Source organism: Dioscorea cayenensis, chromosome 14, assembly GCF_009730915.1.
Source record: "Dioscorea cayenensis subsp. rotundata cultivar TDr96_F1 chromosome 14, TDr96_F1_v2_PseudoChromosome.rev07_lg8_w22 25.fasta, whole genome shotgun sequence".
Classification (NCBI taxonomy): Eukaryota; Viridiplantae; Streptophyta; class Magnoliopsida; order Dioscoreales; family Dioscoreaceae; genus Dioscorea; species Dioscorea cayenensis.
The window spans coordinates 14601582-14666507 of NC_052484.1; the positions used below are offsets into that span (position 1 = coordinate 14601582).

Here is a 64926-nt window from a genome sequence, read left to right on the forward strand (position 1 = left end):
TAGGTTAAGTGTGTCCTCGCTACGTGATCTCCATTCACTTAATGCAATCATAGGAATATGACTAAGGAGAGATCCTTGTCATCATTTGTATGGGATTAGGGTTTAGCCACGAGAAATTGGGGTTGAACTATTGTTGAGGTCCGTCGGTCTAAATCACCCGCATCCATGTATTTTCATGCATCCTTATATCTTGATGACCCCTCTTGGGAATCCTCATCCCTAGGCCTATTCTTATCATCATTGCTCTTGTGATTTTCTTGCTTGACTTGGAGTTGTTACACTTGTGTTTTATTTACAATCTTGCTTGTATTAGATTAGTATACCATGCTTGAATTGTAAGGTTAGAAAATGAGTGATGGAGGAGTAATAGGAGCTCCTTAACCCCGTGGAATACGATCCTTGGGCTTTTGCTCAAGGTATTACTTGGCGACCCCGTACACTTGCGGGCAATCAATCAACAATACATGCCATACTCTTTGGTATTTGGAACTGAAGCGGTCTTACCTCTCGAAATCCAGATACCCTCCTTGAGAATAGCATTGCAAAATGAAATCTCTAATGAAGATAATGTTCGGCTTTGCTTGGATGAGTTGGACTCTCTTAATGAAAAAAGGTTAGGGGTGCAACAAAATCTTGAAGTCTACAAAGCAAAAATGTCTCAAGCCTACAACAACATGGCTCATTTTTGGACATTTACCAAAGGAAAGATGGTCCTTGTCCTCAGAAGATGCATCATCACCAACAAAAAAGCCTGGGGCAAATTCAAAGCAAATTGGGAAGACCCTTATATTGTGGAGATCATCTATGAAGGAGGCGCATATCAACTTATTGATGCCAACGGAGAAAGACCGATACCGCCCATTAATGGGCGTTTTCTGAAGAAATACTATATTTAATGTAAAAATGTTTGCCTATGACGGAACGTCCAGCTCCATGTAGACAGGTCATGCACAATTAAGTGTGATTCCTAAGGCAAATACAGCGGTTTCTGTGTTTAAAAAAAACAAAACAAAAACAAAAAACAAAAAAAATAGAAAAATAAAAGAAAAAACAAACAAAAAAAAACAACGAAAAAAAAATCATGATTTCAATTCTTCAAACTATTCAAAAAAAAAAATAGGCATAGGAAAAAGACAAAAGAAAGGGTTGGGGATTTCTACTTCTCTCACTCGATCTCACCAAAGAGAATTTCGTGAGAAAAGTAGGAAAATGGCATTTGTTAATATATAAATAATGTAACATATGTCCTAAAAAAACCCAAATCCTCAATTAATTGTAATTTAAATCATGGATATGTTTAGAATCAAAGTTGGAATGTCCTAATCTTAATCGATTTTGGATTCTCTCTTTAAACTAAATTATTTGGTTGTCTTGGACTAGAATGCAAATCCTGAGGCAAATAAAAAAAAATGCAAATTATAAAGTTGCCCCTAAGATCATATCTCGAGGCATAAATGCAAATTACAAAATCACCCCTGAGAATTTATCTCGAGGCATAAATGAAAATTACAAAAATACCCTTGAGAACATATCTCGAGGCAAAATGCAAATTACAAGATTGCCCTTGAGAACACATATCTCAAGGCAATTTGAGAAATGCAAATCCCGAGGCACCTAAACACATATCCTAAGGCAAATTGGGTTAAGTGAATTTAAAAAAATAAATAAAATAATAAATTAATAAATTAATAAAAATTAATAAATTAAATAAATAAAATAAATAAAATTAAATAAATTTTTTTTTCAAATTTCAAATTTCAAATTTGGAATTAATTAAAAAAATAATATAATAAAAAATTTAAAATTTGATCCTATCCTACTCGTTGTGATCTCACTGGGGAAGGTTGGGATAAGGATGAGAATGAGAAAGATTTGGGGTGAAGATAAGAAGGAGAAAGATTTCTTTATATAAGGGGGGCGAGAGAAGAGAAAAAGGGAAAGAAGGAGGAAGCCAGAGGGGGGACCGGAGGCCAAAAATTTAAAGAGAAGATAAGATTTGAAGAAGAAAAAATGAAGAAGAAGAAAAGAAAAAAAAAAGAAGAAGAAAAAAAATCAGATAAGGAGAAGAAAAATCTGGAAATGATATGCAAGCAAATAGATAGCAGGAAAAATGCATGGAGAAAACTTATCCTGAGGCAACCAAAAAAATAAAAAAATAAAAATAAATAAATAAGATAGAAAAAATAATAAAATAATAAATGCTAATCTCAAAGCAGGGACAAGGGTGCTTATCTCGAGGTGGTGGCTAAATTTGTCTCAAGGCAGCAATGAGATATATATATATTTTTTTTTTAAGGCGGCAGAAAACACGCAATGCGGTGATAAGGCACAAGCAGTGGTGACGACAATCAGACATGCAACGCAATGATGACGCACATGCAACGACATATTATGATATACATATATATAATCAAAACCAAAGCAACCAAGTCAAAACTTGAAATATAAAAGAGTCAAGATTTGAAAATTTATATAAATGACAATTGGACTCAACGGCCTCAAGACATCAAAAGTCTAAGACCAAAAGAGCTTCAAGAGTCAATATTTAAAAATTCATATAAATCGACAATTGAACTCAATAGTCAGGACATCGAAAGTCGAAGACCGAAAGAGTTTCATAAGTCAATATTTAAAAATTCATATAAATCGACAACTGAACTCAGCGGTCTTAAGACATCAGAAGTTAAAGACACAAAGAGTTTCATAAGTCAATATTTGAAAATCCATATAAATCAATAATTGAACTCAGCTTCACAAGTCAATCTAAATCGACAATTGGACTCAGCGGTCTCAAGACGTCAGAAGTCAAAGACCCAAAGAGTTTCACAAGTCAAGAAGAGAGCTTCACAAGCTTAAAAGCCGAAGTTTATGAAAAGTCAAAATCAAGTCTATGGTTCATCAACATGGAGAAGTCATAATTTGAAATTCAAATCAAACTCAAGATGCAAATCAAATCCAAAATGCAAAACGTCCATGACACAAGTTCGGATACAAGTCCATAAGTCAAGATGGTTGTCAAGATGATTTCAAATTTCTTATATTTTCAATGAAATCCATGAATTCATATTTATTGAAATGAATGAAAATTGATTGTCACAATTTGTTTCCTTGTTCACACTTATTTCTTAATCGGAGGTTCCTACAACAATGTCCAGGGAAATTAACATTAAGGGCTAGCCCTTAATGGAAATCATGAACCATTAATCTCTTGAAGTCATAAAAATTAAATTTGATTTGTGATCCATGCTTTTTAACCGGTCACCCAAATTAAAGGCCGGATGAAAAGAAAGGAGCCCACATAGTTAATTTCATTTTTAATTTAAAAATGTTATTAAAATATGGTTATAACTGGAAAGCAAAATTTAAAAGAAAAACACATCCAATATATATTATAAAATTACAATAAATATGTTTTAAATAAATTAAAATACTTTTATAGTTCAAAATGTGCATAGATGCTATTTAATAATAATAATAATAAACTAGTTTTAAAAAATTAATAAATTAATAATGATATATTATTTAAAATTAAACTGGTTTTAAAAAATAAAAATTAACAAACAATAATATTTTTCGTAAAAAAAAAAATTAGATTAAAATAACTAAAAATAAGTGACTTTATTAATTTTTAAAACATAAGGGGTTAAGGTGGAAATTACTAAGTAGGCACATTTTCAAAAACGGAGGGACTAGTCGGGAGCATTTTTGAGTAGAGGGACCAAAAAAGAAGAGAGAGAAAAGTAGAGGAACCGACTAGAGTATTATACATTTTTAAAGTGCCTAGTCAACATCAAGCCATTGTGACAAATAAAGTTAAACTAGGGCTATTGTAGCAAATAACCCTTATTTTCATCTTATTTTCATGATTATTGTGACATTGTACTCTGTGTGTGTGCATCAAATATATTTGTATAAAATATAAACCCGATTTTATACGTCATAAGCCATGGGAAATGAAAAAAAAACTTATGACTGATCGCATCCTCTCGTCTAGGTTTTCTTCCCCAAAACCAAAAACTTTTATAATTATAAGTATGAATTTTTTTCGAATTTGAATGAAAGTAACCAACGGAGGTTTAAAATGGTAAACATAAACACACAATAATAAGCAGAAAAGTCCATGTGTAAGTGCCTACACCAATTAATAAAACAAACAAATAAACAAACCGAGTGACAACTTAAATAATAGTTGGGTACAAATGGCAACACACAATAAAAAGTGGAATGTTCAGCTTAATAAATAATCTATTAAACTAATTAATTGTTTTTACTTAAATTATTTTTTATAAAAGAGCATTAAATAATTAGCAATAAACATAGGTCATTTTTACTTTTATATTTTAACTAAATCACATGGATTAAGAAAATGATATTGGGGAAGTAAGTTGCCAAAATGCCAAGTGAGGATATCTGTTATTGCAACTCGAATAATCATCTCAATGGTTGCCCTAGGCAGCCCAATACCCCGACAACTAGTCAAATAGACTAAGATGCACAAGATAGGTACCGGCTCCAGTAAGGAGTTTATTTGTTATCAAAGCTTGGACAAATGGACGTTCTCTACCACTTTTTGTGGGTTAAAAAGTTAAAAGAAATAAGAAGATCTAAATGAGGATGTCATCTAAGCATGCCATTATGGAGTTAAATGGTAATTGAAGAAGAACAAAGATGAAATCCATATAAATATTTCTTAGTTTTGTTTTTTGTTTTTTTTAGACATACCAGTCATATGCTATTCTCAAAGATTAAGCCATTCATGTGCAAATATGAACTAATTCAAACTGTGAAACTATGAATGGTTCAATAACAACTTAATTCAATTGTGAATTCAAAGACCAATTTTATTGTGAATGCCTCCCCCATTTCGATTTCATTAAACCGCATCTTACTTAATGAAATCTAAACAGGGGAGGCATTTACAATAATGTTTCCTAGTTTTCTTTTTTGTTAAGCTTATCAGTTATATGTTTGTCTCAAAGATTAAGTCATGCATGTGCAAGTAGGGGTGGCAAAAATCCAAGTCCAGACAACTACTCCTATCAGTAGTTAAATTAGATGCCCGAACCCAGATCTGGTTTTAAATCCGAACAAGTTACATTTGTTCGCACCAGGTTTCTTCCAAATCTAGGTTGTCTGAAAGCCCGGATTTTATTACCAAGAATCGCATGTCTTAATGATACAAAATCACATGTAAAACTCCAAATACGCAATTTTCAAAGTTAATCAATCTCAATTTCATTTGAAGCTTGATTTGAAGTTTAAATAACAAGGTCCACCTTTAACATACCATCAATGCCATCATCAAAGTCCTTCATTTTTCCATGTCCACCTAGATCATAACACAACAATTGAAATATTTATATTAGTTAAGTAGTTGGATTAAGACAAAGAGAGAGTGAGAGAGGGGGATAGGGAGAAAAAAAAAAGAGAGAAAGAAATTAACAGAGACACAAATATGGAGATAATCATACCAAAAAAAAAGAGAGATAAATAAAGAAAGAGAGAGAAATATCTAGAAATATCAAAGCTGAAGATGGAGATGAAGATGAAGCCTTGAAAATTTTTTTGCAACACCTTTGGTTGAGAAGAAAGCTCCTTTCCAGGAGCATCCTTAAGGTGAACCAAAAAGAAAAAATGGCAAGGCATGTGTGATGGCAATCATGACAAGCACTCAGGCAGGGTATGTGATGCATCAAACCTGATGCACTTATTTATTTATTTTTTTTATATAATTTGGACTTTTGAAATATTATCATTATATTTTATATAATTATATTAATTTTAATTAGTAATAATAAAAAGATTTGGGCTTGGGGTCTTGGGCTTAACATTGTGTATATGAAAAATTTAAAATATAAAGGCCCAGTTGTCTGAATTTTTTGGTCCAGACCAGGCTCGGATTGAAATCCGGATAGCCAGACTATGCTCGGACCTAACATGTACTAGCACAACTTCTGCCCACACTCATTTTATTCCAGGCCAAACAAAACTGGGCCGGCAGGTCCGGACAAAGTATTACTCATTTTATGGGCAAGTATGAACTAATTCAAACTATGAATGGTTCAATAACAAATTCAAAGGCCAGTAATAACTTAATTTAACTGTGAATTCTGAGACCAATTTTATTGTGAATGCCTCCCTCGTTTAGATTTCATTGAACAACATCTTGCTCAATAACAACTTCAAAGGTCAATTCTCCTTTTAAAGTAGAACTTGAATTTTTAACCCATGAATATTAAACAATGCTTGTAACTAAAATCAAATATAGATTTCTCATTGTTGCCTTTAAAATTGATGTCCTTACCACTCATGGTGTCTGACCACGCTTGGAGATTACTGGCCCTGCTAGTGGTGAACTAGCTTGAGACTTGAGTGTTCTTAACTGCTTGTTGTGTTATGAACATGCTCGCTAGGTAACACACACTGCTAGTAGTGTTGTTACCCTGCCCATGTCCTAATATCACAACCAAGGTAAGTCCTAATATCCCAAGTGAGGTTAATATCATGGGGTCACTTGCCTAGCTAGCATATTTCACTCACAGGAAACTGGCTCTAGACTTAAATAGTTCGGTTGTGTTGTGCAATCATTTTCCTAACATGGCTCCTAAGGTAAGTTACAGAGATCGCAAGTGGTGTCCTAACCCTGCTCATGGTGTTCTAAAAATGTTCATGTCCTAACCCTCCTCATGGTGTTCTAAAAATGCTCATGTCCTAACCCCGTTTGCTATGTCAATTACACCACTAGCGTCATAATCACCCTAACCTTACTTGCATGGTAGATAACCCCGCTAGCATTGTCCTTGCATTGAGAGTGTTCTTAACATATTCAATAAACATATTCCAAATCAGTTAATGGTTCAATTAACATTATTCAATTAACATATTCAATTAAAATAATCCAAACTACTTACATCCCACCCCAAATGGAATCCACTTTCTGCCGGTCATCCACGCCATCTCTTAAACTGGTCGGTCTGTAGATAAACCCCTTACTGTAGTAGGTTGAGCCCTAGCTTGCCACCATCACAGCAAAGAGTTATAAGTCAAGACATACATAATAACACACCCCTTAAGTGTGTGCACCACAAGTGCACGGGTTGTCAAAGTAATAAAGTACCCCAGTGAGTGGGCAATAGTATCCATAGGGAATAGTGCTCAGAAACACAAGTATTTCTATTTAACTATAGTGAAAATTATTGGAAGGATGTGTGAATAATATCAATATAAATAAAAATAAAGAAAAGAAAAAAGAGACGCAATAGAGATAAGGAGAGGCAATCGATAGAAAATGGGGCACCCGGATATTGTTCACCTAGGACTATTGTTTCAAGTGCAAGACTCCTCATTATGCGTCCTAGCTGATGTCTAATGAGTCGTGGAAATCCTAAGACACACAGTCCCAAACCTAAGATCAATTGTGACTAACCCTCACACTATGCCCCGGCGGTAAGGAATACTCTTGATGCCTCACACTGTGTGGGGTTGCATGAAGATCTAGGGACTCCATATGATAAACCGTATTCCCTAATATAGATCTAACCCTTTGGACCAGGCGAAAGACCCCTAGTCACAATTAAGCCCTGGCACTAAGGATTACTTCAACGCTTCACTCTGTTGCTTGCGCAACTAAGCCCCAGCGGAGTTTGTCTCTCAGCACTTCACTCTATTATGACCGCAAAGAACTCTTGGAACATGAAAGTAGGATAAATCACATCGTAAGAGAAAGGGGATGTTCTGCTACCTCTCAAATCATCCTCATGATCCTCTCCAACCTTGCTTTGTCTAACCCTCATTGTGTGCCACTCATCCACAAAGATTACCAAGATTGATTCTCAAACCTAGTGTCACTCTTAAGGAAAAATCAATGCAATAAACATTCAAGGTTAGAACTCAATTAAAATATCAATTAAAGAAGAAAAACAAGAGTCAAAGAAATAAAATCATCCTAGGGTTTACAAGTCCAAGCACCCATTAGGGGTTTAGCTCTCCATGGAGCAAGATACAATCAACAATGAAATCAAAAGTAAAAGCATGCTATCCATAGATAAAACCCCCTTGTAGTCCGTATCGATAGTCTTGTGGAGCTGCCTTGTCTTTTTCAAGGGTCCCTCACCAAGCCTAGGGCACACCTCGCCGAATCAATGCCGATGAAAGCTCCCCCAATAAACTCTCTTCCGAAAGAACGCGATGTCGAAGACCGTAGAACCACTTCCAAGACCTAGCCAAAGCCTCTCCAAACCCTAGCCGTGAGTGCCTCAAAAGATGGGGAAAAGATGAGAAAAAGATAGGAAGAGAATCCCCAAAAAGGCCTCAAGTCGCGATAATTATAGGGTCTAGAATCGGGCATCCACACGGCCGTGTTGAATTTCCACACGGCCTTGTGGATTTGCAGACTTGACTTTTTCCGCGTGCTGTGAACAGTAACTATTACATTGACTTGCTGCAGTAACTGCTATAGTACTTCGCCGGAATGCTCCCGAATCCACTCTTTTCATTAAGGCCACATGAATGGGCACATATTCATGCGGTAGATCGTGCCGCGTCTTCAATAAAATCAAATTGATGAAGATCTTGCTAGTATTGCATAAGTTGGAACACATGAGTGTGACTGCCTTTGTGCCCCTCCATTATTTGTATTTGCATGAGCACAATGGAGGTTGGCATACACTCACATATCTTTGAGCACAACTTGTGTCTTCGCGTTTGTTCGATCCAAGAGCTTCATCACAATCACGTCCACGATCAACTTTTGTTTTCTTTCTTCCACAATTGTCTCCACAACCCTAAATGCACAAAAGAACACAAATACACATGCATAAGCGATAAAATCTGAAAAAAGTAATGCTCAATGTAAGAAAAGAATACTTCGTATTACTAATATACAAGCACTTATCACATAACCTTTAAAATAAATACCTTAAATAAATAATTAAATCATATATAGGTATTTGCCACAACTAAAACTATGTGTAGTTATACAAAACAGAATGTATTAATTCGATTGCTATGGTAGCAAACTGCAAATAAAAGTAAGTATACCAGTGTCATAGCATAACAAATTGCAAATTTAAAATATACATAAGTACCCCCTAACAAAATAATTTATTAAACATAATATGATAAAATAATTGAACAATTATTTCAACACAGTAGCCATTAAATAATTATTTCAAAACAGTCGTCATTAAGCAATTATTTCAAAATAGTCATCATTAAGCAATTATTTCAAAACAGTAGTCACTACCAACTCATCTGCCTATCTCGGGTTTCTTGCTAGACCTGGATTTCTCTCCTAAGCCTGAACTCTACCTGACAAGAGAATGGAATAGAAATAAATACAACAGATTTATGATAGAACTGCAGCAAAAAAAATACAACCAAAATAACAAACTCTCTGATTAGGCACATTCACTCCAACCGGCTCAAACCCGACTGACAGACGATAGGGCTTGAGGGTTTAGTCTGTGTATACCACAAGTGTATGGGTTGTCAAGTAATATCTCATGGGTAAGCACAAGGGTCATATTCCTTAGGGAAAGGCGAGAGGCTCCTATTACTTCATTTTTGCTTAATCAATAGCATGAACGTCTACAGTGTCTCTTAGTTCTACTTCTACAAATTAATTAATAAAATACAGTTGAGGATTATTAACTGCAATTGGAAGGAGTTTGGGTAATCGTATAATGATTTCCTTAATAATCACTTGTGAAATACCGTTAGGAGGTGACAATTCAATCTAGTATTGGACCAAGGGAATTCAAGGGCCTACTAGTCCCAATCTCTTGAAAACCAGGTCCAAAACAAGGCAAAACTGGGTGGCTTATGGGCAGCTTACGGCCTACCTTACGGTTGTATGTAGATTCCAAAAAACCTTGTGGGTATGCTTATACCCGTAAGGAGGATTCAAAGCCAAATCAGACAACCTTATGGGTAAGGCTTGCACCCGCCAGGACCATCCATAGGAGTTTATAACCACAACATATGCGCGTAAGGACGGTCACAAGAAGCAACACAATAAAGTTTATGGTCTAGCGCTTACGGTCGTAAGCTAGACCATAACACAAACAGAGACCTTAAGGACGTGACTTATGGCGGTAAGTGTTCCCGTAAGGCTAACGACTATATTCTCCAGCTCCTTTACGGCTACGTCCTTACGGCTATAAGTAGTCGGGTATAAATACATCTAATGAGGATTTTTAGGTCAAACTTTTACTTTTTTTTATTGAAACTCTTAGAGGCGAAGTTGGGGAAGAATAGAGATGAATCTCCAGCACTCAAGGAGCTATTCCAAGGGAGATTCGTATCCACATTCAAGGGGATTGAAGATCGTAGCCATAAAGCTCACCTTGCCCGCGTGCACGATTGAGAAGGGGTTTTCATGTTTTTCATGTCTCCTCTTATTATTTGTATCTTGAATGCTTGCCCTCTTTTAATGGAGAGCTAATTTATAGATGTTTGGGTATAACTGAACTCTAGGGTATATTTTATTGACATTGGTTGTTGGATATTTAATGCTATATTTTTTCTTAATTGCAATCATTTCTATTTTAATCTAATTGTGAGGTTGAATGATTGGTTTCTAACGAGGCAAAAGCCCTAGCTATCATACTCGATGTGCTTTATAACGAGAAGAAATTCTCACCTAGCATAAACACACCACAATTCTTTATGGTGAGTAAGCCTCTGGTTAGGGAACCCTGGCGGCGTAAAGGTTTGATGAGTTTTTCGAAGATATACGTAGATAGCATTTCTTATTCAAAATGCCGTGAGAAAAAGACCCACTTCAAAAAACTCCAAACGGATAAAATTTCCTATAGGAAGAAATGCAACTATATAATATTATATGTGTTGATCTCTTAAATACACTAGTTAGAGATGTTGTAGTGGTTAGGTACTAGCCATGATTGAGTAAATCATGTGACTTTCCCTGTCGCATGTTCAAATCCTTGCCGCCTTTTTTTTAAAATTTAGATTCTATTTAAAAAAATATTGGAATTTCAAAATTTTAATAAAAACTAATTAAAATAAAGAAAGTTATAAAATTTCTAAAAAATCTTAGTAATTTGAAAAAAAAAATAAGTTGATGATCTCACATAACAAATATAATGTATTATGTTGATGTAACATTATATATGAGTGATGCTATATACACATACTAGATTTATCAAATAGGTTTTCTAAATAATGTGGATTTCAACTTGGGATCCCATGTTATCATCCACATCATTCCTATTTCCATAAACTTCAAATTAAAACCGTATAAAATCCTAAAATTTAAAAATTATAAAACATTGTAAAATCCTATCTAAACCACTAAAATTTTAAACCCAAATACTATAGCACCATATGCCCCAAATTCTAAGAACTTGAACCCTAAACCCTAAATCTTAAACCCTAATCCTAAGCCCGTAGGGATTTAAATTTAGGATTTAGATAATATGGATAAATTAAATTTTTAAAAAAATCAAGGGAGAGATAAAATAGCGTGGATGTTGACATTTATGGAAGAGGTGGCATTCACGTCAACTTGAAATGTTGTTTTATATATGAAAAACATGGGACGTAGACTGATGAAAAGATTTAACATTCTACAGAAAATCATATGTAATCCCTATATCCCATTTCAAAATAAAACTACAAAAGGCTTAGAAACACCATCCACCAAAGGTGGAAAAACAAAAGCTACCAACATAAAAGCAAAAAAGCTAGGGCATAAGGGCTCACTGAGATGAAGTGAAAATGGCAATGGAAGCATCTAGGTTGAATTTTTTGAGTTGGGAGGGTCAATGTGGGGGGTTGTGAATAAAAGTGGGGAGGTGGTTGAATTTGCTTAGTCGGGAGGGGGTTTACTATAGCTATTATTAATAAAATAATAATAATGTAGAGTTTTTAAAAAGCTATCCTCCTGTCAATTTCCTATTGGAAAGGACCAATGATTACAGTGGAAGAGAAGAAGGAAGGAAGCATGGGAGTGTTCTCGCTGTAAAAAATGATCCCACTTGCTAGAAAATGCTGGAAGGCCTCCTCCGCAGATATCAATACCATGGTTGCATGCCACTCACTCTCTCTTTCACCCTTTTTCTTTTAATGATGCTTCATGGTGTCAAGTTGCACTGCGAGGATTCACGGATTTGTTTGTGCAATTAGTACTTCTTAGGGATCAAGTTGAAGTCTTTGCCTACAAAGTTGGGGCCTTGTGGGGTTTAGGGACTGGGTATTGATGAGGAGATTGTGCTTGTTGCAGTGACTACAACTAAACATGTGATTATGGCATTGTAGTTGTTGAGAGAGAACAAAGACAATTTTGATCTAGTGATCAATGATGTCCACATGCCAGACATGGATGGATTCAAGATTTTGGAGCTTGTGGGACTAGAAATGGACCTCCTTATTATTAGTAAGCCCTTTTTTTTGTTGCATTTATCATCGATTATCCATGAGTTTGTTATCCTTCCCCATTCGTGATTAGGAAGATTGGTTGTTTGGCACTATGTTTGGTGTGTGATTGATGTTTTCAATTTGATTGTTCTTTTTCTTCTTTTTTTTCTTTATCATTATTTGATTGTTCTTATTCTTTGATACACTAGATATTTGGACCTTTTTGTAGTTCCTAGATGTTTGCTTCACTAGATGTTTGGACCTTTTCATAGTTCCTAAATGTTTTCAATTTGATTGTTCATTTGATTGTTCTTTTTCTTTGCTACACTAGATGTTTGGACTTTTTGGAGTAGGATTCATATCTTCTTTTTATGTTTTATATTTGTGGTTTTTTTAGAATACCAAGTGCCTAGATGTAATATCTTTTATACGAAATCGTCAAGTCGATGAATTGTACTTTGCAGTGTTGTCTGCAAATGGTGAGACCTCGGCAGTGATAAAGGCGATAACTTTAGGTGCTTGCAACTATCTGTTGAAGCCTGTTCAGTTAGAAAGAGCTCAAGGACATATGGAAACATGTTGTTTAGAGGAGGAAAATTGATCCCAAAGATCGCAATAATTTTGATAATGGGGATTACTGTGGGAAGAATAGTGGTGCAAATACTGCTGGTGGACAATGTTCTATTGCTAATGGATCATCTAATCGAAATGGAAAGATTAACAGGAAGAAGAAGAAATAATTGACGACGATGAAGATGATTGTGATGAGAATGGCAATGAGAAGAAAGATCCAGCCTCCAAGAAAAAGCCCATAGTTGTTTGGTCTATGGAGCTTCACCGTTGATTTATAAGCACCACTTTCATTGATATTTAATTTCTTTCAAGACCTAGAAAGAGGAGAATTTGCTTTCCATTTTGGATCATCTTTCAACATGACCCAAACATGCTCATGGATGAAATGTTTTTAACGATTCTGATAATATAGAGTACAATCATGTTTCTTCAATTGATCATCACTCCATCCACTATGATGCTTCCATAATAATCTATTGTATAATTGGTTAAATTCATTAATAAGTGTAAGCATTCAAAACTATTGTTGCTTTCAGCTAGTTATTTTTCTTCTTGGACCAGATCACCGATTTTCATTGAAATACTCAAGCTACTTGTTTCCAAAATATCTTATCGTTTTGGGCAGTGCTAACAATACTATAAATTGAAACTGTAAGCCATGTACTCACGATTTTATCATCTTCTATGGTCTACAGTTGCCATTTTCAAACTTGATCTTTATGTTGGTTTTCATCCAGAACGATCTTCTCAATACTTGATTGTGTGAAATAACGGATAAAATTGAGGGTCAGAAAATGAATGAACCTATTTCCGTCGTATTATATTGATCGCATGAGAACTTTTATCCAAATTTTTGGCGTCGCTTGAAGGACATGATTGGATTGAAAAAAAAATCAGGTCCCAAAAACTTAGGAAAATTTGATTGATTTTGGACATGTGGATAAAAGTGAAGAAAATGTTGTGAATTTTGAAGATATTGAAAATTTTGCATGTATTGGTGAAAAGAAAGAATATGAAAAATTTGAAAATTATTTGAAAAATTTAGAGTTTAAGAAGATGAGGAATGTTTTTATCCATAATAGAGTAGAAAATTCAAAGATGAGTAAATAAAGAAAAATGTAGATTTTGTTTGAGAATATGGGTCAATATATAGAGATAAAAAAATTTAAAATTAAAAAAAAATGTTAACGGTTGGATGATGCAATGGCTATGTTTGAAAAAAAAAATCTTTATTTAAACAGTGAGATCCATTACATTTGAATTTAACAAAAAAATTAAAATGAAAAAAATCCACTAATTAAAAAAATTTATTTAATAAATGGATTCCATTACATTTGAATTTTAAAAAAAAATTTAATGACAAAAAACCCACCAATATAATGGTTAGTGGCCATTAAGGGCCCGTCTGGATTGCGGAATAGGAATGGGAATAGGGGGAATAAAAAAAGAAGAGGAATGTGAATGGGAATAAGGGGAATGAGAATAATGCGTTTGGTTTAAGGGAATAAGGATTGGGAATAAAAAAAGTGAAAAGGTAGGATGTAGTAAAATTACATCAATACCCTTGTATATAAATAATATGATATTATATAAAATAATAGATTATGTTTAATGAAAATATTTAACATTATTTATTATTAATTATTTTTATAATATAAATATATATTTCAATATATTATAATTATATAATTAATCTTAATAATTTATTTAACAATTATATATTTATTAAATTAGTTAATATCATTAAATACGTTTAATTAAATTAATTAAATTTTATTTATTTTAATTTTAATTTCCCAAAATAATTTAATTAAATTATTTTAATAAATAAAGCTAAAATATATAAATATGTAATTATATATGCTAGGGGTATATTAGTAATTTTATAACTAAGGTATACTTCTCCCCCCATTTTTGGGTGGAATAAGATGCCTCTCCTAGGAGTAGTCATTTTCCCATGCATGGAGGCAACTCATGCCTTTCCTGATTACCAAACAAGGGCTTGGGAATGAGATTCCCATTCCCAAGTCCTCAATCCGTGATCCAAACGCCCCCGTAAGTGCTTAATAGTCTCCAACCTTCTTGAATGGGAGAAAGTTGAGGGTGCGTTTGGATGACGGAATAGGAATGAGGGGGTAATGAAGAGAGGAATGGGAATGGGGGTAATGGGGAGGGGATAGGAATGAAAACTGTTTGGTTAGGAAGGTTATGCATTGGGAATGTAAAAAGTAAGTGGAAAATATGTGAGACAATTACTTTTATGCCCTTCTTGTAATATATATATATATATATTTAATGACACAAATGTTTTCGATTATTAATATTCTCATTAATTAAGTTAATTAATTATTTTATTAATACAATTAATATTTCAAATTAAATAAATTTCTCATTTTTAAATATATATATATAATGATAAATTAATGTTTATATTTATTTGAATTGTTTAAAATATAATTATTTATTTTAATATTAGGATTATCAATTAAATTAAATAAAATCTTTTATTTTAAAAAACTAAACATGATAAATATTTAAATATTATTGCTTATTTTAATTATTATAATAGTTATTTAAATTACTTATTTTTATTTATTCAAATATATTATTATAGATAAAAAAATATAATTTACATTAAATATCTAAATTAAGTAATTTATGTTAATTAATGTAATGTTTAAATATATAGAGAGAGGTAAAATAGATATTTGACACCCATTCCCTTCTCTCTCTTCTCCATTCCCGCCAAAATGGGGGGAATGATGATTACCCTCCAAAGAATAATAAAGGAGGGTAATCATTACCCCTATGTGTTATCCAAACACATCAGTGGGAATGTGTAATCAGGGTAATCATTGATGTCATCCAAACACACCCTGAGTGCTCAATGATCCCTCATCTCCTTCCCATAGGAAATATTATTGTATCAAAGAAACAATTAAAATGGTAGGCGACATTTATGCACATACTTAACTATCAGAACATGCATCATTCTTTTAATTAATATACATTTTTACCTTTAAAATAAAACATCATGCCATATACATATGTATATATATATTTTTTTTAAAAAAAAATTAGGCCATACGTTTCCTCATCCGGTTCCCATAGCCTTTTGTTTATCCCGATCTCAATTCCTTTCTATTTTTTTTTCTCCCAAATATCCTCATTTATCCAAATTATGTATTTCAATTTATTATTATTTATTTATTTTTTTGTTTTTTTGTTTATTTATTTATTTATTTCTCTTTTTATACGGTGGTATTTTTTTGAATTTTTTTTATTTTTTCTCTATTTATTTATTTATTGAATTTGTTTTTCAAAATTTTTTATAAATGCAAACAATGGATTTGATTCTTTCCGTATTTTTAAAACAAGATTTGCAAGTAATGATGTGGATACTCATCTAATATAAATCAAATTGTATAGTTGTTGCACTTTCCCAAACCGGGCGTTTGGTCTAGTGGTATGATTCTCGCTTTGGGTGCGAGAGGTCGCGAGTTCGATTCTCGCAACGCCCCTTTTAATATTATTTATCATCTTTTAAACCCCATTTGAATTTATTCATGTCTTCTAAAAATCCAACCTCTCATGTTGGCCTACTTATTTTATTGTTTGTAACTTAATGGTATTTTAATATTAAGTTTCTTTATTATTCAAATTTATTTCATTTAAAAAATTCAATTTAAATAACCTGACTTAACATATTTCAAAAGATATATAAAAAGTTAATTTATATATATATATATATATATGTTGTTAACAAAACGTATAGGTCTTTTCATATCCAGGATTGGGCAATCCACCCAAAAGCATGGTGATTGAGACTCACTCACATGGGTGAGTCTCACTCCCTCCACAATCCCCCTTCACTCCCAATGATGTACATCCAAACAAGGGATTGCATCTAATCCCCCCTCACTCTCATTCCACTCTTGGCATCCAAACACCCCTTAGTTCAGAAGATTAGAATATGTGGCTATAAATCAATGTGTTTGGGATTTAAGATTAGAACATGTGGGTATAAATCATGGTCTCTGGGATTTGAATCCCTCTTCCCCCATAAACTACCACAAGAGAAAAGTCTTTTTTTTATTTTTGATATTGGAAAAATCATTGTTTAAAAAACTTATAATTGAATTGATATTTTTCTAATTTTTCAAAATTAATGTGAAAAATAATAATAATTAGTTTATAAAAGATATAAAACAAGAATCCAGATAAACGTACATGAAAAAAACTCTTGAAATTTTAATAGAATACTGAAAATTTATTTTAAATTTTGGCTTTATATTTCAATACTGTTTGTACATGTAACTGATTTATAAAAATTGTGGGGTTATAACTGAAATACATTGAAAGTTTTTTGTGATCTAAAATCAAACACATTGTTACAAATCTTTAGTCATATATGATCGGCCATCAAAGTCTAGATTCAATAAATATGTGTAACTTCCCATCTTTCTTTTTTTTTTCTTTGCTTTAACATCTAGTTCTATAAGTTTTTTCAAAAATAGATCGAGAAAGGTTATAAATTTTTTTTTATTATAATTAGCAACAAAAAAAAGATTTTGTAATTTCTTTAGAGGTAAAGATAAACCTTAGTTACTCTTGATTATTAATTAGTTTCTTTCCTTGTAATTTTTGCAATTATAAAAAATATTATTTTATATTTTTTTGCCCCCACTATCCGCCATGTAATCAAACTTTTTTTTTATTTATCAATTTTTAAGTCATATAATTAAATATTAGGTATATAATTGTAGATTCTTTTATTAAAATTAAAGTGATATCTTTTGATTTCCATAAAAATCATGGTTACTTTATTACATTTTTTCATACTTATGATTTAGGATATCTAATAATATATCATAAATGATTATATCCAAAGAAAATATTTTACATAAAAGTTGACAAATTTTATTACTAAAAGTATTTTAAAATTTAAAATCAATTGACTTATTTATTATTAATATTCATATTTAAAAAATTAATTGATAGATATACTTATTTCAATAAGTAAATCTTACAGTAGTAGATGAACTCTCAGATGTTTTATTGGAAATCCAATTTTATTTTTTTTATTTTTTTTACAAATACAGACAAGTAATATATTAAAAGCCGGACATATATGCTATCTATTTGTATATGAATTGAGTTTCAAACCCGACTATACAGAAGGAAAAATACCCTATGCAAGGGAGTCTAGACATTTTTTACCATTTTTTTAAATCACTCATTATTTAAAAATAAAATAAAACATAAAAATATTAGGAGTAAAATTATAGAAACACCCTGAAGAGCGGATATACATGTGGTGCCAATTTCTATAACACTTGTGCCCTCTATTTTGTATATGAATTGGAATTCAAACCCCGCCTATTCAATAAAAAAAAACCTATGTAAGAGAGTCGATGCCAATAGACAAAACAATTTTTTGCCAAAATAAATTTTTAAAAAAATCACGTATAATTAGAAAAAAAATATCATAAGTAAAAATATAAAAAACCCCATTAAGAGCGGATACAAACAAGCCATGTACCAAAGAGCGATATAACACATGTGCCTTCCATTTTGTGCATGAATTGGGATTCAAACCTGTCTACTCACCATAAACAAAACACCATATGTATGGGAGTTGATGCCAATAAACAAAATAATTTTTGCCAAAATAAATTTTAAAAAAATAATGTACAATTAAAAAAACAAAATAAAAATAAAATATCAAAAGTAAAATTACAAAAAAACCCCTTAAGAGTGGTTATAAACAAGTCATATTTCAAAGAGTGGATATATCCAGTCTCTACAACACTTACGCCCTCCATCCTTATGTAAAGAAACCAATGCCAATATACTAGACAATTTTTGTCAATATATATACATATATTTAAAATCACTCATAATTTAAAAAAAAAATAAAAATACCATGAGTAAAATTACATAAACACCCCTAAAAAACGGATACAAATAAGCCATAAAACAAATATGCGGAGGAGCCAAGCTCCATAACACTTCCATTTGTGTCCACCATTTCTGCATGAATCAGGGTCCAAACTTGCCTATTCAACAAAAAAAAAATACACCTGGTAAAGAAGCCGATGCCAATAGACTAGTTAATTTATTTTAAAAAATCACTCATGATTAAAAAATAAAAAAATAAAAAAAATAAAAATATCAGAAGTAAAATGACAGAAACACCCCTGAAGACATACCCAAAGCGGCACATGCCACCAAATCCCACCCCTCTCACTCTCTCTCCCTTCGATTCGATCCATCAAACCCTTCCATCTCTCAACTCCTTTTTCCTTTCCATCTCTCCTCTTCTCCTCTCTCTCTCTCTCTCTTTCTCAACTCCCCAATCCCCAATTCCGCAAACCCTAGACCTCCAATCTCCAATCCCTCTCTCCCGATCCGCCATCGCCGCCGCCGCCACCATCGGCTTGATCGCCATGCTCGACGAACTGCCGGATTCCTCCTGATCGCCTTCTCCTCCGAAGGCCTCTTCGGTCTCCCCCTCCTTTGTATGGAAACACGCAGCCGCAAGCGGGCGGAGGCCTCTTCTGCAGCGCCTTCTACTCCCTCATCCTCATCCTCCCGCCCTTCCAAGCGCTCCCGCTCTTTCCCCCCTCCTCTCCCTTCCGTCACCACCCGTTCCCGCTCCGCCGCCATCGTCGCCAACACCACCGCCATGGATTCCTCTGAATCCTCCCCAGCTCCTCGCCGCCGTGGCCCTGCCAGAACTCACCAACCTCCTCCTCCTCCGGCTGATGATTCGTCGTCCAGCAAAGGCAAGGAGCGCGAAACCCCTGAGGGCTCTTCCCGGCCTCGTGCTGATCGCGATCGTGACGCTGAACGCATCCTCGGCCTCAGCTTCGATGGCGGCGGCGGCGGCGGTAATGATGATGACATCGATAGCGAGGGCGGCGCTGGAGGTATCTTCCAACATAACTTCGCTGGTAGCGCCCTTCAGGGCCTTCTTCGCAAACTTGGTGCTGGCCTTGATGACCTCCTCCCCTCCTCGACAGGCGCCCCTTCGTCCTCCTCACACCAGAGCGGGAGGCTCAAGAAGATCTTGACTGGGCTGAGAGCAGATGGCGAGGAAGGACGGCAGGTGGAGGCGCTGACCCAGCTTTGCGAGATGCTTTCCATTGGAACCGAGGAGTCGCTGGGTTCCTTTTCTGTTGACTCCTTTGTTCCTGTTCTTGTGGGACTTCTCAACCATGAGAGCAACCCGGACATTATGTTGCTCGCTGCCCGAGCCCTTACTCACCTCTGTGATGTCTTGCCTTCTTCTTGTGCTGCAGTTGTTCATTATGGTGCTGTTCCATGCTTCTGTGCCCGGCTTCTCACAATTGAATACATGGACTTGGCGGAGCAGGTGATACTCATATAAAAAAATGATAAATTTTTTTTTTCAGATTCAACCGCATTCATTTTTAATTCTATTACCTCAATTGTCATGGTTTGCTTTCTCAGTCTCTACAAGCTTTGAAGAAGATATCACAAGAACATCCCACTGCTTGTCTGCGGGCTGGTGCTCTTATGGCGGTATTGTCCTATCTCGACTTCTTTTCCACTGGTGTTCAGGTACTGAATTTCACTTTAGCTTTTGCATTGCGGTATACTACTTCTGTTTTGTTGAGCTTGGATCATTTCAGCGGGTAGCACTTTCTACTGCTGCAAATATGTGTAAAAAACTCCCATCAGATGCAGCTGATTTTGTGATGGAAGCTGTTCCATTGCTTACAAACCTTCTCAACTATCATGATTCAAAAGTAAGTTCCTCTTTCTGAATACTGTAAATGGCTTCCTTTGTCTTCTAGTTACTTGCAGTTCACTTAGCACACAAATGCCCTTTTTTTTTCCCAGTTTTGAACTTCATGGTAATTCTTCAATGGTTACATTCCATTTCAGGTTCTAGAGCATGCCTCTGTTTGTCTGACTCGTATTGCAGAGGCTTTTGCATCATCACCTGAAAAGTTAGATGAACTCTGTAACCATGGGTTAGTCACACAAGCTGCGGGGCTGATATCTGTTAGTAATACAGGAGGAGGGCAAGCCTCTCTCAGTTCATCTACATACACGGTTTGCACATCCAGACTTTTGAAGTCATTATGCTTTTTTCTAATGCAGGATCTTTCAACTTTAACGTTATTTCTCTTCTTCATGACAGGGTTTAATCCGCCTTCTCTCGACTTGTGCCAGTGGATCCCCATTAGGAGCCAAAACACTTCTACTTCTTGGAATAAGTGGCATCCTTAAGGATATCCTCAGTGGTTCTGGCCTTGTTGCCAGTATTTCTGTTTCACCTACTGTAACAAGGCCGGCAGATCAGGTATTTTGATAAATTTGCTTTAATTTCCATCAATTGGTTCTGGTGATTCGGATGCTCAATTCTTGTATGCCATTAAAGTGGTCCCATATATTCATTATTTTATTTGCTGTCATTATTTCAGTGATATTACTATTAATTGCTTCTGTTTGTTATGATTATTTATCTTGAATATCGTTTTGGAAATGAACTAATCTGCTATGAAGAGGACAATCTCACTTCAATATATTTTGGAAGGCTAGGTCAATAGTAAATTTTAAGATGTGATGGGTAAGATCTACTTTCTTTTTATTTCCTAGAACACTTGACTACAGAATTGAGCTAATCTGCTGTTCCTGTTTCCTGATAAGGATTTGTCTGCCTTTTCATTATTCAGGATTTGTTTGGTGATTACCCAAATCTTGTAGGAATTCTGGTAAAACCATACAGAAACTATCCTATGTTGGTATTTGGTAATCGATGAAACATGGTAGGCTTCCCATTTAATTTGACATAGACATTATTGTGTTGTATTGTAGTCATTTGCCTTTTGATCGCTTTATGATTTCTGTATGGCTTCTCAAGAAAATTTTGGGGATGAACTTATGACACCTAAATCATGGTACTTCTCTATTCTCATAGTTGTAGCTATTCTATCTGATTTTCGGAGAGTTTGCTGGGTGTTGGTTTAAAGTTCGTAATGGAAGTTTAAAAAGATGAAGCAAGTTAAGCTTGAACATGTGCTATTCATTTGCTTAGTTTTCTTTTGGGTTAGATTTTGGAGTTGCTACAACAGATTATGCTAATCATGGCCTTTACACTTTTAAGTGCTCCTTTATCTCTTAAAAATTGATAGATTTCATCAATTACGCATAATGTAGCCCTCCTTTATGCAAGGTGCTGACTTGACAGAGGAAAAATTGTCATCACTGGGTGCATTTGTGTGATTATCTTTGATTGGAAATCTATGTATGCAGTTCAGTACTTTGTGATGTAGTATATGGTCTAGTACCTTCTCCAAGGGTGGTTGTCCCTTCAGTCCAATTCCAAATTGATTTGTGCCAGTGTTATTAAAAGCGCAAAAAGCGCTTGCTTAAGCACCTAGGCGAGACACCATCAAAGAAGCACAACTAAAGGAAAACTAAAAGGAAAATTTCATAAGCGCATTACAAGCAGAAGATTACAACAGAAAGAAAGACAAGGAAATTATGTTTTTATTTTGGATCTTCAATATTTTAGTAGATAATTATCATATTAATTTAAGTTCAATTTTATGTGACTTCAATATTGTTTTCTATATATATACATGTTTTTTTTTTAAAATAGCACTTCATGTCGCTCAGGCGAGTGCCTAGGGTGGTGCTTAGTGCTTTGGGCAATTTACATTCTTATCGCTTCAAGGGCGCCTATTGCTTTTAATTACATTGATTTGTGCTTTCTTGCTCTTAAATTTTGTCAAACTCCTTTGCCTAGTTCTTGTCATGCCCCTAGGCAAACAAGGTTGTGGTGTGGCTCTTTGTAGTTTGCAACATCTATTGTCCTGTGTTATCTATGCTTCCAGTCAATAATGCATCCTTTTGGCTTAACATTATGGCACCAAAATTCCTCTGAACTCTTTCTCTTGAGTGTTGTTGATAATGACATAGAAGATACTTAGAGAGGATGGTAAAATGTACAAATAGAAAATTTATGAGGAGCTGCTTCTTATAGGTCATGGAAATACAAAAAAGCTTTTAGATGTCTTATCACAAGTTGCTCCTCTTGCTTAAGCTATTCATAAACATGGCAAAACAGGTGATTTGAACCTATTGATGAGAGGGAGCCTTGCCATGCAACAGGTTGAGAAAAATCTTTCATTATCTAATGACATGTTAACCATATACCTTAAATAATAGAATATTCAATTTGTTGCGGGCTTATGTACATGTACATATTAATAATTCGAGGTTAATTTTTGTGCCAATTTCATAAATTTCTTTTGCTTTGTATTTGAGTCTTACATTACTCCTGCCATCTATCTGTTTTTTCCCCAATAGGAATTTCTTGAGGATGCTTGGTTTTTGCTTTAATTTGTAACTGCACATTTTAGAATTGTAAGCAGTTTTACCAGGATATATGAATTCAAGTGTCAGATGCTCTTTGATATTTGTATAGTCTATAACCATATCCATGTCTTAGTGATGCTGACTGTAAGTTTTTTATAATTTATTTCATGTCCTTGTCGTTGATATCCAAGCACGGCTTTGATATTTTTGTGTTCATTGTGATTTACTGAGAACTTTGACAAAGTTGGTAAGTATTTGAGGTATATGTGTGTATTAATATGTTGGCTTTGAGTTATTTTAGTGTCCTATGTAATATGTAGTATGTTTCTTATATGCTACATGCTGTTTTTGTGCTTCTGGATTTCTTTCTTTTTTCTTATTTTTAGTTTATTTTTTTGATGTATAATTTTTAAACTATATTTTATTGTCTATTGATATTTAATATTAATATATTAGAATTATGTGACATCTTCCTCCCTAATGACTTAGATTTATGAGATTGTGAATCTTGTGGATGAGCTTCTACCGCCACTGCCTCAAGGAACCATTTCTCTCCCAATCTGCTCAAATATTCTTGTAAAAGGATCAGCAATAAAGAGATCCTGCAGTGGCAGTGGTAATAAGTCGGATGAAGTTAATGGAGCATCGAATGAAGTTTCTGCTCGTGAGAAGTTATTGCATGATCAACCTGAACTTTTGCAGCAGTTTGGGGCAGACCTACTGCCTGTTGTTATACAGGTTTATGCTTTTAATTATAGTTGGTTTGATTTTAGCTGTCCAGCTTTGTGGTTTTATTGCATTTTGACACTTGCTTAATGGTCTAAGCAGGTTTATGGTTCTAGTGTAAGTGGGCCAGTTCGGCATAAATGTCTGTCTGCTATCGGAAAGTTAATGTATTTCAGTACAGCTGATATGATCCAGTCTCTACTTAGTGCTACAAATATATCAAGGTGTTTAAAAGGATTTTTTTTTGCTATAATTGTGGAGGAAGGCTTAATTAAGTGCATTATTTTCATAATATAGTAATATTTTAACATTTTGTTTAATAATGATCTTACAGCTTCTTAGCTGGTGTCTTAGCATGGAAGGATCCTCAAGTATTAATCCCTGCTCTACAAATCGCGGAGATTCTTATGGAGAAGCTTCCTGGAACATTTTCCAAGATGTTTATCAGAGAAGGGGTTGTGCATGCTGTTGATGCACTTATATGCTCGGATTTGTCAAGTTCAGTTCCTTCTCAGGCTTCTGCTGCTGAAAAGGATAATGATACCACACCTGGAACATCTTCACGTTCTCGGCGTTCTCGGCGCCGTGGCAGCACAAACACCGAAAACAGCTTGTTGGATGAATCAAAAGGTGTTGTGTCTGGAAGTGTTAGTACGCCCCCGACTACTATTGAAGTTCCGTCTGCAAATTCTAGTCTCCGTGCCACTGTTAGTGCCTGTGCAAGGGCTTTCAAAGACAAATACTTTCCAGCAGATCCCTTGTCGGCTGATGTTGGAGTAACAGATGATCTACTTCGTCTGAAAAATCTTTGCTCAAAGTTGAATGCTGACGTTGAAGATGTCAAGACAAAAGCTAAGGGTAAATCAAGGGCCTCTAGTGCTTGCTCTTTTGATATCTCCACTGATAATGAGGAGCATTTGAATGATGTTATAAGTGAGATGCTCTTTGAACTCTGTAAAGGAGATGGTGTATCCACATTTGAGTTCATTGGAAGTGGGGTTGTTGTAGCTTTGCTTAATTATTTCTCTTGTGGAACATTTTTGAAGGAGAAAATATCAGAAGCTAACCTCCCCAAGCTTCGTCAGCAGGCACTTCGTAGATATAAATCATTTATTGCAACTGCTTTGCCTGCCAGTGTTAATGGAGGGAAAGAACTGCCAATGACTGTCTTGGTTAAGAAGCTTCAAAATGCTCTATCTTCTTTGGAACGTTTTCCAGTTGTACTCAGCCATTCATCTAGGTCATCTAGTGGAGGTGCACGTCTGTCTTCTGGCCTCAGTGCATTATCCCAACCCTTTAAGCTGCGCCTATGCCGAGCACAAGGTGAAAAATCCCTTCGTGATTATTCTTCAAATATTGTACTCATTGATCCTTTGGCAAGTCTAGCAGCAGTGGAAGAGTTTCTCTGGCCAAGGGTCCAGAGGAGTGAGTCTGGACAAAAGCCTGCTCTGCTGGCTGGGAATTCTGATTCTGGAGCTGCCTCTACTGGTGCTGGTGCTGCAATGCCTGCATCTGCTCCTGCTTCTGGTCGACGTCCTGCTACTAGATCTAGATCATCACTAACCATTGGAGGAGCTCGAAAGGACACTAATGAGGGAAATGCAAGTTCTTCTAAAGGAAAGGGTAAAGCTGTTCTAAAATCTAATGCTGATGAAGCAAAAGGACCTCAGACAAGAAACACTTCTCGTAGAAGAGCATTGTTAGATAAGGACACCAATATGAAACCTGCACATGGCGATTCTACATCGGAGGTATGTTTTGGGCGTTATAATGTAGCTTAGAAGGGTCAACCAAGATAACCTACCTCAGTCATTATCATGTAGCTTAGCAGAATCGTGCAAGATAATCCACTTTCATCACTTAAAATCTTAGGCACCTGCTTGCAAGTTCTCCATCCGGGGCAGTCTCTTGTTGGCAACATATAACATGTTTCTCATGCATTATAAGCTTTGATTGTGTTGGCATCATAGTTATTAAAAGCGCTAGGCGCATTAAGGCACTAAGGGTCCAAATCGCCTAGGCGCGAGTCACAAGCTCAGGAGTGCGACTTTCCGAAGCAAGGTTAAATTTTTTATTTTTTATTTTTAAATTTATAATAAAATCAAAGTGTAAAGTTCAAATTTTGATAAAACATGCATAGAACAAAATAGCATATTATTAGCATAGCAGAAAATCAACAACTACTAGTCTGCCACTACTAAAACGTACTATTACCTTAAGAGATCCTAATTGCTATCAAGTTCAATAGCTTCATCATTGTCATCACTATTCTCCCATTCATTCTCATATTCATCCTCTCATCTTAATATTCCTCTCATACTTATCATCGCTAATGGCTCATATTTATCTAGCTCTTAAAAACTAAAAAAAACTCTTTTTGTTTTTAACGGTTGATATTTAATTTGATAGTCATCTAATGGCTTATTTCTCTAGCTCTCAAATCGCCTTGAGCCTTTGCAAGGCGTGCGCCTTAGGGTGGCTCTTTAATGTTATGCGCCTTCAAGGCGACAAAGGCATTTAGGTTGGAGCCTAGGGGGCCTTGTGCCTCTGTTGCACTTTTAATAACTATGGTTGGCATTATATGTATGTATTATAGTGAAAGTAACTTGTTAGCTGTCTTATTTATTTATTTATTTTATTGCATCATCTTTGGTGGATGGATAATTGGATTGCTGCTGTGGAATTTACTGTGGGTTTCATGTGTTGGAGCTTGCAAATGCTACTCATCTAAAAATTCTGGATTATTGCACCAGGAACCTTGATTTCTTAAACAAATTCGTATATTATCGGTTGTCTGTTTGATATCTGCTAATTTGGTTGTTGGAAAGTCATTTGTTTCTTTATAAATGGCATTGTTTTTTCAATACAGGATGAGGAATTGGATGTATCTCCAGCGGAAATTGATGAGGCTTTGGTGATTGAAGAGGATGATGTTTCAGAGGATGAAGATGATGATCATGATGAGGTGGTTGGCTATCTATATTCTTTTATCACTAATAAGTTGATTGATTTTGTTTATCAGTTTTCATTATGTATTAAAAATAAATGTTATAATTATACTTCAGTTCTGCGTTGCATGTTTGAATTTTTTTTTTTATTCCATTGCAATATAGTTCAAATTTATTGGATTTTAGAAATTTTGTATTTATTTTAATATTAGACAGTCTCGTCTTTTTTCTTTTAATATGATTGCTGCAACTGCTATTATTTCAGGTTTTAAGGGATGAATCTCTTCCTGTTTGTGTACCTGAGAAGGTTCATGATGTAAAATTGGGAGATTCAGCGGATGATGCTGCTGTTGCTTCTTCTGCAAATGATAGTCAAGTGCAACCTTCATCTGGTTCCATTAATAGGACTGCTGCTACCAGAGGCCAAGACACTGAGTTTAGAAGTGGAAATGCTTTTGGTTCAAGGGGTGCCATGTCATTTGCAGCGGCTGCCATGGCTGGACTTGCATCTGTAAGTGGCAGAGGTATCAGAGGTGGGCGAGACCGCCGAGGATTTCCCACTGGTGCCAGTATCAATGATCATTATAATAAATTAATATTTACCTCTGGTGGAAAGCAGCTTAGCAAACACTTGACCATATATCAGGCTATTCAACGTCAGCTTGTGCTTGATGAAGATGATGATGACAGATATAATGGTTCTGACTTTGTGGCCAGTGATGGTAGTAGGCTTTGGAGTGATGTTTTCACTATCACTTACCAAAAGGTAGATACCCAGCCTGATAGGGTTGCTGCTGGAGGTTCAAATTCTGTCACTGCTAAATCTTCCAAATCAACTTCTGCTTCCAATTCTGGTGATGGCAGTGATAGTCGATTGCAGCAGATGTCCCTTCTTGATAGCATTCTACAAGGAGAACTTACCTGTGATCTTGAAAAATCAAACCCCACCTACAATATTTTGGCATTATTACGAGTCTTGGAGGGGCTTAATCAGCTGGCTCCTCGCTTAAGGGTGCAAGCAGTGTCTGATGATTTTGCAGAAGGGAAGATTTCAACTCTAGATGATCTTTATAAAGCTGGAGCAGGAGTTCCTCGAGAGGAGTTTGTCAATAGCAAGTTAACTCCTAAACTGGCTCGACAAATTCAAGATGCTCTTGCATTGTGCAGCGGAAGTCTCCCTTCATGGTGTTACCAGATGACTAAAGCATGCCCTTTCTTGTTTCCCTTTGAAACAAGAAGGCAATATTTTTACTCAACTGCTTTTGGTATATCTCGTGCATTGCATCGGCTACAACAGCAACAAGGTGCTGACAGTCATTCTGCAAATGAGAGAGAGGTTCGAGTTGGCCGATTGCAGCGACAAAAGGTTCGTGTTTCTAGAAACCGGATTCTGGAGTCTGCTCTGAAAGTTATGGAGATGTATTCTAGCCAAAAGGCTGTTCTTGAAGTTGAATATTTTGGTGAGGTAGGAACTGGATTAGGTCCAACCTTGGAGTTCTATACTCTCTTAAGCCATGATCTGCAAAAGGTTGGACTTGGAATGTGGAGATCCAATGCTACATTGGATAATACATCAATGCATATTGATGGGGATGAGCTGAAAGATGGAAATAGTGATGAGATTTTGGGTGAGAAAAAGCCTAGATCTGATCTGGCTTTTGGAAGTAATAATCATATTCAAGCTCCACTTGGGTTGTTCCCCCGCCCTTTGTCTCCTAATACAGAGGTTTCTGAAGGTAGCCAGTTCTCTAAAGTCATTGAATATTTCCGCCTTGCTGGGCGAGTGATGGCGAAAGCTCTACAAGATGGACGGCTATTGGACTTGCCTCTTTCACCTGCATTTTACAAACTTATGCTGGGCTATGTAAGTTCTTGAGATTTAACTCTTATTAGCTTTTTAGGCTTACAATTTGCTTGACATATAACCTATTGGGATTTGCTGTAGGAACTTGATTTACATGACATTCTTGCATTTGATTCTGAGTTCGGAAAGATTTTGCAAGAAATGCAAGTCCTTGTCAATCGGAAAAAATCTTTAGAAGCTATGGCTGACTATAGTGAGAAGGCAGTTGCTGATTTACGCTTCCGTGGTGCTGCTATTGAGGATCTATGCCTGGATTTTACACTCCCTGGCTATCCTGATTACCTTCTTAACGAAGGAGAAGGCACACTGGTATGAAATAGAAATCTATGTCTCTTTTTGTTTTGGCTCCTAATGTTTTGCTTGTAGTTTGCTTAGTTGCTTGACACTGTCTTGTGCAGGTTGATATTGACAATTTGGAAGAGTATATTTCTTTGGTCGTTGATGCAACTGTGAAGACTGGAATTACACGACAGATGGATGCTTTTAGAGCAGGTTTTAACCAGGTATTTTTTGTTGTTCGTTAAAGATGTTTTTACCAGTACTTATTCTCTACTTTAATCCATCTGGGTAATTAACCATTAATGGTAGAGGTTTGATAACATATTGGTGCTTCACAATCATGCTCATGCTTTTGAAAGAACTGGTGAACAGAATTGTCTGATTATCATTATTTATTATCAAGCATTACTTGCAGGTCTTAGTTCCTCTCAAAAGTTTTACTTTTATCAATGGTCACATCACGACAACTGTGTTAGAGTTCAACTATTATTATAACATATAAGCACTCAGATCTATACAATTCAGGTTGCTTAACAAGAGATACATGCTGTGAAATCACCGACATTACCACAATAAAGGTTTAAGGTTTATTTAATTGTCTTTTAAGGTACAGAATGGTTTATCTCAGGTCTAGCTAAATAGGGCAAGTGCTGGAAATAGCCAACTGGTCAAACTTTGTTAGTTCAATTTAATCCTAATCCAACAATTTCTGATGGGTTTGGAGTTTCTATTGGCCAATTCTACTATAACATTTCACATTTCTTATCTACTCCAACAGGCAATTTATGCCTTCGTAACTGCCTAAGCATGCCTTTGACAGGTTTTATCATTAGCATAGGTGAATTTTCCCTATTAATTGATCAGTTTTGCTAATTTGACCAATTTTACATTAGTTTGCTTATCAGCATTGAACTCTTAATAATTGTGATAATCAACCTCTGATTTTGACCATGTGGATAATTATTGTAGGGTTGTTTCTGTAATTAATGTTTCGATTTTGCAAGTATCTGGTTGGTCGGTATGTGCTAACTGTTTCCAAATATTTTCTTTTTGTGATGTGGACTTATCTTGACTGAGCATGTTTATGCAAGTAGTTTTTTAATCTTTCTCAAAACTATAGATCAAGCAGCCAAACAAATTGCTGCAGAGTTAACTCTGGTTTAAACCATTACTGTATCTGATTTATTGTGGTAGTCAATTATTGGATTGACCATTTTAATGCAGGTTCATTTGAGAATTAGATGATTAACTTTCATAAATTAACTATCAGTTATTTTTGTTTCTAATCAACTGATTTACATGAATTGTTTTGTGAGTCATAATTTTGTTTGTTATATAATTAATTATCGTAATGATATATCTATGCTTGGTTTATATGGGCTTTTGGTCCTTGAGAGAGCTATGTGGATAGGAAGGAATTATGTAGTGGACCTCAACTAGTTAGGATGAATAGCTGGTTGTTGGTGTTGGTGTTGGTGTTGGATATAATTTGTCTAGCTTTATCTGTGTAGTTAGTCACTAATTTGGAGAATTTATTTTTTAATTTTCAATTTTGCTTTGTTGTTAGAATATCATTTTTTTTTAAATGGCATTGTCCCTCTCTTAGTCAATTAAGAAGGCAGGGGTAATTGGAATACGGGAATTCCTGGTGTTTCCCTGAGTGGGTGAGGGAGGTGGATATTGTGATTTGAAGGCCTCTGTCTAACAATGTACATCTAAAGATTTAATGGTCCCTGGAATTGTATATAAAACCAGTTTACTCTTAGTGTTATTGTGCACATGTAATTGCTAGAAGCATGGTATGCTAGCTTGAGCTTCAGATAGCCACAGGCTGCCAATCGATTGCATTAATTTCCCTTATTTATGCAATATATGTCCTTGGTCTGCATTTGTGAATCCATTAACCTGCACATGTAGACCAGCCTCTGTATGCAGTTGGTTGATTTGACTGAATGCAAATATTTTTTTGAATTTTAAAAGAATAGTTAAATAAAGAAGCGGTCAAGTCAGGAAGAGGAAATGGGATTCCATTTCTTTGTTTATAAGCTGAATTTTTCAGTGTCCTTTATATATTAATTTGTGCTGAAGGACTACTACTATTACAATTAGTCCTACCTATTGTACATAGTAGTAGTCCCATCCTAAAAATAATCTTATGACAATTTGCCTGATTCACCTGGACTACATCCAACTAAGTTCTTGGTGTTAGCCATTTCAGAGGAGTGTTTGTAGATGATTCCAGAGTCATTTGATCAGTTCACAATTAACATTATTGCCCAATTAATGCACGGTGCCATCCTAAAAACTAATCTTATGTCATACTAAATACGTAAGAACTAATGTCTCATCTGACTCAGTCTTCTCTCCAGGACAATTTGCCTGATTCACCTTGACTACATCTAACTAAGTTCTTGATGTTAGCCACTTCAGAGAAGTGTTTGTAGATGATTCCAGACTCATTTGATCAGTTCACAAAATGTTGGTTATGGATTTGGTGGTCGTTTGCTACCCAAAAGATTTTACATTCTTCCCGATTCAAATGGTCAATGGATAATTAAATAGCAAGTTTGATATGAAGGTTATTGGCATGCGTGCGTACATGGGTCCTCCCTCTGCTAGTTGCATCATTTTGTGCAAAGATGTTTGTCTTTATTCAGATAATTTAATATTTGTTAAATCAAAGCAATTTATGCTGAAGACCTTACATCTTATTGTATATATGAAATCTTTAAAATTTGTGTTACTTAGAATGTCTTCTTAATATATTAATTTTCTTTTTTAAAGTGTGTGCTTGTTTTATATAGAAGTCTATCCGTGCATTATGTCATTGTGAAGCATTGGTAGCCGAGCAATTTGCTTTTGCATCATTATATCTTTATGAAAAAACTGATTTGTAGAGCTGGTGGATTTTAGGGTCTCTGATGACACTGGAGATCTCAATTTTTAACTATTCTGAATCCAAATCTTTGCAGGTCTTCGACATCACTACTCTTCAGATATTTTCTCCACAAGAGCTAGATTACCTACTTTGTGGTCGTAGGGAGTTGTGGGAGGTAATGTATTATTATATTCATTTTGCTACCTTACACAATCTATTCCATTTGTGTTCATTGTTGCTATGTTCTGCAGCCTGATTCACTGGTTGACCATATCAAATTCGATCATGGATACACTGCTAAAAGCCCTGCTATCATCAATGTACGGATCTTCCCTACTCGTAGAGTTTATATATTAATTAGCAGTACTTTTTTTCTTAAAATTTTATTTAGCTGACTATCCTTTTATTTACACAGCTACTGGAAATCATGGGAGAATTTAGCCCAGAGCAACAGCATGCTTTCTGCCAATTTGTAACCGGTGCCCCTAGACTTCCACCTGGTGGTCTTGCCGCATTGAATCCAAAACTAACCATTGTCAGGAAGGTGAGTTTACCTCAAAGACACAATTCCTTACTTGTTTGAAGATGTTTGAACAACTCCCATGAACTCATCTTCATGTTTAATTTAATTTTATCTTTGCCAGCATTCATCAACTGCCTCAAACATTGCTTCAAATGGCGCTGTGACCTCAGAATCAGCAGATGATGACTTGCCGAGTGTTATGACTTGCGCTAATTACCTCAAACTGCCTCCATACTCAACAAAGGTTTGTCTTCTGCCATTTAATCTCTCTTTTCCCTGACATTTTTACTTACAGTTTTTTTTTTTTTCCATTTATATGATGAGATCTATATTCCTGTAGGATATCATGTACAAGAAACTTCTTTATGCGATCTCCGAAGGCCAGGGATCATTTGATCTGTCATAATTTCAACACTAACTATCCTGCTCAATCTTTGCCCTCATTTTCTACAACCCGGTAAAGCGCTACATATATATATATATATACCTACCAACCAGTGAGTGCAATTGAATCTGGTTAAATTTCTTCGTCAGGGGTTTTCGAAAAAGCGGCATTCTGTTTTTGATCCTGTACATTCTCATTATATCCTTTGTAGGCGCAAACTTTTATTTCTTACCATAAAAAAAAAAAATTCAAGGGGTTTTCCATTTTCATTTTGACCATCAATAATATTAGGCGTACGGTATTGTAGTAGTATTGGCCAATCCTTATTACTATAATTGCTTTCCAATAGATCATTGCTCTGAAATGCGAGTCTGTCCTACCCCTCCTCCCAACTCTTTGTAAATAAAGGATGCTTTCTTATTATGACGTCACTATATATATATATATATATCGAATGTATCATTGACTGAGGAATGCTGGGAGGAAATAAATTCTTTGTATTTTTATGCTTGCAAGTGAAGCATTAAAACAGTTATAATTTACCCCCACTTCTTTGTATGTTCCTAATGCATGTTCATCTCATAAATTCTTGATTTTGGTTTTTTTTTTTAAATTTTAATTTTATTTTAACCTTTCATGTTATTTTTACTATCCGTTGAATTTAGATTTTCGTGTCAGGAGATGTGCATTTTGTGAATTTTCAGAAAAAAAAACATTGCATTTAAAATAATGGTTTTATTTGTTATTTTGAAAATTATATTAGTGGGGACATAATTTGTTGACAGGGCGATGTAAAGACGAGTATTATGTTCAATACAAAAATGATTCTCTATGTTTACATTATTTAAAGGTAAATACAAGAAGAATTTACAATATTTAAAGGTAAATACAATAAGAAAATTTACTTCATTAAACCTCAATTGATTTTTTTTTTTTAATGCATATAACCGAGAAGAAATTTTATTATTTCCGACTAAGTTTTCGAATAATTTTCTTACATGCATGATGTCTTTTTTAAACCCATGTGAAAAATATATTGATCGAGTTTGTAGTATTATTTATGATGGTATCTTTTGATGTATGAACAATTTTTGATGTGGGAGGGAGTAGACATGCATTACTTGAATCTTAGTAAAGATTTTAATGTCAATCTTTAGACGGGAGAGGATAAAGACCGTCTAAATCTACTCATCTAAAGTTAATGAAATACTCTAGGAGGAGAGCCTAGGATCATTCTAAACTATAAGTTAATGGTTCTGTACTAGTGTATGGGCTATAATCCTCATATTTATTTCTAATTTCTTATAGAATCTGGTATAATAAATCTAACTGGTAATATAAATTTAAGTTACTTTGTAAATCTTCTTCTAATATATATTGAACATATTTGTAAAGGTAAATATCTCTAATATAATCATGTAGCTCTACTAAGGCCATCTCCAACCCAAAACTCTATATTTGACGCTTCAGTACATAAAAATACAGCTTCTATAGTAAAAGTTTTTCCAACCACCATTTCTATTTTTAACTTTAAAATAGAATATTCTAAGAATATTTTTCTCACTTCACACTTTTATATTCATACTATTAATAAATTTAATCATCTTTAATTTATCACTTTTAACCATTGAATTTAAATATTATATTATTTAAAATATAAATTTTATTTTTATATTTTTTATAAATATTTATTAAATATAAAATATGATTGATAAACTACAATTATAAATACAAACATTACATTACATTAATTACTTAATAAAAACATAATATACAAACAAGCACCATCAGTTAAAACAACACATTATTAAAACCTAAAGTAGCACACAAGCTTTTAATTATCTTCGTTATTTGCATAGCGCAACCACAAATGTTCAATCAATGCATTGCAAAGTGCAATATGAGCGTCTTTGTCCTTAATTTGCCTATAACGATCAAGAAATTGTTCAAATCGAGCATCTTCATCTTGTACCAATTCAACTACTGGGGTTGGCACTTCACTTACATCCACGATTGGTGCATTGAGATCTTGTTCATCCTCGACTATCATGTTGTGCATAATAATGCATACAGTCATTATGTCGTTTAAGATAATTTTCCTCCAAAATCGTGCTGGTCCTGCCACAATTGCAAAACGAGATTGTAGAACACCAAATGCCCTCTCGACGTCTTTTCTGCATGCTTCTTGTCTCATTGAAAAATATTTTTTCTTCGGAGTTCGTGGTTGATGAATAGTTTGTACAATAGTAGACCATTTTGGACATATGTTATCAGCTAAATAATATCCCATATGGTACTCATTTGCTTGAATAACGTAATGAGCAGGATGAGCAATACCTTGTGCTAGGTTGGAGAACAAATTCGAAGACTCCAAAATATTTATGTCATTGTTGGTGCCTGGTATAGCAAAATAAGCGTGCCATATCCAAAGATCACAGTCAGCTACTGCTTCAAGAATAATGGTTGGACATCCATACCTTCCTCTATATTGTCCAGCCTATGATGTGGGACAATTTCTCCACTTCCAATGCATACAATCCAAACTTCCTAACATTCCTAGAAAGCCACGTTGTTCTCCAATGTGTAAGAGTCTTGCAATATCATTAGCATTAGGTGATCTAAAATATTGCCCAGCGAAAATTTCTACGATGGCTCGACAAAATCTTTTGAAGCTTTCAATTGCAGTTGATTCACCGATTTTGATATATTCGTCTGTAGCATCAGCAAGTAAACCATATGCCAACATTCGAAAAACAACAGTAATTTTTTGTAAACTAGATAACCCAGGTCGACCTAGACCATCACAGCATTGTTGGAAGTAACTATCATGGTCCTTAACTGCCTCAACAATGCAAAGAAACAAACTTCGTGACATCCGATATCTTCGGTGAAACATTTCAGCATTGTATCATGGATTCTCCTAAAAATAATCATTCCACAAATTGCGATTTGCTTCTTCACAGTTACGATTGATAACAACATGCCCTGGAATAGAGCCACCATGGGAGCAACGATTGTTCAGATGAGTAAGGGTTAACTCTGATATCATGTTATTATTTTGAATAACAAAATGCATTGCATCTTCTTCCACTGAAAATAGATCATACATCCATAACATATTGTCATCATCATCTGAAGATGATGATGGCAATATGTTATTTTCAGTATTTGAAGTTTCTCCAATGTTGTAATTCATTTTGAGTATATGTTTATGGGTCTATGAATGGAAAGAATAATAAAAGGGTCAATTTATAAGAATTGGGGACATTATTCAATTCTCTTATCTTCTGGCATTGGGAAGTGTGACAAGATAGGGCTTGGTAAGATGATATCAAATCCAACAATGTCGATGCAGATGAAATCCATCCGACGGTTGCTAAGAAGATAAGGTGCCACGTTATTCAATCTCATATCTTGTGGCATTGGGAAGTGTGATAAGATAGCGTTTGGTAAGATGATATCAAATCCAGCGGTGTCGATTCAGATGAAATCCATCCGACGGTTGCTAAGAAGATAAGGTGGCATGTTATTCAATCTCTTATCTTCTGGCTTTGGGAAATGTGACAAGATAGGGTTTGGTAAGATGATATCAAATCCAACGGTGTCGATGCAGATGAAATCCATCCGACGGTTGCTAAGAAGATAAGGTGGTACGTTATTCAATCTCTTATTTTCTGGCATTGGGAAGTGTGACAAGATAGCGTTTGGTAAGATGATATCAAATCCAACGGTGTCGATGCAGATGAAATCCATCCGACGGTTGCCAAGAAGATAAGGTGACACGTTATTCAATCTCATATCTTGTGGCATTTGGAAGTGTGATAAGATAGCGTTTAGTAAGATGATATCAAATCCAATGATGTCGATGCAGATGAAATCCATCCGACGATTGCTAAGAAGATAAGGTAGCACGTTATTCAATCTCTTATCTTCCTGCATTGGGAAGTGTGACATGATAAGGTTTGGTAAGATGATATCAAATCCAACGGTATCGATGCAGGTGAAATCCATCCGACGGTTGCTAAGAAGATAAGGTGGCACGTTATTCTATCTCTTATCTTCTGGCATTGGGATGTGTGACACAATAGGTTTTGGTAAGATGATATCAAATCCAACGGTGTCGATGCAGATGAAATCCATCCGAAGGTTGCTAAGAAAATAAGGTGGCACATTATTCAATCTCTTATCTTTTGGCATTGGGAAGTGTGACACGATAGGGTTTGGTAAGATGATATCAAATATTATGTTGCCTATATAAATAACTTCAGGTTATTTCTCATTTCAACCAATAATATAAAAAAAATCTCACTTTCATTGTAATCCAAGAAAAATGTCTAAACAATCTCATAGTGCGGGGTACTCTCCTTATGAAGATGTCCATCTCTGTGAAACTTACATAGAAATGACTCAAGACCCCATCATTGGTACTAACTAGTCTTTAGAGAAATTATGGTCTTGAGTGGATGAGAAATACAATTTGACAAGAGACAAATCTTGGGTGGAACGTTCTGCTCAGTCTTTACAGTGCAGGATGTAGACAATAGAAAGCAGTGAAGAAATTGAACGGATGTATTCGACAAGTGAAAAATTTAAATCCGAGTGGTGCATCAGATGAAGATATTGTAAGTATTTTATATATTTTGTTCTTCATAAATTTATATTTTTACAAATATATAATTCAGAACATCCTTTATAGATGAATCGAGCAAAGAGAATGCTTTTGGACGATCCTAACTATAAGAAAGGGTTCAAGTTTGATCATGTGTGGCATATTGTGAGGAACTTTGAGAAGTTTAAAGATAATGTTATTCCATCTAGACAAATTAATAGAAAGCATGGATTTGACTATGTATCATCAGAATCTGAAAATCCCACGCCAGAATCGCAAGCACCAGAATCTCCTGGACTTTCTCAATTTTCTCCTAACTTAGACAATAGTGTTGGTGGCTCACCTTCTGAACTCCCAATCGGACAGAAGAAAGCCAAATTGAAGAAAAAAATGGATGACAAAGTAGCATCTTCTATTAGTCGTTTAAAAGATGATAACTCCAAGATAATGGAGAAGTTAGAGAAGACTAATGCAGATCGCCAAATGTTCTTACAAATGCAGAACAAAAATCTTGCTTTTCAACAAATGAGATATGAGGACAAAATTTTGATGCGAGACTTGAATTCTATAGCTGATCCAAATATTCGTGCTTGTATACAAGCACAATAACAAGAAATTTTATAGAAAAGAGGACATTATCAACAATCACCCCTTTTCTGGATCCAACATGTTTAATGATATCTTTAGCAATATTGGTGGAAGTGGCGATAACATGCCAGATTATTAGACCCATCTACTTTAGCTTCATTAGTTATATTTTGAGTGTTATGGTTTTTTTTTTCTTATTGCTATATTTTATAAATCTATGTTATGACTATTTTCTATGTTTTTATTTTATTGTTCGTGTAATTTTCGTTAATTTTAATGAAGTTATATTTTGTGTATTATTTTTGTTAATTTTTTATTTTTTATTAATTAAAAAATACAAATAATTTAATTAAAATATTAAATTTTAAATATAAAATTTATAAAAAAAAGAAAAAATAATAATAAAAAAGAATAAAATAAACTAAAAATTAAAACTGAAAAACAAGAAAAGAATAAAAAAGATAAAAAATAAAAAAGAAAAACTTAAAAACCAAAAAAGATAAAAAAAGATAAATAATAAACTGAAAATTAAAAATGAAAAAAATAAAAAAAAGAAACTGAAAATTTAAACTGAAAAACTAAAAAAGATAAATAATAAACTGAAAATTAAAAATGAAAAATAAAAAAAATAAATTGAAAATTAAAACTAAAAAAGTAAAAAAAAAAAACTGAAAATTAAAACTGAAAAAAAGAAAAATAAACTGAAGAAAACAATAAAAAAGAGAAAAAAATAAACTCAAAATTAAAACTAAAAAAATAATTTAAAAAATAAATAGCGTTGCTATAGTGACGCGCAACAAGTTGCGCGTCACTATAGCATTTCCCAGATTTGGCGCTAGATTGGAGCAAATCCTGTGTCAAATCTGGTTAAAACACCAAATTTGGTTAAGGGTTGGAGAAGCCCTAAAGACATTATTAAACTACTGAATTAAAATCTAAAGATAATTACTGAATTAAATTCTAAAGATAATCTTAATAGTTCCATGGATTATTGCCGTAGTGAAACCCAAGGGAACTTATAATAATATCTACTTTCCTTACTAAATTATATATAATAGAAACTGAATTTAAATCTACTGATAGTGCTAAAAACTTTTCTAAGTCTACTTGTACAACTACTATAGAAAATAAAATAAAATGAGTCATAATTTAAAAATTCCTTACTCAGTGCTCAGAAGACTTCTTATTAAAATAATCCTTGTCTTTCTTTCATCTTTCCTTTGTTCATCCTTACCTCTAATATTAGCTCCTCATGTTACCAAGCAATAGCTATTCCCCTGTTGTTCTAGATGGGTAGGATAACTAATTATTATATTATCCTCTTGGCATTATACCTACGCTACTTATTCCCCTTCACACGCCTTCCTTGCCTTCAATGGGTACATATTTGCCGGTCCTTTAGCCTTGAGGATACATAATAAAAAGAAATCATACCTAATGGTTTTGCCGAACAAGGTACCAAGCATGTTTGCCCTTCACTGCGATGGAGTTAGCTATCTTCATCATTCTCTGGCTAGAATGATTAGAGGAATCCCATACTGGCCACAAACCCTATCAAGGATTACTTTAACAGAATCTTCCTTTCCCTTTCGTGAAGGAGGTTTAAACTATCATATAACAGTAATCAAAAGAAATTTCTTAAAAAACTACAACTACTGCTACTACTACTTCTATTAGCAAAAGAAACTAACTTGAAAAAGGAATTACAAGAGAGCTTTTGATCACAAATCACACTTCTTCTTAGATATTGCACTCAGATATTGCACCCTTCAAATATTACAAGGGGGTTGCTTATATAAGCAAGCATAACCTTTTCAAAGACTATAATACCCTTTATTTTTTTATCACAAAGAGGGGTATCACTGAAAAGTAAGAAAAATGACAAGTAATAGGCATGATAGTCTATTTTAAACTGTACCTTCTTCTAACTTAGGAGATAAGTAAGAATCTCACTATAATTTTTTAATTTTTACAGAGTACACTCATTAAGAAAAAGCCAAACTAGTAGTACTATTTTTCAAATCTAGCAGTATCTAGCAGTACTTTCTAGCCTTCCATAGCATTATTGAGATTTGCCTCTCCAATTTCGTCTAATGCTTCAAGATCTATTGTATCATAGGCAACCATTGAGTAGTCCAATATGTCATCATCAAGTTCACTAACAAAAATCTTGTTATCTCCCATAGTAGTTTCAAACCGGCAGGTATTGAAGTGATATGTTAATTATGGTTCAGTTATGAGAGTTCCTTGCAAGGGAGAACGGTAGCTTCTAGAGTTTACTGCAGTGAAAATTCTTAGGTTGGGTTGTTCACCAATAATATAATTTGTTGTGAACTTTTTTGGTGTAACTCCAAGAGCATAAGCTCTCCACCTTTCAAGTCGTTCTTCAGTAGGGATATCAACATGATTATGAGAGAATGACTGATAATCCCATTGATAAACTTTGGGTTTGCCATAATTAACCATGTTAATTCGGACATAATGTTGTGTGTAAGCAGGATACCCTTGGAAAGAGGGGGTAACACTCATAATGTCTAACACAACAAAATGTTTTGGGTAATATGCCATCATTGATGTTATGATGGCCTTACTGGGAACCGGAACCGGAATAAAGACTTCATTTGCCTGGCTTCTGTGATGATCAATTTTTTTAATAATCCGAGTTCGAACAAGAGGTCCACAGTGATTTCTTCGAGAGCCATTTCCCATTCAAGAAGGTTAATAGAGGCTTGAGTTATAGAAAATCCTTCTTTACATATGCATGCTTGGATATTTGGATGGTCTTGGCCTCTAAACTAGGTCATGCAGAAACTTAGTCCCTTAATTTTAAAAGAAGAGGATGTAGCTATTTGTTCTAAAAATTCGACAGTTTGTACTAGCTGTTGATGTTTGTCATGGTATACTATCCTCATTATTTCATGCTATAAGGGGCTTATTTTTTGAGGAAATTTTTCAAAAACTTTTTCTTTCTCTTGGAGCTCTTTTTCCCATTCATTTTTCAACAGTTCTTTTTATTTTTTCTCTTTATCATAATTTTTCTTTACATGTTCAACTTGTTGTTGAAGATCTGCTATTTCTCCAAATAAGATTTGATTTGTCTGTTGAAGTTCTAGAAAGGCGTTAAGAGATTTGGGTTTTAAAGTGGGATCATTTAACTGGAGTTTAAGATTCTTATTGTGGAGGTAGTCACTAAAAGAAGTAAGAACCTTGGGAAATTAGGATTTCAGTTACCGGGCTAAATGTTGTCAATATAATTCCTTTCTTGAGGATCTAGCATGAGATGAAAGGGTAGGTGAAAGGAGAAAGGAGATCCAATGGGATAATTTGGGAGGCCTGTATAGGGATTTTTCGGGATTTGTGTTTTGAAGAGAGAGAGAAAGTTTTGCTTTTGCCCATAGATGGTTCTATCCTGTAAATAAAAGATTAATTTTATTAGATAGATATTAACAAATATATAATATAAGGGGTAAGTAGACTTAGCTGTCACATTAGCATATATCACAGAGGAACTTATTGGTTTTTATAATCCCCATTATAGCTAAGCGTATGAACTAGCTAAGGTTTGGTGAGATTGCTTTACTCCCACATTAGTATAGGCACAGAGGATCTTACTGGCTTTGTAATCCCCACCTGATACTAAGCGTATGGTCAAGTAAAGGGTTATACTTACAGAGAATTTTTATCGAGGCTTTCTAAAACTTGCTCTGGATAATCTATCTGCAAGATCATTATCTTTGCCTTTAATATGTTCAAATATAACCTTATAATTACCATCTGAAATTCTATCTTTAAAGGATAACCATCTTCTCTAACTAATTCTTTTACTATTTTTATTTTTAAAGAATTTTACAATGGCTTCACAATGAGTTCTGACCAAAATTTCTTTTTTGTTAATAAGGAATAGTCTAAAGCTATCTAATGCATAACATACTGCTAATACTTGTTGATAAATACTATGAGTAGGTCCTTTTTCTTTGTATTTACCACTATTATACCTACAGATTACTTCTTCATTTTTAGGGGAATATTTATGACGTTTTGTTTTTAAAATTGCACCCCATCCTAGTTCACAACCATCTGATTCAATTATCATATAATCAGTATCTAAAGGTAATCTAAGGTTTGGTAGATCTTTTACTAATTCTTTGATTTTGTTGACTTGTTTGTCATCTTCTAAATTAAAATTTTTTACACCTGTTAGTGAACTTTTACTATAGAGTGTTTGTTCCTATATATTTTCCTAATTTTTTTATGAAAGGTCTAGCATAATTTACTAGTCCTAAAAATTGTTGTAATGATTTAATATTTCTTATAGGTGGTGTGTCTAATATCTTTTTTGCTATATGAGGTTGTAATTTTATTTTTCCATTTCCTATTTTATTCCTAAAAATTCAATATTACTTCTAAAGAATTGAGCTTTCTTTCCACTTATGATAATTCCATTTTTTAGAAATTCGCTAAGAACTAGTTTTAGGTGGCTTATATGTTCTTGTTTTGTTTTGTTATGTACTAAGATATCATCTATATAGACACACACAAATTTTTTATACTTTCCAAAAATACTATCCGTCTTTCTTTGAAATATACTTGGTGCATTTTTTAAACCAAAGGGCATAACTAACCATTCGAAATGTCCTAATGGACATGTAAAGGCTGTCCATTCTATTCTAGCAGGGTCCATCTTTACCTGCCAAAACCAGACTTACAATAAAATTTACTAAATATTTTACTTTCTTGGATTGAGTTTATTAATTCAATTTTGTCAGGGATATCATAGGCATCTTCTATTGTATTATCATTTAGTCTTCTATGATCTATAACGATTCTACTTTTTCCTCTAACTTGCTCACTATGTTTATTAACAATAAAAGCTGGACTTCTATGCCTACTAGTGCTTCTTCTTATGACTCCTAATTTTAGTAGTTCATTTATATGCATTTGGTATTCTTTTATATTTTCATTAGTAGATTATATCTTTTTATTTTGTATTCTAAATTCGGGATCTTTTATCTCTAATTTACAATAAATCTTGTTTTTATCCCAGTGCTTCCATGGATTATCTCCTATAATTTCTTCTTTCTCTAATTTACTTAGAATATAATCAATATCTGAATGTCCTGAGGATATAAGGTCATAAAGAAAAGTTGGATTAACTAACTATTCTAGTGAGGGTTCTAATGTTAATTCATCAAACAAATTGCGTTTACTAAATTCTTCAAGAGTTTCATTAGATTCCTTAGTTCTTTCTTGATTCTTACATGAGGTTTGTCCTTTATAATTTTGACATCAACTTTGTTTCTTTATTATTTGGGTTTCAGAATATAAATTTGATGCATAAGGTAAAAAGGGAACTCCTATAAGAACCCTTAAAAATTTTAACTTAGGAAAAAAAGGATAAAATATAAAACTTCAGCAAACCTATCACCTATGTGTGGGTCATAACTATAACGATAACCTTATAAAAATAAAAAACATATAAGCGGCAAATTGTAAAACTTCACCAAAGCTATGAGTGTCTCATAGCAAGAACCTTATAAAAAAAAATTAAAAATTAAAAAACGGAGCTAATTCTAAAACTTCAACAAAACTAGGTTAAATAAAAAAACTAAAAAAAAAAATCTCATAGGTTGAAGCCTTAGATCAATGCCATAGCCACCGCATGATATCATGACCTCCCCATCATCCGGCAAGGAGAAAAGCCAAAACATATTTTAATTTACAACAAAAAAGAGAATATTTTGGAGATCTCATCCCAATTAAATTCAATTTTTTTTAATAAAAAAATATTCTCATACTCTAGGATTAGATTAATTAAAATTCTCATACTTTTTTTATAACAAAAACTAATTAAAAAATTAATCATCTATCAATCATCCATTAAAATAAACAAAAAATTAAATATTTAAATAATATTACAACGAAAACAATGTAAAAAATACTGTGGAATAAAGAAAATTTTAGGTGCTTACTTTTTCTCCTGATAAAGAACTTTACTTTTGGTCTTTTACATTATTAGGGTTTCTTTCTTGTCTTGTAAATCTTGTATATATAAGTTGCGCTCGTAGGTTTTGGCACTCATTAAAAAAAAATTGCCACATAATTTTTGGCACTCTTGAAATTCAAAATATTGTCGAATTTAGTTTTCCTTAAATACCCTTTTTTTTATTTCAAATTATCTTTCATATTTTTTGAATATATATATATATATATATATATCTCCTCACTTAAAATAACGTTTTTAAATATGCTATAACAAATTGACCCAATAAAAGCCATATTGAATTATAACATTTGTTACATAGGCTATAATAAGCATCTTAACAAATAATATTGTATCGACATTTCTTTCAACGTCCCTAAAATCTTCAAAAATATCGCAAAACAAAAATCTATTTTAACTATAAGTAGAAATGTCATTATAAACGTAGGAACAAATTAAAGCATATCAACATTTATGACAACTATCGCTTAAATGTCATTTTAATAGTTTATAGTAAAATATATCAAAAACATTGTTTCAAAAATATCAAAATAAACCTTTTTTGTTGTAGTGCTAGGATCAAAATATGTATTTCTTTTACTAATTCTTCATTTTTAATTAATGGTCAATCTACTAAGTTGACTAAAAAAATCATTGGGGGTATAAGTATAGGAACCTTTCCTTTTAAATACCTTAGTGTTCTGATCTCTCCTAAGAGACTTACTATTATCAATATCAATACTTTATATAGAGGGCTTCAAATTGTGTGACCTCTAGGAATCACTCTACCATCTATTTGGTTGGTAGGATAGTCCTGATTAATAGCTCACTTCTCTCTATTCCTACTTATACTCTCTCTTGCTGGGGCCTTCTTGTGGGGTAAGGGTAGGGTGGGCACGGGCTGAGATTTGGCCATGCCCGCCCCGGGAAAACCGGCCGGTTCAGTAGACCTGGTGGGCTGGGCCGGCAACTTGTAATCGATCCGCACTGTAGTGGGCCCGATTATGGGTCAGAGATTTCTGAACCCGTGACCCGGCGGGTTAACCCGTAGGGTCAATCGGGTTCATCAACCCGATGAGTTGACCCGGGCAAACCGCTGAGTTGATTTTTTTTTAATTTTATTGTTATTTTTTTTATATTAAAAGCATGTTGCTTATGGGATTTGAACCCATAAGTTGGGGAGCAAAATCCCAACCACTTAAGCTACAATTTATTACCAATATATTATTGGAAAAGACTATATATATAGATAGGTGTGGAATATGAATCAAAATATTTTATTGTCAGACAACTATGGGATTACAATTTCAATTAGATATTTTTTTTAATTATTTTTTATACTATATATATATATTAATTTTTTTAAAAAATTAAGAAACCATATAATAAATATAAAATATATATAAACCAATTTATAAAATATCAAATTACCAAACAATAAATTTTAATAAATATTTTTTTAAAAGAATAATTATTTTGTTAATCGCCCTTTGGGTCATAAGCACTAAGTCCCTACACATGCAACCTCTTAAATTCTCTTAAATAGGGGCACTCTTATTTGTCACACACACACACACACACACATATTAGATTATTTTGTTTCAATTTGTAAAATATAAAATAAAATTAAAAAATAGTTTTAAAATTATGTATATCAATTTGTAAAAAAAATATATTAGTAAAAAAAGAATATCTTTGAATAATGGTTAATACCATGTTATTTTAATTAGTTATAAAAATATATGAAAATTTTAAGTTAGTAATTTTTTTTTCAATGGCAACATGATGAGCATAATAATAATAACAACCCTATAGTTTGAGACCAAAGTGAAATCTCAGAGCCAACCCTGATTGTGATGAATAAATAAGTTGATGATAACTTCAAATTAAAATAAGAGAACTATTTGATACTTAATTATTTTTACTTAAAAAAATATGCTAATATTTAATTTGATAGCTAAATAAATTAAAATATAACTTTTTTTTATCCATTTTAAAATTATTTTGACATGTCTCAAAATTTTTAAGTTATTATAAATTATTTTAAATTTTTTGTTGTTTGGGATTAAATTAAAAAAAAAAAATATTTTGTGACTTCTTTATATTTATTTATGTTTTATATTAAGATAAGAAGCGTTTGTAGGCCAATTGGAAAAGGTGACAATTTCCTGTTGGGTGTTTCGAAGGCCTGGCCCGGACAGGGTGGGCTTTGTGGTGAGCCGGCCGGGTCCAGTTCATTCTATGAGTGAACCGGACCCGACGATTCCGCCGGTTCAACCTAGCCCGCCCGGTCTACCTTGTAGCACAGGCCAGTTCCGGATCCAGCTTCCGGTGAATCGGACCAGGTGAGTGGGGCCCGACGGGCCCGGTTAATAAGCCCGTGCCCCTCTATATGTAGGGGTAGGAAAGGTAGTTAGTGGCTTTCCCCCCTTAAGTAGGCACACTACTACACTTGCTACGTTTGAGGGGAGGTTGGGTATCAAAAACCTAAAACATGCACAAATTGCTACTATGGCCAAGAATATTTATCATTGTTTTGAATTTTGAAGACAAGCATTGGGTACATATTTTAAATATTAAGTATGTAATTTTGATATTTAGGCTAGTTTTGATTCCATAAACACTTCTTGGATTTTCAAAATACTTTGTAAAACTGCTCAAAAAATTAGGTCAAAATTGTGGATAAACTCCTGTAATCCTGATATGACTAGATTCCTTAATGATCCCTGGAGCTATGAAATACCTCTAGCTCTCAAACCTACTTATTTGAATATGAGACTTTGCTTTGAGAGTATGAGTATTTTTTTATTTTCTTCAGAATAATTATCTTAATTCTAATGCTTTGGGAAGCTGTTTGAGTACCCATATTGGTTGGAATAGTTGTCTAAACTAAGTTTTAATTCTTTTTGTTCCAACCAATGGATATGGATCGATACACAGTTCCTCCTTTGCTAAAACTTCTAGCGTTATCTATAATTGTTACAATCATAAGAGTTTTTCTTATTTTGGTAATTGGGATGGCTAGCACATTCTATGGAAACTCCATATAGCCCCAAATGTTAAAATTTTCATGTGGATGTTGTTTTATAGCTGTACTCCTACATTTGCTTTTGTTTGTTTTTCCTATAGCTTAAATCTTGGTCCTCAATCTATGTGTCCTTTTGGTGGTTTGTGTGAGGAAAAAATTGAACACATCATGTGGGAGTGTAGAGTCAATGGTAAATGCTGGGAGATGGTAGAAAATTATGCATGTGTTAAGATGGGAGATGCTGGTATGTTTGTGGAGGGATCTTGGCTTACTAGGTACTGGCATACCATGGTGGGAAGCAATTTCTTGAAGGGCCTAATTGCCACCTATGCATGGGCACTTTGGAAGACCAGATGTGGTGCGATTTTTGGGAGAAAAGGCATTAATGTTTAGTAAGCTTTTCATCAAGCCTGAGGACTACATTAGAGTATTCAAGGAGGAAAGAGGATAACATAAGGGAGTACCTTCCAACTTCTTTTTATAGACATTCTATTTCTAGAGAGTATCTTCCAACTCCTTTTTAGAGACATTCTATTTCTATTATATATGATGCTTCTTAGACTGATAATCATTCTCCTTGTGGCCTAGGTTTTGTTATTGTTGTTGGTAGAAAACAGGTTATCTTTGTTGGATCAAATAAACTAATAGAGCATACACACACAATTATTATTATCTTATGAAATGGGAACTACTGACCTGGATTAAGCATGTTGTCTGTGTTGCCCTAACACTGAAGTAGCCCCCTTCCGTGCATATGTGAATGGCTCCTCTCCAAGTGCTAGGGTGCACTAACCCAACCAATTAGCTGGCCTGCCCGTAGGTTAGCACATTCATCTCCAGGTTTTCTCAAGTGTCACCAAAGATTTTTAGCAAAAAAGAGAAAAGAGAGATGTTGGGAAAGCAGCAATGGAGGACAAAGATGATGATGGTGGTAGGAAAGGAGCAAAGATGTGTAACCCTAACTTAATCTCCATCCTTACATATATATATATATATATACAACAAAGATATATCAACAATGAAGAATAGATCCATTCGGTGCGTGCAAACTGGTGTTTGTATACTAAATTAATGGAGTAAGACACAAGATATATATATATATATATATATATATGCATGTCACTTCTACTCTTTACCCGATGTGGGACTAAACTCTCTAAGAAACACAGACCTTCTCTTAGTTTTGGGTATTTCCCTGGATGTGGGCCTTAGTCTAGTCCATATCCAACAATCTTTATAAGTGCCTCCTCTACAATCATGGAGTCAAGCTTACAAGCAGACATTGTAGCTTGAGAAGTAACACTAATGCACTATAAATTGGAGAATTTAAACCCGTATCAAGTCCTTTGTGACTATCTAAGGACTATCCTATAGTAATTGAGATACTATAGATGATGAATGATCGTCTTGGATGGAAATTTAGAGATGAATTTAATGAAGTCAATAGCCTACTAGACCGCAAACTGAAGATGGTAATATAGTATCCTCGTGAGCTCAATTGAGCAGTTGATGAGCTTGTAAAATCTGGAAGGAGAAATCCAAGCATCAACCTTTTCCACAAACTTGCTTTTGAGTGATTAATTTGCCTTCCTTCTTCTTGATCTTTAGTTATCAAATAGCCCCATTGCCACCAATATATATATATATATATATAATTAATCTTACCTAATAGTCCCTTGAAGTCTCTCCAAATGCCATTTGGGCAACGCCATTTGGGCCTTGGGGATTACTTTCACAAAACACATAGGAAATGGCTTAATAGCCCCTGCCAGCCTCTCCAAAGCCCATTTGGTCATTAGGGTTTGTGTTTTTTAACCATCCTTTCTTAGTGGAGGGCAAAACCCTAATGTCCTTGTGGCGCTGGAAGGAAAGAGGATCAGAGAACCGTCCTTCCCTCTCTCTCTCTCTCTCTCTCTCTCTCTCTCTCTCTCTCTCTCTCTCTCTCTCTCTCTCCATTCAAAGCTTGGAAGAAGATGAGTGTTAGTTGTTGGAAGGAGATATTCAACCATCTCACCGGGGAGTCCCTACTATCCGGCTTGACCTCAAGCACAGTCATCTAACAGGTGAGATTCCTCTTCTCCTTTAATCCCTCCGTTATTAACTAATTTTTTTTTGCTTAATTATTAGGGTTTGTGTTTTTTAAACTGTCCTTTCTCAATGCCGGCTGAAACCCTAATTTCCATGCGCCAATAGAAGGGAAGATGATCAGAGAACCCTCCCTCAAGCACAACCATCTAACTGGTGAGATTCATCTTCTCTGTTAATCCCTCCATTATTAACTATTTTTTTGGTTATTTTTATTTTATTTGGGTTACCATTTGGTCATTAGGGTTTGTGTTTTTTAACTGTCCTTTCTCAATGGTGTTGGAAACTTTAATTTTATTGCACATCGGAAGGGAAAAAGATCATAACTAACCGGTGAGATTCCTCTCCTCCTTTAATTCCTCCGTTATTAACTAAATATTTTTGGCTAATTATATTTTTCCTTTTCACCATTTGGTCAAACATTTTGTGGCCATAGGTGAACAACGTTAGCGTTTGTGGTTTTATTATGGATGTGGAGGGATTGAAAGCTCTCTGAATGTTGATCTCCATCAGAAATATTATTTAAAAAAAAACCTTTTTTTTTATTATATGTTGTTTCATTCAGAGTTGAATTTCTGGATGAAGCTTTTATGTTTTGATGGAATTTTTGTATTTTAGTATGTGGCATACTTTGGTCATAACCATTATTTTTTTTTAACTTTTGGCAATATTTATTTTTTTTTTTAAAAAAACAAAGGGTTATATCCTAAGGAGATGAGACCGAACCGGAGAGTGTCGGAAGAGTACCTAAATTGAGATTTCATGGTCTAAATGTTGATCTTCATAATTTTTTTTTTCATTTTTTATATAAAAAAACCCTTTTTATGAGATTTTATTTCATTCGGAGTTGAATTCCTAGATAAAATTTTGATGTTTTTATGGAATTTTGGTATTTTAGTTTGTCACATGCCTTTGTTGATAACTATTATTTGTTTACTTATTTTGTTAAAGTGATGGAATTTTTTTTTAAACAAAGATTTTTTTTCCCCAGGGAGGAGAGGCCATATTAAGATTGCCAGAACAATACCCGAATTAAGATTTCATTGCACAAAGTAAATATGATTTAACGCAACAATGTATTGAACTATTATTATGCTTATTAGTTAAATACCAAATCAAAGCATATAATTATTATGATGAAACTAATGTTGTAGTAATATTATTGTTTTTAAATATGTATTTTTGTTTGCCTTTTTTATCTCTTTATTTTTAAAACACTTTTTAGATTAGATAGGGTTTTGTTGTTTACCAAGTTGTTTTTGAACATTTCGATATTTGTATTTTTTTTTGTTGTTTAGCAAATTGGTTTTGGTATATAAAATGCGTGATAGAATTATTAGTTAAAAATCAAATCAAAGTATATAATTATCATGATGGAATATATTATTTAAAAAAAAAGTGTGAATTATGCTGTAGTATATTATTATTATTATTATTATTATTGTTATTATTATTATTATTATTATTATTATGACCATGCATTCTTCGTTGTTTATCAGTTTGTCTTTTGTGTTAATAGTCTCATTCATGGTGTGCTTATTGTGATGCAACACAAAGATCTATTATTTTCAAAAGAATCTTATATGATAAAATACTTTACACAGTTTGTTTACAAACAATGTTGTAGTATATTATCAGTTAAAAATCTCTATTTATGTTTACCTGTTAAAATTTCCTCTATTTATTTATTTTTTATTAGATAGGGTTTTGTTGTTTTGAAAGTTGTTTTTAAACATTTTGATATTTTTTTAAAACCCTAAATTTAGATGTAAACCATCAGAAACATCACCACCACCACAACCAATAGTATAATATAAAAAATTTGCCAATTTTTTTTAAATGTTTTTAAAATAATAAAAGTGGATGATAGATTTATTAGTTAAGTATCAAATCAAAGAATATAATTATTATGATGGTATTACTATTGGAGTATATTATTAGTTTTTAAATCTCTATTTATGTTTATATTTTTAATCTTTTTTTATTTTTTTTAAATTAGATCAAATTTTGTTGGTTAGCAAGTTGTCTTTGAACATTTTGATATTTGTGTTTTTTAAAATCTTAAATTTATCTTTATTCATGCTTATCTTTTTAATTTTTCTTTTTAATTTTTTTTTAAAGATTAGATAGGGTTTCGTTGTTTAGCACTAAGACCACTAAGACCACCACCAATAGTATAATATAAAAAATTTGCCAAATTTGTTATTGTTTTAAAATTGTAAAAATGTATGATAGATTTATTAGTTAAATTCTAAATCAAACCATATAACTATTATGATAAAACTACTGTTATAGTATGATATTGGATTCCTATCTCTATTGATGTTTATATTTTTAATTTTAATTTTAATTTTTTTTAAGATTAGATAAGGTTTTGTTGTTTAGCAAGTTGTTTTTGAACATTTTGATATTTGTGTTTTTTAAAAAATTGAAATTTATCTCATTCAAAAGTCAGAATAGAAAGGTTTTTGTTATTTAGCAATTTGTTTTTGGAACATTCCAATATTTGTGCTTTAAAAAAAACCTAAATTTATCTCTAACAAATGCTTTTGATTAAATTAAATAGTAATTTAATCCATATATGTAACAAATATATACTATTTAATAGGGCTATGTGTGACAAAAATTAATTAATTTTGTGTGTGTGTGTGTGTTTTGCAAGTTTGCTGGGTAATATTTCCTTTTTTGTGTCAATAGAAAAAGGCTTACAAAGAAAAATATTAAAAGATGAAAGGGATACAATGATATATACCTAACTCTATATGTAATATTCTATTCATTACCAATGAATTGTTTTTTTTTTTAAAAAAAAACCCCATACAAATGCATGCTTGCCTCAACCTATTTATTAAGATTAACTCTGATGCCATTGTTATTCTTGAATCTAATTCTTTCCCTTTTAATTGCAGGGCATAACTCAAGTTGTTCATGACAATATGATGGCTACTACAAAATGGTTTTAACATTTCATTTTGCTAATGTTATATCTAAATCTCCAATGCAAAAACGTGTTGTTCATTTTATTACTATGTTGTAGGTTTTCATGTTGTTGAAACCTAAGTTCATAGCAAGGATAATTTGATTTACAAGTTTGTAATAAACTTGGCAAATTTTATGCTTTGATCCTTTTATAAGACCTACAACTATAATATTTAATAAACCTATGCTATTAGAAAATATTTCTTAGTTGTCATTCATTGTTTTGTTTTTTTAGGTTCTCTGAAAGCTTGCATTAATCTTCATCATCCTTAATTCCATGTTCTGTTACATCTTAATTGGTTGCCATAGTTTTTTGGAGTGTTGTTTAACAATATGATAGTTACTATGCAATGATCTTAACATTCCAAGGAAGTAAATACAAGGGAACTGTTTTATATTCTTTATTTTTATGATTATCTAAGTAAATCTTCAATGCACATTGTGTTCTTCTTTTTCCCATTAAACAAACAACTAATAGTTGAATAATTCCCACAATTTTTTACAACTACTTGTCTAATTGTTTTATTCAACAAGCCACAAAGGACATGATATATAATGCTTCTACCCTTCTTATTTAGGATCCTAACAAGAAATTTTTAGTCTATGATAGATGCAAACCCTAAGTTGTATAGTTTCATATTCTTGAAACTTAAGTTTATAGCAGGCAAAATTTGTTATGAAAGATTTTAGTAAAGTTGTAAAATTTTATGGCTTTTATCCTTTTATATCACCTGCTACAATAATATTTACAAGAGTTGAAAACTTAAAATGTCATTAAATATATATATATATATATATTGGTTTAGGAAGACTTACATTGAAATCAAAAAAATAAGGGACTTATCCAAAAATATGGAAAAACGAGGAAGTTGTTTAAAAATAAATAAATAGAAACACAATATGCAATAATTAGAATTAATCTTGGTATCTTGTCTTAATTTCTTAATCTTTGTCAACTATAAATTACAACACCATATATATTGTCCATCATTCTAATTTGATTAAGAAAACAATTGGGTGGATATGTACAAATTACTCATCAAGATAAAAAAAACTAAGGTTTGCTAGCTTTAGCCATAATTGGACAACAATTTTTTTTAATTAGGAGAAGCAGCTAGGATTTTGGTCAGTCATGAATTTAGTGAAAAAATAAATGATTTTATAAGAGATCTTTTGCCATTTCCTCACCGGAGGTCGAGAAGCATCTTCATCATCTTCCACAGTGCCACCGGAGCTCCCGACATTCAATCATGTGGCAGAGCCTTATAAGGGAATGCTGGAAGATAAGATTCTTCAATAATGTCAGAGATTTCTCGGGCTTCTATCTTCTATTATTACCAGAAACCAGTAATCAAATCCCATCTTTCTCTCTCACTCTCTCTCTGGATCTATATAGTTGCACAGATCTTTAGTTTATGTTGTTATATGGCTTGAAATGTTTGGATTTGAATTATGTTTGTGTAGTTTACTGTTAAGCTTGGGCAATAACTGAGTTACCAGATCCGGCAACAAAATCGCTTGGATTTCTCAAAGGTGGAGAAGAAGAAAATATGTAGGAAGATCACATTTTTATAGGAGTTTATTTGACCGGCAAGGTAGAGAAGGATGAAAATGACTGAGCCGATGGTTACTAGAAATAGGTGATATTTGTTTTTTTATATATATATAAATTTATATTAGGGTTTTGGATTTTGAGAGCACGAGGCATTGAAATTCAAACACAAACCTTTGAAACATAACCAAATAAAAACAATAAATCTATAAATTTTGATGTTTAAAACTACATACATACATACATACATACATACATACATATATATATATATATATAATTGTTTAATCTAATGAGAACATGTTTTAATGTTTCCAATTGCGATGATCACATATGAAAGTGGCTTTACCAAATTGTTCACGCTCATCACACAATTATTAACTTCATGAAAACTAGAATCTAACCACGTTTGTATTCTTTTGGTTGTCGAAAAGGGAATCAGAGACAACCAATGGAAGCCAATCAAATTTTCTCAAAATTACTAGGATATGGAATGTGAAGCAATCACTACCTTGACAATGACATACAAATGAAATTTCCTTACAACTCATTCACACAAAATACTGAGAGGTAGGTTCACTGGAAAAGTAAAGAATAGGAAGATGGTTCTACATGATGAATTAGAATTAAGAAAACACAGGCCTTATATCTATATTTTTTTCCATATACAAATTATCAAATATAAATTATCCATATACAAATTTACTATATATGCTCTAAACATATATTATTTTTATATATATGCATACATATAAAAAAATATTACATCTTTATAAATGAATGAATTACAACTTACTAAATTATATATAAAAAAAATACAAACCCTACATCCCACCTCCCAAAACCATTACAAAACTTTATATGACATCCTCAACAAGCAGACTTTGTTGACATCTTGAGAGAAAACAACCCAAAACTAATTTTATAAACATTTTACAAAATATTGATTTATTTATTAATTAAAAATTATACAAATATAAAGCAAATCTACTCTTCTTTTAAGAAGATCCGACAAACCATGATTAATATCTTTGACTAAACTTAAAAAAATATAATATAAAAAATTAACCAAAGAAGAACAACACAAACCAACCGTCTCTCAATATTTATGTGCATTTATGAGGTAGTGGTGGCTATACCGAAAACTCATCTTCCTAAACAATCATCAGTCTCCTACATTTAACGTGGTATATAATCCTTCCAATATTTGTAAATCATCCTTGCAATTTTAAGTTATCCTTCCTTATTATTATCTTCATTTCTCCCACTTAATTTATGATATATATTTAATGCGATTTACAGTGTCAGTAAGGCAAAACCAAAAAGAGACAATGAGTACATCCAAATTTAAGACATTTTGTGTTTTTGTGGTAGTAGCAAAGGGAATAAAAAGAGTTACCAAGATGCTGCCATTGATCTTACCAAAGAATTGGTTTTCCTTCTTCCTTTTACTTGATTTTTATTTCTCTTTTCATCATTCTCTCTTCCTCTCTATATATGTTTCTCTCTGTTATTGTTCTTAAAAATAAATTAATGATTGCAAATATTTGAAATAACCTACCAAATCCCTTCAGGTGATAAAAACATTGATTTGGTATATGGAGGAGGTAATATTGGATTAATGGGCTTCATATCTCAAATTATCTTTTATGGTGGAAGGCATGTTCTTAGGTATGGTTCACCGTTTCTTTTAAATATATCGAAAGGTCATTCATTTAATAAAAAATTCTGAAAAATATTAACCAAACTTTTTATCCATCTACTTAGTATCATTCCGAAGCCTCTAATGGATAAAAATGTATGGAAAGAATTTATTTAATTTTATGACAAACTCTTCAGATATATAAGCTCAACCACAAATACCAATGGTTATTCTTTGATACATTATGTTTTTTGTATTATTTTGATTTTTTTATGGTCAGATCACTGGTGCCGCCATAGGAGAAATAAAACCTGTTGAAAATATGCACCAGAGGAAAGCAGTGATGAGCCTACATTCTTATGCCTTTATTGCTATGCCTGGTTAGTGTATAACCTGCATTTCCTATTTCTCAATATTGCACATAAATCAACCTCCTTCCCTCATTTACACCACTGAAAATGCAAAAAATTTAACTTTGTTCACTATTTTTAAAATGACCCAACTATCATTGTTGCATTTTGTTATTACTCTTTTATCACTCATCATGCAGAAAATCACAAATCCTCTCACTAATCATTATATTTTTACTTTCTTGAAATAAATAGCTAAAATCACATAGGAATAAACTCATTTCAATTTTATTTATTATGTAGGAGGTTATGGCGCTCTTGAAGAATTTTTTGAAGTAATTAGTTGGGCACAATTAGGCATATATAGCAAGCTGGTAATTTGATTCCAATTGTACACATACACAATTAAAATTATGAAAAGAACATGACTAACTTATTCTTTGTTTCAAGTTAGATTGCTAAACATTAATGGCTACTATAACTCATTGCATTCTTTCATGACCAAGCTATAGAGGAAGGTTACATCAAACAAAGTGCACAACATATCATTGTCTCCGCTTCAAATGCAAATGAGCTGATTGAGAAACTTGAAGTAATGTCTACAAATTTTTTAATAATATTTACTAAACGTTAATTTCTTGGCAATTATTGTTGATTATTTATAATTCTACTGAAATTACAGGATTACTACCCATGTCATGAAGAAGTTGCACTGAAACTAAATTGGAACTCTAAGCAGCTCAGACACTCCCAGATCAATGAAATTTCTACTTAAGTATAAAGATATAATGAAGAACAACATTATAGACAACTTTTGACGGTTGAAAACTTCAACCTTCGTTTGTAACACCCTCTCATGATAAATGTTGATTCGCATAGCAAATGCATGACAATATGCTTTAGTATGTTTTTTTGAAAAAACCATTAACAAAATACAAAATGAAAAAAAAAACCTTCAAATAAAATTTTTGTAAAAAAACATGTGAACAAGCCTTACATCTAAACTTTCTTGCCATATCAGCATGACACACTAGAAAACCTTAAAAATACTAAGTTAAGTACAAATGCATCTTGGGCTAGCCAAGATTTTAGCACAAAAAAGATTCTAATTTCATTTAACTATAATACTTGCATATCTATTAATAAACACAAAATGAAATACATAACAAATTGATTTAGTATGATTATCACTGACAATCTAATCTAACTCCAAATTATTCCATGCACTAGTTAGCATAGAATAATTATTTTTTATATCATCTCAAATAACATCTTCACATTACTTCCCTAAAAAAGCTTTCACTAATACATTGTTCTTTTATAGGTCAAAAATACACTACAAATGAGAATTGAGACACAAAAAAAAATACTTACAAGCAATGCTCAAGAAAGCAGAGGAAAATCTCAACATTAATATAAAATCAAATGGGTGAATCCAATCAAAACTCAACCTTTGTACCATGAATGTAACAAAAAAAAAAGTTTAAGTCATTCATGTATGAATAAATCCTTACTAAATATATGTTTTTTTTTTCAAACTTACTATATATCTGCTAACTAATATAAATTATCAACAAATGAAATATTTATTACAATTTAATCAAACTATTTTCATACATAAGCCCTTAGTGGCAGCATGGGTCTTCCACACTAGTATAAGGGCCTGTTTGGCAGTTAAATAAAAAATATGACATAATTTTATAATATAGGAAGTGCAAGTGATTATAACAGAAATTGTAGAATATTTTATTCTTACAGAATGAGTGTTTGGTTAATAAAATATCAAAAAATTACGCAGACCGACCGGTCGGCGATTGGACCGCCAGTAGACCGGTCACTAGAGGCCCCTCGGACCACTGGTGGACCGCTGGAGTGTCACCGGAGGCCGGTCAGACCGATCACCGGTCACTGGAGGCCGGTCGGACTGCCGATGAAATGATGCCTGGATAAAAAAATGATAGTTTTTACAATGAAAAATATTCCACTAAGAGTGGAATATTTTTTTTTTATGTCATAATACCTATATTATGCTATAATTTTATATTTTAAAAATTAAGTACCAAAACAACCAATATGGCATAATTCTCAGAAAAATGTTAAATTATGGCATATTGTACGGATTATGCCATAATTTTGGTCTATCCAAACATGCCCTAATATTAATCTTACGTAATAGTCTCTCAAAGCCTCTCCAAACGCTATTTACACCTTGGGGATTGGTTTTACAATAGTAAATGACTTAATAGTCCCTCAAACCCTCTCCAATCGACATTTAGTCATTGGGGTTTGGTTTTTTAAATACAAATTTCTCAGCGGTGGCGGAAGGAGGTGGCACTTTCATGGTGGAAGGGAAGAGGATGTAGCTGAGAATGAGCATGAGAACAAGGAAGAGGATCAGAGTACCTCCACACCATGGCTTCATCTTCATGGCTGGAGAACATTGAAAGCTCTCTCTCTCTCTCTCTCTCTCTCTCTCTCTCTCTCTCTCTACATTCAAAGCTTGGATTTTTTGGAGGAGGAGGAGAAGAAAAGTGTCGTCGGTTGGTCGGAGAACTTCATTGCTCTGAGATTCTCTCTATGGGGTCCTCTCTTTGGATTTCACAAATATTATGTTTGTTATTTTGTTTTAAATTTTTTTTTTTCTTTGTTAACCTTCATTTAGTTAATGGAGACATGTTTTCTAGGATATCAAATGATCTAGCGTTTAAAAATTTATTTATTTATATATTACAAATTTACAAATCTAAACGAAGTTTGCTCTTTTTTTTTTAAAAAATCTGACAAAACCATCACTTATATCTCTGACAAAAGATGCAAGAATATTATATAAAAAATGTCATTTAAAGAACTATATCGATAATCAAAGAAGAAGAACCCAAACTACCCATCTCTATCTATATATATGCATTTGCGCGGTATTTATGGCTAAAAAAAAGAAAAAAAGCCTGATAGAACTAGAGTAATCTTCCCAAACAACACTCCATCATCACCTCCTAGATTTAACGTGGTATATATTCCCTTCAGTGTTTGTAAATTTTAATCCGTCCAAGATCCCTTTTTGCTCATCCTTATTTATTATTATTTTTTAATTGTCAAACAAAAACTTTTTTTTTACGGTGAAAATGCATATCGTTCCTTGCAGTTTTAAGTTATCCTTCTTTTTACTCAAGGTTTAAGCACTAAAATGAAGAACATCACACACAACTTGTTGCCTCTTAACTGTAGAAATCTAGAAATAGTAATGTTGGTTTATGATATCTAATATATAAGTCCAATATATATGTGTGTGAATGTGACTATCTATCTATGTCTTGGCCAAACTATGCACCTGTTTATATATATATATATATAAAAATTGGCATGTCCTAATTCAAATCAAATTAAAATTTTTAAAACCACATGTGACCCAATCATAATCAAATTAGGACAACATGTGGATAAGATAAATAAATTTTATAATATATGGATATATTCAAGATCACCCAAGAATACATATCCTGAGGCGATCTAAATATTAAAATCCAAAGATCAGCCTAGAGCACAGATCTCAAGGCGATCTAAATATATATATATATATATATTCAAATTCCTGGATAAGCCAAGAGCACCGATCTCGAAGTGATCCAAAATATACAAAATATCCAAATATTAAGATTAGCTGAGAGCATAGATCTCAAGGCAATCTAAAATAGTCAAAATCCCAAAGATCAGTCGAGAGCACAGATTTCGAGACAATCTAAAAATATTCAAATCTCTGGATCAGCTAGAGCACCGATCCCGAAGCGATCCAAAATACACCAAATATCCAAATATTAAGATTAGCTGAGAGCACAGATCTCAAGGCAATCTAAAATAGTCAAAATCCCAAGATCAGTCGAGAGCACAGATCTTGAGACGATCTAAAAATATTCAAATCTCTGGATAAGCCAAGAGCACCGACCTCGAGGTGATCTAAAATACTCAAATATCAAGATCTGCCGAGAGCACCGATCTCGAGGCGATCTAAATATTCAAATCTCCGGATAAGCCAAGAACACTGATCTTGAGGTGATCCAATATACTCAAAATATCAAGATTTGCCGAGAGCACAGATCTCGAGGTAATCTAAAAATATTCAAATATCCGGATCAGCCAAGAGCACAGATCTCAAGGCGATCCAAAATATACAAAATATCCAAATATCAAGATCTGCTGAGAGCACAGATCTCGAGGCGATAATATATATATATATATTCCAATCAGCCAAGAGCACCGATCTCGAGGCGATCCAAAATATACAAAATATACAAATATCAAGATCAGCCGAGAAAACATATTTCAAGGCAATCTTAAATATTCAAATGCCAAGATCAGCCGAGAGCATAGATTTCGAGAAGATCCTAAATACTCAAATATCAAGATCTGCTTAGAGCACAGATCTCGAGGCAATATAATAAAGTACTCAAATTCCCAGCTAAGAGCACCGATCTCGAGGCAGTCCAAATTTCAAGACTAGCCTATAGCAGCGATCTTGATGCGACTACAATACCAAGATCAACCGCGAATACAAATCATGAGGCAAATATATATATATATATAACAAATATAATAAATTAAAAGAAAATAAAAATAGGATAAAAGATAAAAAAAAGCAACTAAAATAAAAATATAAAAAAAAGCCAATTAAATAAATCAAATTGTAAATATATATATATATAATAAGATAAATTAAAATAAAATCAGGCAATATATATATATATATAATTAAAATAAAATAAAATCCGATAATAAATTTAAAAAAAAATCAATCAAATCAAATCAAATAATAATCATAAATATATATAAATAATAAATAATATAATATATATATAGATATAGATATATATATATATATATAATAGCAAATCAATCAATCAAATCAAGTAAAATAAAATAAATAAAATAATATATATATCTTTAAAAAAAATAAAATAAAATAAAATAAAATACATATCTTATAAAACTCAAATCAGATAAAAAAAAAGATAATGTATAATAATATAAAATAAATAAATAAAATGACATATAATAATATGCATATATAAACCAAACCAAATAAATAAAGTAAGTAAATAAACGTATGTATAGATGATAATAATTATATTAAAGATAATATAATACATATATAACAAATTAAAATAAAATAAAATAATATATATATATATATATAAGAAAGGATGACGTGGTCACCCCATGATATGGATAACTTCACCACGTCGCTCCACGATCTGGAAACCGTTCCACGTCGCCACGAAGACATGATGGCTTTTAAAAGGGACAAGGCGGTTCAAAGAACGGGAGGGGAGAAGATCCTGGGATTCTCAAGAGGGGATTCTGGGCTTCTCTCGGCCAAAGATATTCAAGAAGAAGAGGACGGGGACTGACGGGAGAAAGACGAAGGAGAAGCGAAGAGAGGCTGGTTTCTCTGCAAAAGGATACTCATATAAAAAGAAAAATAGAAGACGAGGAGGGGAGCCAAGAAGAAGAAAAACCTGGGACCCGAAGAAGTCAACGGCACCTAGAGAGAAAAACGAAGGAGAGAGGAGGACGAATCGGAGAAAGAGAAAGATTCAAGTTTTCCTCGTCGAAGATAATTTCATATAATAAAGAAGAAGTAGAGATCCTCGCCATCGCTACGCATGTCGTCGCTGCCTCTGCTATTACCATCACCACTGCCTGCTGTCACGCGTCTGCGTGTGAGATGGAGGAAGGAAGCTCTCGTTGCTACCGGAGAGAGCGAGAAAAGAGAAGAAAAAGAAGAAGAAGACTCTCACCATCGCCACCACTATCATAGTTCTGCCGTCAGTCATTGTCAAAACCCTTGTTGCTACCATCGCCGGGAGATAGCAGATGACATCGACGCTCTCCATCAAAGAAAAAGAAGAAATTAATATTGAGAAGAAGGCAAAAGAAGAACAGGAGGAGGCGAGAAGCAAAGACGAAGAGCGAGAAAGCGCAAGTGTAGAAGAAGAAGAAGTTCACGTACTGCCGCCACTCGCTATCATCTGCTACCCTCGTGATGTCGCGCCGTTGTCACACCCACCCCTTCTCATCGAGGTAAATGTGGCACCCATCGCTTAAAAATTCCCTTTTAACTCGGAACCCGACACCTGCTTTTAAACAAAATCGGACCTACAAATCACAATTTACAACTTTACACCAACTACGAGGTTCAAATACATAAATATCATGAATACTAATAACTCAAATTTGCGGGTACAACCGCTACAAGATCACAACAACAATAAATAAAAAAGAAAGGAAGAAGGACCCACTGCGATCCACGGACTCAGCACGACTAGCTCTATAGTCGAACGGTGATCTACTAGGGTCCTGCTCCTGCAACTTCTGACACATTCGGTTGGTCGGGTGGTGGCTTAATAATTTCAAATACTTAAATACGATTATATATATAGTATATAAATACCAACTTCTCAAATAATTTTTCCAACTTTTTCAAAATACCAGAATTTTAGCAAAAATACAATCTTTAAAGAACTCTTGAAACATAAATTCAACATAAATCAACATCAATTTGATTTTTCTCGGAAAACACAAATTTTGTGAGAGTCGGTCTCATCACAATTCAAAAAAATATAACATAAATCTCAAATTCAAAATAAAGCAATACCCAACACTCACCCGACGATAACATGGTCTAGAAAACTCTCTAAACCCTCGCCGTGGCAGCGGCTGAGGTTCGGGAGCCGTCAAGGAACTCACGTCCTTAGCGTTGACCCATCGGGTTCACCCGGTCGGTGACCCCGGCTACCCGATGAATATCCGATCGAGGGGCTCTACACTCCCACCGAGCGGCCCTCGTAGTAATCAACACCGGGTCCACCACGCCACCTCTAAAGGGTCGGCCCGTGGGGACCCACTCTCGATGAGTCGGGGCCTTAGCCCGTCGCCCATCAAAACCATCAAGTAAATACGACGAATAATACCATCGATATAAATCATATCACGGGATCCTTTTTCCGGGACAAGTATTCACATCACGGAAATAAACATTATTTTCCACAAAGCCAATGCCAAAAAGTATAACCATGCATAATACCGATAGAAGATCCATGATACCATTCCTATACCGGGAATGAAAACCAATTCTACTAACAATGCCGATAAAACATCTTTTAATATGCTCACATGGTTTTCGCAAATCACTCCAAATCAAAAGCATATATACCCATCAAAAATAAATACAAGAATTGAATAATTAAATCACATATACATGTATTTTTACTATTCACAAATACATATAATTATACAAAAGCCGATGTATCAATACGGTTATCATGGCACATCGTAGGGAAAATAAATATAAGTATATTTCGACCTTATACGCAATTAAACATGATAAAATGAAATACTTAAACATTTATTTCCAAAAATACTAGCCATTAAACAATTATTTCAAAAATAATAATAATTAATCAATTATTTAAAAATAATAGCCACTACCAACTCACACTGGTGTCCTTGGGTTCCTTGCTAGACTCGGAACTCCCTCCCAAGACCGAACAACACCTAATAGAATAATATAATAAAAAAATAAATAACATATTTAAACTCAAAAGAAAAATACAAAAAAATAATAATCAACTCTCTATTGGGCCCACTCACTCCAATCGGTTCAAGCACGACCTTGCATAATCAAATTGGTCTCCAATTGCACTTAAGCTCAACTCAATTTGGACTAGACCATTACGGACCAACTCTGAACCATCCTCAATTCCATCGAACCAAGCTCAAATTCACTGAACCAAACTCAATTTCACTGAACAAGGTTTAATTAAACCAATCGACCTTGAACCAACTCAATTCTTATACAAAAAATATATTGAACCAACTTGGTTCAGCCCAAAAACCCTAGTCCCAACATCCAAACCAAAACCCCAAATCAACTCAACTAATTCAATTCAACCAAACCATTCAAGTCCAACCACACTCAACTTGATTTAATCAAACCCACGACCCGGGATCAATTCAATCAAACCCAACGATTCAATTCTCATCCAAACCCAATTCCAATTCAATTAAATGAACTTGGTTAAACCAAATCAAACTCAACTCAATCAATTCAATTCAATTCAACTCAACCAAATCAATTATAACTTGGTTTGATCCAACCAAATCAACTTGGCTAACTCAACCAATTCCAATCTAACCATCATCATTAACATCTTAATCATCATAATCATCAACTTAATTAACTAAACCAAACCCTAATCTCGGTGCTACAGTAATTGCTACAGTAAAACCGAAAATCTCATCCTTCATTCAAGCTAGATTCATCACAAATACAATGATTTTTCAACACAAATTGAAGCAACAATCATCTATAACCATTAAACATGTTTTTCCTACTCAAATCCATCATTATCTTCATCAAATCCATCAAATACACATATATACATGCATACATACACTCATTCATCAAAAATACACCAAGAAAAGCTCTACCAACTAAAAACCATCCTCCCAGTGAGCTCCCTCCGTGATCTCCCATCCCCACCCTCAAATCTCCCATTTTTCTCCTCATTTCTTCATTTTTATTTTTATTTTTTTCTTCTCGAGTTCTCTGTAGCACAAAGATGGAGAAGAAGATGAACAATTTCTCAAACCCTAGATTTTTTTCCTCTAAATTACATTTTCAGCCGAAATTCACTTTCAATCCCTCCAAATATATTTTCTTACAAAACAGTCCCTGAAAAAAACTCACCAATGATCCTCGAATTATGAAATAGTATTCTCAAAAGGTCCTTTCAAATTACCCAACGGTCCCCAGGGTTATAACACAACATTTTTTTAAAAGATCCCTTCCATCTTACTTTTTCAGTCCTCGGTTTTCCATAAACATTTCATGTCCATCCTTTTTCATTTATTTTTTTAACCCAAAATTTTTTTAAAAACTTTTACATTTAAGTCCTTGTTCTTTCCACTTGGGTTTCTCACCAAAATTACTCTGTACAAAAATATTACTGCAACTGTAGTAATACCCTGAATATATTTTTCCAGTAATTATCCAAAGGTTCAGGGTATTACAATCCTTCCCCCTTAAAAAAATTTCGTCCTCGAAATTTCTTAGCATCGATCAATCTGATATCACTGAATTTCATTTACTGGTTCCAAGATCTGTTTCTCTTGCTACAAATATGCTTAATAGTAAATAATCACACTGC

At 33.4% G+C, this 64926-nt stretch overlaps 3 protein-coding genes, 1 non-coding gene and 1 pseudogene across 5 annotated transcripts; 4 read left to right on the forward strand and 1 right to left on the reverse strand.

Moving 5' to 3' along the window:
- Positions 1-16400: 16400 nt before the first annotated feature.
- TRNAP-UGG lies at positions 16401-16472 on the forward strand. The gene has a single exon. It is a non-coding gene; the product is annotated as a tRNA-Pro (tRNA).
- A 2747-nt stretch (positions 16473-19219) lies between these two features.
- On the forward strand, positions 19220-33452 carry LOC120275577 (E3 ubiquitin-protein ligase UPL3). Of its 2 annotated transcripts, XM_039282201.1 has the most exons (18): positions 19220-19883; positions 19977-20329; positions 20428-20538; positions 20610-20726; positions 20866-21036; positions 21125-21286; positions 23797-24045; positions 24136-24257; positions 24368-25784; positions 26903-26998; positions 27247-28845; positions 28927-29154; positions 29244-29348; positions 32097-32177; positions 32254-32322; positions 32418-32546; positions 32647-32769; positions 32866-33452. In XM_039282201.1, the coding sequence occupies exons 1-18, from the start codon at positions 19475-19477 to the stop codon at positions 32929-32931; spliced, it is 5607 nt and encodes a 1868-aa protein (XP_039138135.1). In that variant the 5' UTR covers positions 19220-19474; the 3' UTR covers positions 32932-33452. The 2 variants fall into 2 exon arrangements, with proteins under 2 accessions (XP_039138135.1, XP_039138134.1); XM_039282200.1 differs by having other exon boundaries at positions 19220-20329.
- A 1292-nt stretch (positions 33453-34744) lies between these two features.
- Positions 34745-36106, reverse strand: LOC120276161. The gene is given in 2 exon segments (XM_039282889.1): positions 34745-35253; positions 35455-36106. Coding segments are annotated over 2 exon segments (1161 nt in total).
- Positions 36107-37606: 1500 nt separating this feature from the next.
- Positions 37607-38128, forward strand: LOC120276162. Its single transcript, XM_039282890.1, has one exon. It carries the CDS (start codon positions 37607-37609, stop codon positions 38126-38128), a length of 522 nt encoding a protein of 173 aa, XP_039138824.1.
- An 8200-nt stretch (positions 38129-46328) lies between these two features.
- LOC120276163 lies at positions 46329-56498 on the forward strand (annotated as a pseudogene).
- Positions 56499-64926: the final 8428 nt, after the last annotated feature.

Bases quoted from the DNA above. Each gene is read 5' to 3' on its own strand.
- LOC120275577 (XM_039282200.1), top strand. From the start codon at position 19,475: ATGGAAACACGCAGCCGCAAGCGGGCGGAGGCCTCTTCTGCAGCGCCT. The intron at 20,539-20,609 runs GTACTGAATTTC...GGATCATTTCAG, and splicing joins TCTTTTCCACTGGTGTTCAG to CGGGTAGCACTTTCTACTGC. The intron at 29,349-32,096 runs GTATTTTTTGTT...AAATCTTTGCAG, and splicing joins TTAGAGCAGGTTTTAACCAG to GTCTTCGACATCACTACTCT.
- LOC120276162 (XM_039282890.1), top strand. From the start codon at position 37,607: ATGAATCGAGCAAAGAGAATGCTTTTGGACGATCCTAACTATAAGAAA.